The following is a 70801-nucleotide window of genomic DNA, read 5'->3' on the forward strand; positions in this document are numbered from 1 at the left end:
AAGCTGTGGACCCTAAAAATGAAGCTTTGAGCCCCAAAAGAGGTGTTTGGACCCTAAATATGAGGGTTTGGGCCATAAAAGGGCAATTCTGAAGTCTAGAATCAAAGCTGTGGACCCTAAAAATGAAGCTTGGAGCCCCAAAAGAGGGGTTTACACCATAAAAATGAGGGTTTGGGCCATAAAAAGGCAATTCTGAACTCCAGAATCAAAGCTGTGGACCCTAAAAATGAGGGTTTGGAAACTCAGTATATGGCTTGGACCCTAAAAACGACTGGCTGGATCCTAAAACTGAGCCTTTGGAGCCTGAAAATCAGACATTAGAAACAAAAAATTCAGCTTTGGACTCTAAAAATGAGATTTGTAAAGTGAAATGGAGCCTTTGGACCCTAAAAATGAGGGTTTGGGCCATAAAAAGGCAATTCTGAAATCTAGAATCCAAGCTGTGGACCCTAAAAATGAAGCTTTGAGCCCCAAAAGAGGGGTTTGGACCATCAAAATGAAGCTTTGAGCCATAAAAAGGCAATTCTGAAGTCTAGAATCCAAGCTGTGGAGCCTAAAAATGAAGCTTTGAGCCGCAAAAGAGGGGTTTGGACCCTAAAAATGAGGGTTTGGGCCATAAAAAGGCAATTCTGAAGTCTAGAATCCAAGCTGTGGAGCCTAAAAATGAAGCTTTGAGCACCAAAAGAGTGGTTGGACCCTATAAATGACGGTTTGGAAACTCAGTATATGGCTTGGACCCTAAAAATGACTGGCTGGATCCTAAAACTGAGCCTTTGGAGCCTGAAAATCAGACTTCAGAAACTAAAAATGCAGCTTTGGACTCTAAAAATGAGACTTTGTAAACTGAAATGGAGCCTTTGGACCTTAAAAATGAGGGTTTGGACCATAAAAAGGCAATTCTGAAGTCTAGACTCAAAGCTGTGGACCCTAAACATGAAGCTTTGAGCCGCAAAAGTGGGGTTTGGACCATCAAAATGAGGGTTTGGGCCATAAAAAGGCAATTCTGAAGTCTAGAATCCAAGCTGTGGACCCTAAAAATGAAGCTTTGAGCCCCAAAAGAGCGGTTTACACCCTAAAAATGAGTGTTTGGGCCATAAAAAGGCAATTCTGAAGTCTAGAATCCAAGCTGTGGACCCTAAAAATGAAGCTTGGAGTCCCAAAAGTGGGGTTTGGACGCTAAAAATAAGGGTTTGGGTCATAAAAAGGCAATTCTGAACTCCAGACTCAAAGCTGTGGACCCTAGAATTGGAGCTTTGAGCCCCAAAAGAGGGGTTTACACCACAAAAATGATGGTTTTGGCCGTAAAAAGGCAGTTTTGAACTCTAAAATCAAAGGTTTGTACCCTAAAAATGAAGCTTTGAGCCCCAAAAGAAGGGTTTACACCCTCAAAATGAGGGTTTGGGCCATAAAAAGGCAGTTCTGAACTCTAGACTCAAAGCTGTGGACCCTAAAAATGAAGCTTTGAGCCCCAAAAGAGGGGTTTGGACCCTAAAAATGAGGGTTTGGGCCATAAAAAGGCAATTCTGAAGTCTAGAATCCAAGCCGTGGACCCTAAAAATGAAGCTTTGAGCCCCAAAAGAGGGGTTTGGACCCAAAAAATGAGGGTTTGGGCCATAAAAAGGCAGTTCTGAACTCTAGACTCAAAGCTGTGGACCCTAAAAGTGGAGCTTTGAGCCCCGAAAGAGGGGTTTACACTACAAAAATGAGTGTTTGGGCCATAAAATGCAATTCTGAACTCTAGAATCAAAGCTGTGGTCCCTAAAAATGAAGCTTGGAGCCGCAAAAGAGGGGTTTACACCATAAAAATGAGGGTTTGGGCCATAAAATGCAATTCTGAACTCTAGAATCAAAGCTGTGGACCCTAAAAATGAGGGTTTGGAAACTCAGTATATGGCTTGGAGCCTAAAAACGACTGGCTGGATCCTAAAACTGAGCCTTTGGAGCCTGAAAATCAGACTTCAAAAACTAAAAATGCAGCTTTGGACTCTATAAATGAGATTTGTAAACTGAAATGGAGCCTTTGCACCCTAAAAATGAGGGTTTGGGCCATAAAAAGGCAATTCTGAAATCTAGGCTCAGAGCTGTGGACCCTAAAAATGAAGCTTTGAGCCCCAAAAGAGGGGTTGGACCCTAAAAATGAGGGTTTGGGCCATAAAAAAGGCAATTCTGAAGTCTAGAATCAAAGCTGTGGACCCTAAAAATGAAGCTTGGAGCCCCAAAAGAGGGGTTTGGACCCTAAAAATGAGGGTTTGGGCCATAAAAAGGCAATTCTGAACTCTAGACTCAAAGCTGTGGACCCTAAAAATGAAGCTTTGAGCCCCAAAAGAGGGGTTTGGACGCTAAAAATGAGGGTTTGGGCCATAAAAGGGCAATTCTGAACTCCAGACTCAAAGCTGTGGACCCTAAAAGTGGAGCTTTGAGCCCCAAAAGAGGGGTTTACACCACAAAAATGACGGTTTTGGCCGTAAAAAGGCAGTTTTGAATTCTAAAATCAAAGCTGTGTACCCTAAAAATGAAGCTTTGAGCCCCGAAAGAAGGGTTTACATCCTCTAAATGAGGGTTTGGGCCATAAAAAGGCAGTTCTGAACTCTAGTCTCAAAGCTGTGGACCCTAAAAATCCAGCTTTGAGCCCCGAAAGAAGGGTTTACACCCTAAAAATGAGGGTTTGGGCCATAAAACGGCAATTCTGAAGTCTAAACTCAAAGCTGTGGACCCTGAAAATGAAGCTTGGAGCCCCAAAAGAGGGGTTTACACCATAAAAATGAGGGTTTGGGCCATAAAAAGGCAATTCTGAACTCTAGACACAAAGCTGTGGACCCTAAAAATGAAGCTTTGAGCCCCAAAAGAGGGGTTTGGACCCTAAAAATGAGGGTTTGGGCCATAAAAAGGCAATTCTGAAGTCTAGAATCCAAGCTGTGGACCCTAAAAATGAAGCTTTGAGCCCCAAAAGAGTTGTTGGACCCTAAAAATGAGGGTTTGGAAACTCAGTATATGGCTTGGACCCTAAAAACGACTGGCTTTATCCTAAAACTGAGCCTTTGGAGCCTGAAAATCAGACTTCAGAAACTAAAAATGCAGCTTTGGACTCTAAACTGAGACATCGTAAACTGAAATGGAGCCTTTGGACCCTAAAAATGAGGGTTTGGGCCATAAAAAGGCAATTCTGAACTCTAGACTCAAAGCTGTGGACCCTGAAAATGAAGCTTTGAGCCCCAAAAGAGGGGTTTGGACGCTAAAAATGAGGGTTTGGGCCATAAAAGGGCAATTCTGAAGTGTATACTCAAAGCTGTGGACCCTGAAAATGAAGCTTTGAGCCCCAAAAGAGGGGTTTGGATGCTAAAAATGAGGGTTTGGGCCATAAAAAGGCAATTCTGAAGTCTAGAATCAAAGCTGTGGACCCTAAAAGTGGAGCTTTGAGCCCCAAAAGAGGGGTTTACACTACAAAAAATGAGGGTTTGGGCCATAAAAAGGCAATTCTGAACTCTAGAATCAAAGCTGTGGACCCTAAAAATGAAGCTTGGAGCCCTAAAAGAGGGGTTGGACCCTATAAATGAGGGTTTGGGCCATAAAAAGGCAATTCTGAACTCTAGAATCAAAGCTGTGGACCCTAAAAATGAAGCTTTGAGCCCCAAAAGAGGGATTTGGACCCTAAAAATGAGGTTTTGGGCCATAAAAAGGCAATTCTGAACTCTAGAATCAAAGCTGTGGACCCTAAAAATGAAGCTTGGAGCCCTAAAAGAGGGGTTGGACCCTATAAATGAGGGTTTGGGCCATAAAAAGGCAATTCTGAACTCTAGAATCCAAGCTGTGGACCCTAAAAATGAAGCTTGGAGCCCTAAAAGAGGGGTTGGACCCTATAAATGAGGGTTTGGAAACTCAGTATATGGCTTGGACCCTAAAAACGACTGGCTTTATCCTAAAACTGAGCCTTTGGAGCCTGAAAATCAGACTTCAGAAACTAAAAATGCAGCTTTGGACTCTAAAAATGACACTTTGTAAACTGAAATGGAGCCTTTGGACCTTAAAAATGAGGGTTTGCACCATAAAGAAGGCAATTCTGAAGTCTAGAGTTCAAGCTGTGGACCCTGAAAATGAAGCTTGGAGCCCCAAAAGAGGGGTTTGGACCCTAAAAATGAGGGTTTGGGCCATAAAAAGGCAACTCTGAACTCCAGACTCAAAGCTGTGGACCCTAAAAGTGGAGCTTTGAGCCCCAAAAGAGGGGTTTACACCACAAAAATGACGGTTTTGCCCGTAAAAAGGCAATTCTGAACTCTAGACTCAAAGCTATGGACCCTAAAAATGAAGCTTTGAGCCCCAGAAGAGGGGTTAGACCGTAAAAATGAGGGTTTGGAAACTCAGTATATGGCTTGGAGCCTAAAAACGACTGGCTGGATCCTAAAACTGAGCCTTTGGAGCCTGAAAATCAGACTTCAGAAACTAAAAATGCAACTTTGGACTCTAAACTGAGACTTTGTAAACTGAAATGGAGCATTTGGACCTTAAAAATGAGGGTTTGGGCCATAAAAAGGCAATTCTGAAGTCTAGAGTTCAAGCTGTGGACCCTGAAAATGAAGCTTTGAGCCCCAAAAGAGGGGATTACACCCTAAAAATGAGGGTTTGGGCCATAAAAAGGCAATTCTGAACTCCAGACTCAAAGCTGTGGACCCTAGAAGTGGAGCTTTGAGCCCCAAAAGAGGGGTTTACACCACAAAAATGACGGTTTTGGCTGTAAAAAGGCAGTTTTGAACTCTAAAATCAAAGGTGTGTACCCTAAAAATGAAGCTTTGAGCCCCGAAAGAAGGGTTTACATCCTCAAAATGAGGGTTTGGGCCATAAAAAGGCAGTTCTGAACTCTAGACTCAAAGCTGTGGACCCTAAAAATGAAGCTTTGAGCCCCAAAGGAGGTGTTTGGACCCTAAAAATGAGGGTTTGGGCCGTAAAAGGCCAATTCTGAAGTCTAGACTCAAAGCTGTGGACCCTAAAAATGAAGCTTTGAGCCCCAGAAGAGGGGTTGGACCCTATAAATGAGGGTTTGGAAACTCAGTATATGGCTTGGAGCCTAAAAACGACTGGCTGGATCCTAAAACTGAGCCTTTGGAGCCTGAAAATCAGACTTCAAAAACTAAAAATGCAGCTTTGGACTCTAAACTGAGACTTTGTAAACTGAAATGGAGCCTTTGGACCTTAAAAATGAGGGTTTGGACCATAAAAAGGCAATTCTGAAGTCTTGAATCCAAGCTGTGGACCCTGAAAATGAAGCTTTGAGCCCCAAAAGAGGGGTTGGACCCTAAAAATGAGGGTTTGGGCCATAAAAAAGGCAATTCTGAAGTCTAGAATCCAAGCTGTGGACCCTAAAAATGAAGCTTGGAGTCCCAAAAGTGGGGTTTGGACCCTAAAACTGGGGGTTTGGGTCATAAAAAGGCAATTCTGAACTCCAGACTCAAAGCTGTGGACCCTAGAAGTGGAGCTTTGAGCCCCAAAAGAGGGGTTTACACCACAAAAATGAGGGTTTTGGCCGTAAAAAGGCAGTTTTGAACTCTAAAATCAAAGGTGTGTACCCTAAAAATGAAGCTTTGAGCCCCGTAAGAACGGTTTACACCCTCAAAATGAGGGTTTGGGCCATAAAAAGGCAGTTCTGAACTCTAGACTCAAAGCTGTGGACCCTAAAAATGAAGCTTTGAGCCCCAAAAGAGGTGTTTGGACACTAAAAATGAGGGTTTGGGCCATAAAAAGGCAATTCTGAAGTCTAGAATCAAAGCTGTGGTCCCTAAAAATTAAGCTTGGAGCCCTAAAAGAGGGGTTTACACCATAAAAATAAGGGTTTGGGCCATAAAAAGGCAATTCTGAACTCTAGAATCAAAGCTGTGGACCCTAAAAATGAGGGTTTGGAAACTCAGTATATCGCTTGGACCCTAAAAATGACTGGCTGGATCCTAAAACTGAGCCTTTGGAGCCTGAAAATCAGACTTCAGAAACTAAAAATGCAGCTTTGGACTCTAAACTGAGACTTCGTAAACTGAAATGGAGCCTTTGGACCTTAAAAATGAGGGTTTGGACCATAAAAAGGCAATTCTGAAGTCTAGAATCCAAGCTGTGGACCCTAAAAATGAAGCTTTGAGCCCCAAAAGAGGGGTTTACACCATAAAAATAAGGGTTTGGGCCATAAAAAAGGCAATTCTGAGGTCTAGAATCCAAGCTGTGGACCCTAAAAATGAAGCTTTGAGCCCCAAAAGAGGGGTTTGGACGCTAAAAATGAGGGTTTGGGCCATAAAAAGGCAATTCTGAACTCCAGAGTCAAAGCTGTAGACCCTAGAAGTGGAGTTTTGAGCCCCAAAAGAGGGGTTTACACCACAAAAATGACGGTTTTGGCCGTAAAAAGGCAGTTTTGAACTCTAAAATCAAAGGTGTGTACCCTAAAAATGAAGCTTTGAGCCCCGAAAGAAGGGTTTACACCCTCAAAATGAGGGTTTGGGCCATAAAAAGGCAGTTCTGAACTCTAGACTCAAAGCTGTGGACCCTAAAAATGAAGCTTTGAGCCCCAAAGGAGGTGTTTGGACCCTAAAAATGAGGGTTTGGGCCATAAAAGGGCAATTCTGAAGTCTAGACTCAAAGCTGTGGACCCTAAAAATGAAGCTTTGAGCCCCAGAAGAGGGGTTAGACCGTAAAAATGAGGGTTTGGAAACTCAGTATATGGCTTGGAGCCTAAAAACGACTGGCTGGATCCTAAAACTGAGCCTTTGGAGCCTGAAAATCAGACTTCGGAAACTAAAAATGCAGCTTCGGACTCTAAACTGAGACTTTGTAAACTGAAATGGAGCCTTTGGACCCTAAAAATGAGGGTTTGGGCCATAAAAAGGCAATTCTGAACTCTAGACTCAAAGCTGTGGACCCTAAAAATGAAGCTTTGAGCCCCAAAAGAGGGGTTTGGACGCTAAAAATGAGGGTTTGGGCCATAAAAGGGCAATTCTGAAGTCTAGACTCAAAGCTGTGGACCCTAAAAATGAAGCTTGGAGCCCCAAAAGAGGGGTTTGGACGCTAAAAATGAGGGTTTGGGCCATAAAAAAGGCAATTCTGAACTCCAGACTCAAAGCTGTAGACCCTAGAAGTGGAGCTTTGAGCCCCAAAAGAGGGGTTTACACCACAAAAATGACGGTTTTGGCCGTAAAAAAGCAGTTTTGAACTCTAAAATCAAAGCTGTGTACCCTAAAAATGAAGCTTTGAGCCCCGAAAGAAGGGTTTACATCCTCAAAATGAGGGTTTGGGCCATAAAAAGGCAGTTCTGAACTCTAGACTCAAAGCTGTGGACCCTAAAAATGAAGCTTTGAGCCCCAAAGGAGGTGTTTGGACCCTAAAAATGAGGGTTTGGGCCATAAAAGGGCAATTCTGAAGTCTAGACTCAAAGCTGTGGACCCTAAAAATGAAGCTTTGAGCCCCAGAAGAGGGGTTAGACCGTAAAAATGAGAGTTTGGAAACTCAGTATATGGCTTGGAGCCTAAAAACGACTGGCTGGATCCTAAAACTGAGCCTTTGGAGCCTGAAAATCAGACTTCAGAAACTAAAAATGCAACTTTGGACTCTAAACTGAGACCTTGTAAACTGAAATGGAGCCTTTGGACCCTAAAAATGAGGGTTTGGGCCATAAAAAGGCAATTCTGAACTCTAGACTCAAAGCTGTGGACCCTGAAAATGAAGCTTGGAGCCCCAAAAGAAGGGTTTGGACGCTAAAAATGAGGGTTTGGGCCATAAAAAGGCAATTCTGAACTCTAGACTCAAAGCTGTGGACCCTAAAAATGAAGCTTTGAGCCCCAAAAGAGGGGTTTGGACGCTAAAAATGAGGGTTTGGGCCATAAAAAGGCAATTCTGAACTCCAGACTCAAAGCTGTACACCCTAGAAGTGGAGCTTTGAGCCCCAAAAGAGGGGTTTACAGCACAAAAATTACGGTTTTGGCCGTAAAAAAGCAGTTTTGAACTCTAAAATCAAAGCTGTGTACCCTAAAAATGAAGCTTTGAGCCCCGAAAGAAGGGTTTACATCCTCAAAATGAGGGTTTGGGCCATAAAAAGGCAGTTCTGAACTCTAGACTCAAAGCTGTGGACCCTGAAAATGAAGCTTGGAGCCCCAAAAGAGGGGATTACACCCTAAAAATGAGGGTTTGGGTCATAAAAAGGCAATTCTGAAGTCTAGAATCCAAGCTGTGGACCCTAAAAGTGGAGCTTTGAGCCCCAAAAGAGGGGTTTACACTACAAAAATGACGGTTTGGGCCATAAAAAGGCAATTCTGAACTCCAGACTCAAAGCTGTGGACCCTAAAAATGAAGCTTTGAGCCCCAAAAGCGGGGTTTACACCATAAAAATGAGGGTTTAGAAACTCAGTATATGGCTTGGAGCCTAAAAACGACTGGCTGGATCCTAAAACTGAGCCTTTGGAGCCTGAAAATCAGACTTCAGAAACTAAAAATGCAGCTTTGGACTCTAAACTGAGACTTCGTAAACTGAAATGGAGCCTTTGGACCCTAAAAATGAGGGTTTGGGCCATAAAAAGGCAATTCTGAACTCTAGACTCAAAGCTGTGGACCCTAAAAATGAAGCTTTGAGCCCCAAAAGAGGGGTTTGGACGCTAAAAATGAGGGTTTGGGCCATAAAAGGGCAATTCTGAACTCTAGACTCAAAGCTGTGGACCCTAAAAATGAAGCTTTGAGCCCCAAAAGAGGGGTTTGGACCCTAAAAATGTGGGTTTGGGCCATAAAAAGGCAATTCTGAAGTCTAGAATCCAAGCTGTGGACCCTAAAAATGAAGCTTTGAGCCCCAAAAGAGGGGTTTGGACCCTAAAAATGAGTGTTTGGGCCATAAAAGGGCAATTCTGAAGTCTAGACTCAAAGCTGTGGACCCTAAAAATGAAGCTTTGAGCCCCAGAAGAGGGGTTAGACCCTATAAATGAGGGTTTGGAAACTCAGTATATGGCTTGGAGCCTAAAAACGACTGGCTGGATCCTAAAACTGAGCCTTTGGAGCCTGAAAATCAGACTTCAGAAACTAAAAATGCAACTTTGGACTCTAAACTGAGACTTTGTAAACTGAAATGGAGCCTTTGGACCTTAAAAATGAGGGTTTGGACCATAAAAAGGCAATTCTGAAGTCTAGAATCCAAGCTGTGGACCCTGAAAATGAAGCTTGGAGCCCCAAAAGAGGGGATTACACCCTAAAAATGAGGGTTTGGGCCATAAAAAGGCAATTCTGAAGTCTAGAATCAAAGCTGTGGACCCTAAAAGTGGAGCTTTGAGCCCCAAAAGAGGGGTTTACACTACAAAAATGAGGGTTTGGGCCATAAAAAGGCAATTCTGAACTCCAGACTCAAAGCTGTGGACCGTAAAAGTGGAGCTTTGAGCCCCAAAAGAGGGGTTTGGACCCTCAAAATGAGGGTTTGGGCCATAAAAAAGGCAATTCTGAACTCTAGACTCAAAGCTGTGGACCCTAAAAATGAAGCTTTGAGCCCCAAAAGAGGGGTTTACACCACAAAAATGACGGTTTTGGCCGTAAAAAGGCAGTTTTGAACTCTAAAATCAAAGGTGTGTACCCTAAAAATGAAGCTTTGAGCCCCAAAAGAAGGGTTTACACCCTCAAAATGAGGGTTTGGGCCATAAAAAGGCAGTTCTGAACTCTAGACTCAAAGCTGTGGACCCTAAAAATGAAGCTTTGAGCCCCAAAGGAGGTGTTTGGACCCTAAAAATGAGGGTTTGGGCCAGAAAAGGGCAATTCTGAAGTCTAGACTCAAAGCTGTGGACCCTAAAAATGAAGCTTTGAGCCCCAGAAGAGGGGTTAGACCGTAAAAATGAGGGTTTGGAAACTCAGTATATGGCTTGGAGCCTAAAAACAACTGGCTGGATCCTAAAACTGAGCCTTTGAAGCCTGAAAATCAGACTTCAGAAACTAAAAATGCAGCTTTGGACTCTAAACTGAGACTTTGTAAACTGAAATGGAGCCTTTGGACCTTAAAAATGAGGGTTTGGACCATAAAAAGGCAATTCTGAAGTTTAGAATCCAAGCTGTGGACCCTGAAAATGAAGCTTGGAGCCCCAGAAGAGGGGTTGGACCCTAAAAATGAGGGTTTGGGCCATAAAAAGGCAATTCTGAAGTCTAGAATCAAAGCTGTGGACCCTAAAAGTGGAGCTTTGAGCCCCAAAAGAGGGGTTTACACTACAAAAATGAGGGTTTGGGCCATAAAAGGGCAATTCTGAAGTCTAGACGCAAAGCTGTGGACCCTAAAAATGAAGCTTGGAGCCCCAAAAGAGGGGTTTACACCCTAAAAATGAGGGTTCGGGCCATAAAAAGGCAATTCTGAACTCTAGAATCAAAGCTGTGGACCCTGAAAATGAAGCTTGGAGCCCTAAAAGAGGGGTTTACACCATAAAAATGAGGGTTTGGGCCATAAAAAGGCAATTCTGAACTCCAGAATCAAAGCTGTGGACCCTAGAAGTGGAGCTTTGAGCCCCAAAAGAGGGGTTTACACCACAAAAATGATGGTTTTGGCCGTAAAAAGGCAGTTTAGAACTCTAAAATCAAAGGTGTATTCCTTGAAAATGAAGCTTTGAGCCCCAAAAGAGGGGTTTTGACGCTAAAAATGAGGGTTTGGGCCATAAAAGGGCAATTCTGAAGTCTAGAATCCAAGCTGTGGACCCTAAAAATGAAGCTTGGAGCCCCAAAAGAGGGGTTGGACCCTATAAATGAGGGTTTGAAAACTCAGTATATGGCTTGGACCCTAAAAACGACTGGCTTTATCCTAAAACTGAGCCTTTGGAGCCTGAAAATCAGACTTCAGAAACTAAAAATGCAGCTTTGGACTCTAACCTGAGACTTCGTAAACTGAAATGGAGCCTTTGGACCTTAAAAATGAGGGTTTGGACCATAAAACGGCAATTCTGAAGTCTAGACTCAAAGCTGTGGACCCTGAAAATGAAGCTTTGAGCCCCAAAAGAGGGGTTTACATCCTCAAAATGAGGGTTTGGGCCATAAAAAGGCAGTTCTGAACTCTAGACTCAAAGCTGTGGACCCTAAAAATGAAGCTTTGTGCCCCAAAAGAGGTGTTTGGACCCTAAAAATGAGGGTTTGGGCCATAAAAGGGCAATTCTGAAGTCTAGAATCAAAGCTGTGGAGCCTAAAAATGAAGCTTGGAGCCCCAAAGGAGGGGTTTGGACCCTAAAAATGAGGGTTTGGCCCATAAAAAGGCAATTCTGAACTCCAGAGTCAAAGCTGTGGACCCTAAAAGTGGAGCTTTGAGCCCCAAAAGAGGGGTTTACACCCTAAAAATGAGGGTTTGGGCCATAAAAAGGCAGTTCTTAACTCTAGAATCAATGCTGAGGACCCTATAAATGAGGGTTTGGAAACTCAGTATATGGCTTGGAGCCTAAAAACGACTGGTTGGATCTTAAAACTGAGCCTTTGGAGCCTGAAAATCAGACATTAGAAACAAAAAATTCAGCTTTGGACTCTAAAAATGAGATTTGTAAACTGAAATGGAGCCTTTGGACCCTAAAAATGAGGGTTTGGGCCATAAAAAGGCAATTCTGAAATCTAGACTCAGAGCTGTGGACCCTAAAAATCAAGCTTTGAGCCCCAAAAGAGGGGTTTGGACCATCAAAATGAGGGTTTGGGCCATAAAAAGGCAATTCTGAACTCTAGAATCCAAGCTGTGGACCCTGAAAATGAAGCTTGGAGCCCCAAAAAAGGGGTTTGGACGCTAAAAATGAGGGTTTGGGCCATAAAAAAGGCAATTCTGAAGTCTACACTCAAAGCTGTGGACCCTAAAAATGAAGCTTTGAGCCCCAAAGGAGGTGTTTGGACCCTAAAAATGAGGGTTTGGGCCATAAAAGGGCAATTCTGAAGTCTAATCTCAAAGCTGTGGACCCTAAAAATGAAGCTTTGAGCCCCAAAAGAGGGGTTAGACCCCAAAAATGAGGGTTTGGAAACTCAGTATATGGCTTGGAGCCTAAAAACGACTGGCTGGATCCTAAAACTGAGCCTTTGGAGCCTGAAAATCAGACTTCAGAAACTAAAAATGCAGCTTTGGACTCTAAAAATGAGATTTGTAAACTGAAATGGAGCCTTTGGACCCTAAAAATGAGGGTTTGGACCATAAAAAGGCAATTCTGAAATCTAGACTCAGAGCTGTGGACCCTAAAAATGAAGCTTGGAGCCCCAAAAGAGGGGTTTACACCCTAAAAATGAGGGTTTGGGCCATAAAAAGGCAATTCTGAACTCTAGACTCAAAGCTGTGGACCCTAAAAATGAAGCTTTGAGCCCCAAAAGAGGGGTTTGGACGCTAAAAATGAGGGTTTGGGCCATAAAAAGGCAATTCTGAACTCCAGACTCAAAGCTGTGGACCCTAGAAGTGGAGCTTTGAGCCCCAAAAGAGGGGTTTACACCACAAAAATGACGGTTTTGGCCGTAAAAAAGCAGTTTTGAACTCTAAAATCAAAGGTGTGTACCCTAAAAATGAAGCTTTGAGCCCCGAAAGAAGGGTTTACACCCTCAAAATGAGGGTTTGGGCCATAAAAAGGCAGTTCTGAACTCTAGACTCAAAGCTGTGGACCCTAAAAATGAAGCTTTGAGCCCCAAAGGAGGTGTTTGGACCCTAAAAATGAGGGTTTAGAAACTCAGTATATGTCTTGGAGCCTAAAAACGACTGGCTGGATCCTAAAACTGAGCCTTTGGAGCCTGAAAATCAGACTTCAGAAACTAAAAATGCAGCTTTAGACTCTAAACTGAGACATCGTAAACTGAAATGGAGCCTTTGGACCCTAAAAATGAGGGTTTGGGCCATAAAAAGGCAATTCTGAACTCTAGACTCAAAGCTGTGGACCCTAAAAATGAAGCTTTGAGCCCCAAAAGAGGGGTGTGGACGCTAAAAATGAGGGTTTGGGCCATAAAAGGGCAATTCTGAAGTCTAGACTCAAAGCTGTGGACCCTAAAAATGAAGCTTTAAGCCCCAAAAGAGGGGTTTGGACCCTAAAAATGAGGGTTTGGGCCATAAAAAGGCAATTCTGAAGTCTAGAATCCAAGCTGTGGACCCTAAAAATGAAGCTTTGAGCCCCAAAAGAGGCGTTGGACCCTATAAATGAGGGTTTGGAAACTCAGTATATGGCTTGAACCCTAAAAACGACTGGCTTTATCCTAAAACTGAGCCTTTGGAGCCTGAAAATCAGACTTCAGAAACTAAAAATGCAGCTTTGGACTCTAAAAATGAGATTTGTAAACTGAAATGGAGCCTTTGGACCTTAAAAATGAGGGTTTGGACCATAAAAAAGGCAATTCTGAAATCTAGAATCAAAGCTGTGGACCCTGAAAATGAAGCTTGGAGCCCCAAAAGACGGGTTTACACCCTAAAAATGAGGGTTTGGGCCATAAAAAGGCAATTCTGAACTCTAGACTCAAAGCTGTGGACCCTAAAAATGAAGCTTTGAGCCCCAAAAGAGGGGTTTGGACGCTAAAAATGAGGGTTTGGGCCATAAAAAGGCAATTCTGAACTCCAGACTCAAAGCTGTAGACCCTAGAAGTGGAGCTTTGAGCCCCAAAAGAGGGGTTTACACCACAAAAATGACGGTTTTGGCCGTAAAAAAGCAGTTTTGAACTCTAAAATCAAAGGTGTGTACCCTAAAAATGAAGCTTTGAGCCCCGAAAGAAGGGTTTACATCCTCAAAATGAGGGTTTGGGCCATGAAAAGGCAGTTCTGAAGTCTAGACTCAAAGCTGTGGACCCTAAAAATGAAGCTTTGAGCCCCAAAAGAGGGGTTGGACCCTATAAATGAGGGTTTGGGCCATGAAAAAGGCAATTCTGAAGTCTAGAATCAAAGCTGTGGACCCTAAAAATGAAGCTTGGAGCCCCAAAAGAGGGGTTTACACCATAAAAATGAGGGTTTGGGCCATAAAAAGGCAATTCTGAACTCCAGAATCAAAGCTGTGGACCCTAAAAGTGGAGCTTTGAGCCCCAAAAGAGGGGTTTACACCACAAAAATGATGGTTTTGGCCGTAAAAAGGCAGTTTTGAACTCTAAAATCAAAGGTGTATACCCTAAAAATGAAGCTTTGAGCTCCGAAAGAAGGGTTTACACCCTCAAAATGAGGGTTTGGGCCATAAAAAGGCAGTTCTGTACTCTAGACTCAAAGCTGTGGACCCTAAAAATGAAGCTTTGAGCCCCAGAAGAGGGGTTAGACCGTAAAAATGAGGGTTTGGAAACTCAGTATATGGCTTGGAGCCTAAAAACGACTGGCTGGATCCTAAAACTGAGCCTTTGGAGCCTGAAAATCAGACTTCAGAAACTAAAAATGCAACTTTGGACTCTAAACTGAGACTTTGTAAACTGAAATGGAGCCTTTGGACCTTAAAAATGAGGGTTTGGACCATAAAACGGCAATTCTGAAGTCTAGACTCAAAGCTGTGGACCCTAAAAATGAAGCTTTGAGCCCCAAAAGAGGGGTTTGGACGCTAAAAATGAGGGTTTGGGCCATAAAAGGGCAATTCTGAACTCTAGACTCAAAGCTGTGGACCCTAAAAATGAAGCTTTGAGCCCCAAAAGAGGGGTTTGGACCCTAAAAATGTGGGTTTGGGCCATAAAAAGGCAATTCTGAAGTCTAGAATCCAAGCTGTGGACCCTAAAAATGAAGCTTTGAGCCCCAAAAGAGGGGTTTGGACCCTAAAAATGAGGGTTTGGGCCATAAAAGGGCAATTCTGAAGTCTAGACTCAAAGCTGTGGACCCTAAAAATGAAGCTTTGAGCCCCAGAAGAGGGGTTAGACCCTATAAATGAGGGTTTGGAAACTCAGTATATGGCTTGGAGCCTAAAAACGACTGGCTGGATCCTAAAACTGAGCCTTTGGAGCCTGAAAATCAGACTTCAGAAACTAAAAATGCAACTTTGGACTCTAAACTGAGACTTTGTAAACTGAAATGGAGCCTTTGGACCTTAAAAATGAGGGTTTGGACCATAAAAAGGCAATTCTGAAGTCTAGAATCCAAGCTGTGGACCCTGAAAATGAAGCTTGGAGCCCCAAAAGAGGGGATTACACCCTAAAAATGAGGGTTTGGGCCATAAAAAGGCAATTCTGAAGTCTAGAATCAAAGCTGTGGACCCTAAAAGTGGAGCTTTGAGCCCCAAAAGAGGGGTTTACACTACAAAAATGAGGGTTTGGGCCATAAAAAGGCAATTCTGAACTCCAGACTCAAAGCTGTGGACCGTAAAAGTGGAGTTTTGAGCCCCAAAAGAGGGGTTTGGACCCTCAAAATGAGGGTTTGGGCCATAAAAAAGGCAATTCTGAACTCTAGACTCAAAGCTGTGGACCCTAAAAATGAAGCTTTGAGCCCCAAAAGAGGGGTTTACACCACAAAAATGACGGTTTTGGCCGTAAAAAGGCAGTTTTGAACTCTAAAATCAAAGGTGTGTACCCTAAAAATGAAGCTTTGAGCCCCAAAAGAAGGGTTTACACCCTCAAAATGAGGGTTTGGGCCATAAAAAGGCAGTTCTGAACTCTAGACTCAAAGCTGTGGACCCTAAAAATGAAGCTTTGAGCCCCAAAGGAGGTGTTTGGACCCTAAAAATGAGGGTTTGGGCCAGAAAAGGGCAATTCTGAAGTCTAGACTCAAAGCTGTGGACCCTAAAAATGAAGCTTTGAGCCCCAGAAGAGGGGTTAGACCGTAAAAATGAGGGTTTGGAAACTCAGTATATGGCTTGGAGCCTAAAAACAACTGGCTGGATCCTAAAACTGAGCCTTTGAAGCCTGAAAATCAGACTTCAGAAACTAAAAATGCAGCTTTGGACTCTAAACTGAGACTTTGTAAACTGAAATGGAGCCTTTGGACCTTAAAAATGAGGGTTTGGACCATAAAAAGGCAATTCTGAAGTTTAGAATCCAAGCTGTGGACCCTGAAAATGAAGCTTGGAGCCCCAGAAGAGGGGTTGGACCCTAAAAATGAGGGTTTGGGCCATAAAAAGGCAATTCTGAAGTCTAGAATCAAAGCTGTGGACCCTAAAAGTGGAGCTTTGAGCCCCAAAAGAGGGGTTTACACTACAAAAATGAGGGTTTGGGCCATAAAAGGGCAATTCTGAAGTCTAGACGCAAAGCTGTGGACCCTAAAAATGAAGCTTGGAGCCCCAAAAGAGGGGTTTACACCCTAAAAATGAGGGTTCGGGCCATAAAAAGGCAATTCTGAACTCTAGAATCAAAGCTGTGGACCCTGAAAATGAAGCTTGGAGCCCTAAAAGAGGGGTTTACACCATAAAAATGAGGGTTTGGGCCATAAAAAGGCAATTCTGAACTCCAGAATCAAAGCTGTGGACCCTAGAAGTGGAGCTTTGAGCCCCAAAAGAGGGGTTTACACCACAAAAATGATGGTTTTGGCCGTAAAAAGGCAGTTTAGAACTCTAAAATCAAAGGTGTATTCCTTGAAAATGAAGCTTTGAGCCCCAAAAGAGGGGTTTTGACGCTAAAAATGAGGGTTTGGGCCATAAAAGGGCAATTCTGAAGTCTAGAATCCAAGCTGTGGACCCTAAAAATGAAGCTTGGAGCCCCAAAAGAGGGGTTGGACCCTATAAATGAGGGTTTGAAAACTCAGTATATGGCTTGGACCCTAAAAACGACTGGCTTTATCCTAAAACTGAGCCTTTGGAGCCTGAAAATCAGACTTCAGAAACTAAAAATGCAGCTTTGGACTCTAACCTGAGACTTCGTAAACTGAAATGGAGCCTTTGGACCTTAAAAATGAGGGTTTGGACCATAAAACGGCAATTCTGAAGTCTAGACTCAAAGCTGTGGACCCTGAAAATGAAGCTTTGAGCCCCAAAAGAGGGGTTTACATCCTCAAAATGAGGGTTTGGGCCATAAAAAGGCAGTTCTGAACTCTAGACTCAAAGCTGTGGACCCTAAAAATGAAGCTTTGTGCCCCAAAAGAGGTGTTTGGACCCTAAAAATGAGGGTTTGGGCCATAAAAGGGCAATTCTGAAGTCTAGAATCAAAGCTGTGGAGCCTAAAAATGAAGCTTGGAGCCCCAAAGGAGGGGTTTGGACCCTAAAAATGAGGGTTTGGCCCATAAAAAGGCAATTCTGAACTCCAGAGTCAAAGCTGTGGACCCTAAAAGTGGAGCTTTGAGCCCCAAAAGAGGGGTTTACACCCTAAAAATGAGGGTTTGGGCCATAAAAAGGCAGTTCTTAACTCTAGAATCAATGCTGAGGACCCTATAAATGAGGGTTTGGAAACTCAGTATATGGCTTGGAGCCTAAAAACGACTGGTTGGATCTTAAAACTGAGCCTTTGGAGCCTGAAAATCAGACATTAGAAACAAAAAATTCAGCTTTGGACTCTAAAAATGAGATTTGTAAACTGAAATGGAGCCTTTGGACCCTAAAAATGAGGGTTTGGGCCATAAAAAGGCAATTCTGAAATCTAGACTCAGAGCTGTGGACCCTAAAAATCAAGCTTTGAGCCCCAAAAGAGGGGTTTGGACCATCAAAATGAGGGTTTGGGCCATAAAAAGGCAATTCTGAACTCTAGAATCCAAGCTGTGGACCCTGAAAATGAAGCTTGGAGCCCCAAAAAAGGGGTTTGGACGCTAAAAATGAGGGTTTGGGCCATAAAAAAGGCAATTCTGAAGTCTACACTCAAAGCTGTGGACCCTAAAAATGAAGCTTTGAGCCCCAAAGGAGGTGTTTGGACCCTAAAAATGAGGGTTTGGGCCATAAAAGGGCAATTCTGAAGTCTAATCTCAAAGCTGTGGACCCTAAAAATGAAGCTTTGAGCCCCAAAAGAGGGGTTAGACCCCAAAAATGAGGGTTTGGAAACTCAGTATATGGCTTGGAGCCTAAAAACGACTGGCTGGATCCTAAAACTGAGCCTTTGGAGCCTGAAAATCAGACTTCAGAAACTAAAAATGCAGCTTTGGACTCTAAAAATGAGATTTGTAAACTGAAATGGAGCCTTTGGACCCTAAAAATGAGGGTTTGGACCATAAAAAGGCAATTCTGAAATCTAGACTCAGAGCTGTGGACCCTAAAAATGAAGCTTGGAGCCCCAAAAGAGGGGTTTACACCCTAAAAATGAGGGTTTGGGCCATAAAAAGGCAATTCTGAACTCTAGACTCAAAGCTGTGGACCCTAAAAATGAAGCTTTGAGCCCCAAAAGAGGGGTTTGGACGCTAAAAATGAGGGTTTGGGCCATAAAAAGGCAATTCTGAACTCCAGACTCAAAGCTGTGGACCCTAGAAGTGGAGCTTTGAGCCCCAAAAGAGGGGTTTACACCACAAAAATGACGGTTTTGGCCGTAAAAAAGCAGTTTTGAACTCTAAAATCAAAGGTGTGTACCCTAAAAATGAAGCTTTGAGCCCCGAAAGAAGGGTTTACACCCTCAAAATGAGGGTTTGGGCCATAAAAAGGCAGTTCTGAACTCTAGACTCAAAGCTGTGGACCCTAAAAATGAAGCTTTGAGCCCCAAAGGAGGTGTTTGGACCCTAAAAATGAGGGTTTAGAAACTCAGTATATGTCTTGGAGCCTAAAAACGACTGGCTGGATCCTAAAACTGAGCCTTTGGAGCCTGAAAATCAGACTTCAGAAACTAAAAATGCAGCTTTAGACTCTAAACTGAGACATCGTAAACTGAAATGGAGCCTTTGGACCCTAAAAATGAGGGTTTGGGCCATAAAAAGGCAATTCTGAACTCTAGACTCAAAGCTGTGGACCCTAAAAATGAAGCTTTGAGCCCCAAAAGAGGGGTGTGGACGCTAAAAATGAGGGTTTGGGCCATAAAAGGGCAATTCTGAAGTCTAGACTCAAAGCTGTGGACCCTAAAAATGAAGCTTTAAGCCCCAAAAGAGGGGTTTGGACCCTAAAAATGAGGGTTTGGGCCATAAAAAGGCAATTCTGAAGTCTAGAATCCAAGCTGTGGACCCTAAAAATGAAGCTTTGAGCCCCAAAAGAGGCGTTGGACCCTATAAATGAGGGTTTGGAAACTCAGTATATGGCTTGAACCCTAAAAACGACTGGCTTTATCCTAAAACTGAGCCTTTGGAGCCTGAAAATCAGACTTCAGAAACTAAAAATGCAGCTTTGGACTCTAAAAATGAGATTTGTAAACTGAAATGGAGCCTTTGGACCTTAAAAATGAGGGTTTGGACCATAAAAAAGGCAATTCTGAAATCTAGAATCAAAGCTGTGGACCCTGAAAATGAAGCTTGGAGCCCCAAAAGACGGGTTTACACCCTAAAAATGAGGGTTTGGGCCATAAAAAGGCAATTCTGAACTCTAGACTCAAAGCTGTGGACCCTAAAAATGAAGCTTTGAGCCCCAAAAGAGGGGTTTGGACGCTAAAAATGAGGGTTTGGGCCATAAAAAGGCAATTCTGAACTCCAGACTCAAAGCTGTAGACCCTAGAAGTGGAGCTTTGAGCCCCAAAAGAGGGGTTTACACCACAAAAATGACGGTTTTGGCCGTAAAAAAGCAGTTTTGAACTCTAAAATCAAAGGTGTGTACCCTAAAAATGAAGCTTTGAGCCCCGAAAGAAGGGTTTACATCCTCAAAATGAGGGTTTGGGCCATGAAAAGGCAGTTCTGAAGTCTAGACTCAAAGCTGTGGACCCTAAAAATGAAGCTTTGAGCCCCAAAAGAGGGGTTGGACCCTATAAATGAGGGTTTGGGCCATGAAAAAGGCAATTCTGAAGTCTAGAATCAAAGCTGTGGACCCTAAAAATGAAGCTTGGAGCCCCAAAAGAGGGGTTTACACCATAAAAATGAGGGTTTGGGCCATAAAAAGGCAATTCTGAACTCCAGAATCAAAGCTGTGGACCCTAAAAGTGGAGCTTTGAGCCCCAAAAGAGGGGTTTACACCACAAAAATGATGGTTTTGGCCGTAAAAAGGCAGTTTTGAACTCTAAAATCAAAGGTGTATACCCTAAAAATGAAGCTTTGAGCTCCGAAAGAAGGGTTTACACCCTCAAAATGAGGGTTTGGGCCATAAAAAGGCAGTTCTGTACTCTAGACTCAAAGCTGTGGACCCTAAAAATGAAGCTTTGAGCCCCAGAAGAGGGGTTAGACCGTAAAAATGAGGGTTTGGAAACTCAGTATATGGCTTGGAGCCTAAAAACGACTGGCTGGATCCTAAAACTGAGCCTTTGGAGCCTGAAAATCAGACTTCAGAAACTAAAAATGCAACTTTGGACTCTAAACTGAGACTTTGTAAACTGAAATGGAGCCTTTGGACCTTAAAAATGAGGGTTTGGACCATAAAACGGCAATTCTGAAGTCTAGACTCAAAGCTGTGGACCCTGAAAATGAAGCTTTGAGCCCCAAAAGAGGGGTTTGGACGCTAAAAATGAGGGTTTGGGCCATAAAAAGGCAATTCTGAACTCCAGACTCAAAGCTGTGGACCCTAGAAGTGGAGCTTTGAGCCCCAAAAGAGGGGTTTACACCACAAAAATGAGGGTTTTGGCCGTAAAAAGGCAGTTTTGAACTCTAACATCAAAGGTATGTACCCTAAAAATGAAGCTTTGAGCCCCGAAAGAAGGGTTTACACCCTCAAAATGAGGGTTTGGGCCATAAAAAGGCAGTTCTGAACTCTAGACTCAAAGCTGTGGACCCTAAAAATGAAGCTTTGAGCCCCAAAGGAGGTGTTTGGACCCTAAAAATGAGGGTTTGGGCCATAAAAGGGCAATTCTGAACTCCAGACTCAAAGCTGTGGACGCTAAAAATGAAGCTTTGAGCCCCAAAAGAGGGGTTTGGACGCTAAAAATGAGGGTTTGGGCCATAAAAAGGCAATTCTGAAGTTTAGAATCCAAGCTGTGGACCCTGAAAATGAAGCTTGGAGCCCCAAAAGAGGGGTTGGACCCTAAAAATGAGGGTTTGGGCCATAAAAAGGCAATTCTGAAGTCTAGAATCAAAGCTGTGGACCCTAAAAGTGGAGCTTTGAGCCCCAAAAGAGGGGTTTACACTACAAAAATAAGGGTTTGGGCCATAAAAGGGCAATTCTGAAGTCTAGACGCAAAGCTGTGGACCCTAAAAATGAAGCTTGGAGCCCCAAAAGAGGGGTTTACACCCTAAAAATGAGGGTTCGGGCCATAAAAAGGCAATTCTGAACTCTAGAATCAAAGCTGTGGACCCTGAAAATGAAGCTTGGAGCCCTAAAAGAGGGGTTTACACCATAAAAATGAGGGTTTGGGCCATAAAAAGGCAATTCTGAACTCCAGACTCAAAGCTGTGGACCCTAGAAGTGGAGCTTTGAGCCCCAAAAGAGGGGTTTACACCACAAAAATGATGGTTTTGGCCGTAAAAAGGCAGTTTAGAACTCTAAAATCCAAGGTGTATTCCTTAAAAATGAAGCTTTGAGCCCCAAAAGAGGGGTTTGGACGCTAAAAATGAGGGTTTGGGCCATAAAAGGGCAATTCTGAAGTCTAGACTCAAAGCTGTGGACCCTAAAAAAGAAGCTTGGAGCCCCAAAAGAGGGGTTTGGACCCTAAAAATGAGGGTTTGGGCCATAAAAAGGCAATTCTGAACTCTAGAATCCAAGCTGTGGACCCTAAAAATGAAGCTTTGAGCCCCAAAAGAGGCGTTGGACCCTATATATGAGGGTTTGGAAACTCAGTATATGGCTTGGAGCCTAAAAACGACTGGCTGGATCCTAAAACTGAGCCTTTGGAGCCTGAAAATCAGACTTCAGAAACTAAAAATGCAGCTTTGGACTCTAAAAATGAGACTTTGTAAACTGAAATGGAGCCTTTGGACCTTAAAAATGAGGGTTTGGGCCATAAAAAGGCAATTCTGAACTCCAGACTCAAAGCTGTGGACCCTAAAAGTGGAGCTTTGAGCCCCAAAAGAGGGGTTTACACCACAAAAATGACGGTTTTGGCCGTAAAAAGGCAGTTTTGAACTCTAAAATCAAAGGTGTGTACCCTAAAAATGAAGCTTTGAGCCCCGAAAGAAGGGTTTACACCCTCAAAATGAGGGTTTGGGCCATAAAAAGGCAGTTCTGAACTCTAGACTCAAAGCTGTGGACGCTAAAAATGAAGCTTTGAGCCCCAAAGGAGGTGTTTGGACCCTAAAAATGAGGGTTTGGGCCATAAAAGGGCAATTCTGAAGTCTAGACTCAAAGCTGTGGACCCTAAAAATGAAGCTTTGAGCCCCAGAAGAGGGGTTAGACCGTAAAAATGAGGGTTTGGAAATTCAGTATATGGCTTGGAGCCTAAAAACGACTGGCTGGATCCTAAAACTGAGCCTTTGGAGCCTGAAAATCAGACTTCAGAAACTAAAAATGCAACTTTGGACTCTAAACTGAGACTTTGTAAACTGAAATGGAGCCTTTGGACCCTAAAAATGAGGGTTTGGACCATAAAAAGGCAATTCTGAAGTCTAGACTCAAAGCTGTGGACCCTGAAAATGAAGCTTGGAGCCCCAAAAGAGGGGTTTACATCCTCAAAATGAGGGTTTGGGCCATAAAAAGGCAATTCTGAACTCTAGACTCAAAGCTGTGGACCCTAAAAATGAAGCTTTGAGCCCCAAAAGAGGGGTTTGGACGCTAAAAATGAGGGTTTGGGCCATAAAAAAGGCAATTCTGAACTCCAGACTCAAAGCTGTAGACCCTAGAAGTGGAGCTTTGAGCCCCAAAAGAGGGGTTTACACCACAAAAATGACGGTTTTGGCCGTAAAAAAGCAGTTTTGAACTCTAAAATCAAAGCTGTGTACCCTAAAAATGAAGCTTTGAGCCCCGAAAGAAGGGTTTACATCCTCAAAATGAGGGTTTGGGCCATAAAAAGGCAGTTCTGAACTCTAGACTCAAAGCTGTGGACCCTAAAAATGAAGCTTTGAGCCCCAAAAGAGGTGTTTGGACCCTAAAAATGAGGGTTTGGGCCATAAAAGGGCAATTCTGAAGTCTAGACTCAAAGCTGTGGACCCTAAAAATGAAGCTTTGAGCCCCAGAAGAGGGGTTAGACCGTAAAAATGAGAGTTTGGAAACTCAGTATATGGCTTGGAGCCTAAAAACGACTGGCTGGATCCTAAAACTGAGCCTTTGGAGCCTGAAAATCAGACTTCAGAAACTAAAAATGCAACTTTGGACTCTAAACTGAGACTTTGTAAACTGAAATGGAGCCTTTGGACCTTAAAAATGAGGGTTTGGACCATAAAACGGCAATTCTGAAGTCTAGACTCAAAGCTGTGGACCCTGAAAATGAAGCTTTGAGCCCCAAAAGAGGGGTTTGGACGCTAAAAATGAGGGTTTGGGCCATAAAAAGGCAATTCTGAACTCCAGACTCAAAGCTGTGGACCCTAGAAGTGGAGCTTTGAGCCCCAAAAGAGGGGTTTACACCACAAAAATGAGGGTTTTGGCCGTAAAAAGGCAGTTTTGAACTCTAACATCAAAGGTATGTACCCTAAAAATGAAGCTTTGAGCCCCGAAAGAAGGGTTTACACCCTCAAAATGAGGGTTTGGGCCATAAAAAGGCAGTTCTGAACTCTAGACTCAAAGCTGTGGACCCTAAAAATGAAGCTTTGAGCCCCAAAGGAGGTGTTTGGACCCTAAAAATGAGGGTTTGGGCCATAAAAGGGCAATTCTGAACTCCAGACTCAAAGCTGTGGACGCTAAAAATGAAGCTTTGAGCCCCAAAAGAGGGGTTTGGACGCTAAAAATGAGGGTTTGGGCCATAAAAAGGCAATTCTGAAGTTTAGAATCCAAGCTGTGGACCCTGAAAATGAAGCTTGGAGCCCCAAAAGAGGGGTTGGACCCTAAAAATGAGGGTTTGGGCCATAAAAAGGCAATTCTGAAGTCTAGAATCAAAGCTGTGGACCCTAAAAGTGGAGCTTTGAGCCCCAAAAGAGGGGTTTACACTACAAAAATAAGGGTTTGGGCCATAAAAGGGCAATTCTGAAGTCTAGACGCAAAGCTGTGGACCCTAAAAATGAAGCTTGGAGCCCCAAAAGAGGGGTTTACACCCTAAAAATGAGGGTTCGGGCCATAAAAAGGCAATTCTGAACTCTAGAATCAAAGCTGTGGACCCTGAAAATGAAGCTTGGAGCCCTAAAAGAGGGGTTTACACCATAAAAATGAGGGTTTGGGTCATAAAAAGGCAATTCTGAACTCCAGACTCAAAGCTGTGGACCCTAGAAGTGGAGCTTTGAGCCCCAAAAGAGGGGTTTACACCACAAAAATGATGGTTTTGGCCGTAAAAAGGCAGTTTAGAACTCTAAAATCCAAGGTGTATTCCTTAAAAATGAAGCTTTGAGCCCCAAAAGAGGGGTTTGGACGCTAAAAATGAGGGTTTGGGCCATAAAAGGGCAATTCTGAAGTCTAGACTCAAAGCTGTGGACCCTAAAAAAGAAGCTTGGAGCCCCAAAAGAGGGGTTTGGACCCTAAAAATGAGGGTTTGGGCCATAAAAAGGCAATTCTGAACTCTAGAATCCAAGCTGTGGACCCTAAAAATGAAGCTTTGAGCCCCAAAAGAGGCGTTGGACCCTATATATGAGGGTTTGGAAACTCAGTATATGGCTTGGAGCCTAAAAACGACTGGCTGGATCCTAAAACTGAGCCTTTGGAGCCTGAAAATCAGACTTCAGAAACTAAAAATGCAGCTTTGGACTCTAAAAATGAGACTTTGTAAACTGAAATGGAGCCTTTGGACCTTAAAAATGAGGGTTTGGGCCATAAAAAGGCAATTCTGAACTCCAGACTCAAAGCTGTGGACCCTAAAAGTGGAGCTTTGAGCCCCAAAAGAGGGGTTTACACCACAAAAATGACGGTTTTGGCCGTAAAAAGGCAGTTTTGAACTCTAAAATCAAAGGTGTGTACCCTAAAAATGAAGCTTTGAGCCCCGAAAGAAGGGTTTACACCCTCAAAATGAGGGTTTGGGCCATAAAAAGGCAGTTCTGAACTCTAGACTCAAAGCTGTGGACGCTAAAAATGAAGCTTTGAGCCCCAAAGGAGGTGTTTGGACCCTAAAAATGAGGGTTTGGGCCATAAAAGGGCAATTCTGAAGTCTAGACTCAAAGCTGTGGACCCTAAAAATGAAGCTTTGAGCCCCAGAAGAGGGGTTAGACCGTAAAAATGAGGGTTTGGAAACTCAGTATATGGCTTGGAGCCTAAAAACGACTGGCTGGATCCTAAAACTGAGCCTTTGGAGCCTGAAAATCAGACTTCAGAAACTAAAAATGCAACTTTGGACTCTAAACTGAGACTTTGTAAACTGAAATGGAGCCTTTGGACCCTAAAAATGAGGGTTTGGACCATAAAAAGGCAATTCTGAAGTCTAGACTCAAAGCTGTGGACCCTGAAAATGAAGCTTGGAGCCCCAAAAGAGGGGTTTACATCCTCAAAATGAGGGTTTGGGCCATAAAAAGGCAATTCTGAACTCTAGACTCAAAGCTGTGGACCCTAAAAATGAAGCTTTGAGCCCCAAAAGAGGGGTTTGGACGCTAAAAATGAGGGTTTGGGCCATAAAAAAGGCAATTCTGAACTCCAGACTCAAAGCTGTAGACCCTAGAAGTGGAGCTTTGAGCCCCAAAAGAGGGGTTTACACCACAAAAATGACGGTTTTGGCCGTAAAAAAGCAGTTTTGAACTCTAAAATCAAAGCTGTGTACCCTAAAAATGAAGCTTTGAGCCCCGAAAGAAGGGTTTACATCCTCAAAATGAGGGTTTGGGCCATAAAAAGGCAGTTCTGAACTCTAGACTCAAAGCTGTGGACCCTAAAAATGAAGCTTTGAGCCCCAAAAGAGGTGTTTGGACCCTAAAAATGAGGGTTTGGGCCATAAAAGGGCAATTCTGAAGTCTAGACTCAAAGCTGTGGACCCTAAAAATGAAGCTTTGAGCCCCAGAAGAGGGGTTAGACCGTAAAAATGAGAGTTTGGAAACTCAGTATATGGCTTGGAGCCTAAAAACGACTGGCTGGATCCTAAAACTGAGCCTTTGGAGCCTGAAAATCAGACTTCAGAAACTAAAAATGCAACTTTGGACTCTAAACTGAGACTTTGTAAACTGAAATGGAGCCTTTGGACCCTAAAAATGAGGGTTTGGGCCATAAAAAGGCAATTCTGAACTCTAGACTCAAAGCTGTGGACCCTGAAAATGAAGCTTGGAGCCCCAAAAGACGGGTTTACACCCTAAAAATGAGGGTTTGGGCCATAAAAAGGCAATTCTGAACTCTAGACTCAAAGCTGTGGACCCTAAAAATGAAGCTTTGAGCCCCAAAAGAGGGGTTTGGACGCTAAAAATGAGGGTTTGGGCCATAAAAAGGCAATTCTGAACTCCAGACTCAAAGCTATAGACCCTAGAAGTGGAGCTTTGAGCCCCAAAAGAGGGGTTTACACCACAAAAATTACGGTTTTGGCCGTAAAAAAGCAGTTTTGAACTCTAAAATCAAAGCTGTGTACCCTAAAAATGAAGCTTTGAGCCCCGAAAGAAGGGTTTACATCCTCAAAATGAGGGTTTGGGCCATAAAAAGGCAGTTCTGAACTCTAGACTCAAAGCTGTGGACCCTGAAAATGAAGCTTGGAGCCCCAAAAGAGGGGATTACACCCTAAAAATGAGGGTTTGGGCCATAAAAAGGCAATTCTGAAGTCTAGAATCCAAGCTGTGGACCCTAAAAATGAAGCTTGGAGCCCCAAAAGAGGGGTTTGGACGCTAAAAATGAGGGTTTGGGCCATAAAAAGGCAATTCTGAAGTTTAGAATCCAAGCTTTGGACCCTGAAAATGAAGCTTGGAGCCCCAAAAGAGGGGTTGGACCCTAAAAATGAGGGTTTGGGCCATAAAAAGGCAATTCTGAAGTCTAGAATCAAAGCTGTGGACCCTAAAAGTGGAGCTTTGAGCCCCAAAAGAGGGGTTTACACTACAAAAATAAGGGTTTGGGCCATAAAAGGGCAATTCTGAAGTCTAGACGCAAAGCTGTGGACCCTAAAAATGAAGCTTGGAGCCCCAAAAGAGGGGTTTACACACTAAAAATGAGGGTTCGGGCCATAAAAAGGCAATTCTGAACTCTAGAATCAAAGCTGTGGACCCTGAAAATGAAGCTTGGAGCCCTAAAAGAGGGGTTTACACCATAAAAATGAGGGTTTGGGCCATAAAAAGGCAATTCTGAACTCCAGACTCAAAGCTGTGGACCCTAGAAGTGGAGCTTTGAGCCCCAAAAGAGGGGTTTACACCACAAAAATGATGGTTTTGGCCGTAAAAAGGCAGTTTAGAACTCTAAAATCCAAGGTGTATTCCTTAAAAATGAAGCTTTGAGCCCCAAAAGAGGGGTTTGGACGCTAAAAATGAGGGTTTGGGCCATAAAAGGGCAATTCTGAAGTCTAGACTCAAAGCTGTGGACCCTAAAAATGAAGCTTTGAGCCCCAAAAGAGGGGTTTGGACCCTAAAAATGAGGGTTTGGGCCATAAAAAGGCAATTCTGAACTCTAGAATCCAAGCTGTGGACCCTAAAAATGAAGCTTTGAGCCCCAAAAGAGGCGTTGGACCCTATATATGAGGGTTTGGAAACTCAGTATATGGCTTGGAGCCTAAAAACGACTGGCTGGATCCTAAAACTGAGCCTTTGGAGCCTGAAAATCAGACTTCAGAAACTAAAAATGCAGCTTTGGACTCTAAAAATGAGACTTTGTAAACTGAAATGGAGCCTTTGGACCTTAAAAATGAGGGTTTGGGCCATAAAAAGGCAATTCTGAACTCCAGACTCAAAGCTGTGGACCCTAAAAGTGGAGCTTTGAGCCCCAAAAGAGGGGTTTACACCACAAAAATGAGGGTTTTGGCCGTAAAAAGGCAGTTTTGAACTCTAAAATCAAAGGTGTGTACCCTAAAAATGAAGCTTTGAGCCCCGAAAGAAGGGTTTACACCCTCAAAATTAGGGTTTGGGCCATAAAAAGGCAGTTCTGAACTCTAGACTCAAAGCTGTGGACCCTAAAAATGAAGCTTTGAGCCCCAAAGGAGGTGTTTGGACCCTAAAAATGAGGGTTTGGGCCATAAAAGGGCAATTCTGAAGTCTAGACTCAAAGCTGTGGACCCTAAAAATGAAGCTTTGAGCCCCAGAAGAGGGGTTAGACCGTAAAAATGAGGGTTTGGAAACTCAGTATATGGCTTGGAGCCTAAAAACGACTGGCTGGATCCTAAAACTGAGCCTTTGGAGCCTGAAAATCAGACTTCAGAAACTAAAAATGCAGCTTTGGACTCTAAACTGAGACTTTGTAAACTGAAATGGAGCCTTTGGACGCTAAAAATGAGGGTTTGGGCCATAAAAAGGCAATTCTGAAATCTAGACTCAGAGCTGTGGACCCTAAAAATGAAGCTTTGAGCCCCAAAAGAGGGGTTTACACCACAAAAATGACGGTTTTGGCCGTACAAAGGCAGTTTTGAACTCTAAAATCAAAGCTGTGTACCCTAAAAATGAAGCTTTGAGCCCCAAAAAAGGGGTTGGATCCTAAAAATGAGGGTTTGGGCCATAAAAAGGCAATTCTGAAGTCTAGACTCAAAGCTGTGGACCCTAAAAATGAAGCTTTGAGCCCCAAAAGAGGGATTTGGACCCTAAAAATGAGGGTTTGGGCCATAAAAAGGCAATTCTGAACTCTAGACTCAAAGCTGTGGACCCTAAAAATGAAGCTTTGAGCCCCAAAAGAGGCGTTGGACCCTATAAATGAGGGTTTGGAAACTCAGTATATGGCTTGGAGCCTAAAAACGACTGGCTTTATCCTAAAACTGAGCCTTTGGAGCCTGAAAATCAGACTTCAGAAACTAAAAATGCAGCTTTGGACTCTAAAAATGAGACTTTGTAAACTGAAATGGAGCCTTTGGACCTTAAAAATGAGGGTTTGGACCATAAAAAAGGCAATTCTGAAGTCTAGAATCAAAGCTGTGGACCCTAAAAATGAAGCTTGGAGCCCCAAAAGAGGGGTTTGGACGCTAAAAATGAGGGTTTGGGCCATAAAAAGGCAATTCTGAACTCCAGACTCAAAGCTGTGGACCCTAGAAGTGGAGCTTTGAGCCCCAAAAGAGGGGTTTACACCACAAAAATGACGGTTTTGGCCGTAAAAAGGCAGTTTTGAACTCTAAAATCAAAGGTGTGTACCCTAAAAATGAAGCTTTGAGCCCCAAAAGAGGGGTTGGACCCCAAAAATGAGGGTTTGGAAACTCAGTATATGGCTTGGAGCCTAAAAACGACTGGCTGGATCCTAAAACTGAGCCTTTGGAGCCTGAAAATCAGACTTCAGAAACTAAAAATGCAGCTTTGGACTCTAACCTGAGACTTCGTAAACTGAAATGGAGCCTTTGGACCTTAAAAATGAGGGTTTGGACCATAAAACGGCAATTCTGAAGTCTAGACTCAAAGCTGTGGACCCTGAAAATGAAGCTTTGAGCCCCAAAAGAGGGGTTTACATCCTCAAAATGAGGGTTTGGGCCATAAAAAGGCAGTTCTGAACTCTAGACTCAAAGCTGTGGACCCTAAAAATGAAGCTTTGTGCCCCAAAAGAGGTGTTTGGACCCTAAAAATGAGGGTTTGGGCCATAAAAGGGCAATTCTGAAGTCTAGAATCAAAGCTGTGGAGCCTAAAAATGAAGCTTGGAGCCCCAAAAGAGGGGTTTACACCCTAAAAATGAGGGTTTGGGCCATAAAAAGGCAGTTCTTAACTCTAGAATCAATGCTGAGGACCCTATAAATGAGGGTTTGGAAACTCAGTATATGGCTTGGAGCCTAAAAACGACTGGTTGGATCTTAAAACTGAGCCTTTGGAGCCTGAAAATCAGACATTAGAAACAAAAAATTCAGCTTTGGACTCTAAAAATGAGATTTGTAAACTGAAATGGAGCCTTTGGACCCTAAAAATGAGGGTTTGGGCCATAAAAAGGCAATTCTGAAATCTAGACTCAGAGCTGTGGACCCTAAAAATGAAGCTTTGAGCCCCAAAAGAGGGGTTTGGACCATCAAAATGAGGGTTTGGGCCATAAAAAGGCAATTCTGAACTCTAGAATCCAAGCTGTGGACCCTGAAAATGAAGCTTGGAGCCCCAAAAAAGGGGTTTGGACGCTAAAAATGAGGGTTTGGGCCATAAAAAAGGCAATTCTGAAGTCTACACTCAAAGCTGTGGACCCTAAAAATGAAGCTTTGAGCCCCAAAGGAGGTGTTTGGACCCTAAAAATGAGGGTTTGGGCCATAAAAGGGCAATTCTGAAGTCTAATCTCAAAGCTGTGGACCCTAAAAATGAAGCTTTGAGCCCCAAAAGAGGGGTTAGACCGTAAAAATGAGGGTTTGGAAACTCAGTATATGGCTTGGAGCCTAAAAACGACTGGCTGGATCCTAAAACTGAGCCTTTGGAGCCTGAAAATCAGACTTCAGAAACTAAAAATGCAGCTTTGGACTCTAAAAATGAGATTTGTAAACTGAAATGGAGCCTTTGGACCCTAAAAATGAGGGTTTGGACCATAAAAAGGCAATTCTGAAATCTAGACTCAGAGCTGTGGACCCTAAAAATGAAGCTTGGAGCCCCAAAAGACGGGTTTACACCCTAAAAATGAGGGTTTGGGCCATAAAAAGGCAATTCTGAACTCTAGACTCAAAGCTGTGGACCCTAAAAATGAAGCTTTGAGCCCCAAAAGAGGGGTTTGGACGCTAAAAATGAGGGTTTGGGCCATAAAAAGGCAATTCTGAACTCCAGACTCAAAGCTGTAGACCCTAGAAGTGGAGCTTTGAGCCCCAAAAGAGGGGTTTACACCACAAAAATGACGGTTTTGGCCGTAAAAAAGCAGTTTTGAACTCTAAAATCAAAGGTGTGTACCCTAAAAATGAAGCTTTGAGCCCCGAAAGAAGGGTTTACATCCTCAAAATGAGGGTTTGGGCCATAAAAAGGGCAATTCTGAACTCTAGACTCAAAGCTGTGGACCCTAAAAATGAAGCTTTGAGCCCCAAAAGAGGGGTTGGACCCTATAAATGAGGGTTTGGAAACTCAGTATATGGCTTGGACCCTAAAAACGACTGGCTTTATCCTAAAACTGAGCCTTTGGAGCCTGAAAATCAGACTACAGAAACTAAAAATGCAGCTTTGGACTCTAAAAATGAGACTTTGTAAACTGAAATGGAGCCTTTGGACCTTAAAAATGAGGGTTTGGACCATAAAAAGGCAATTCTGAAGTCTAGACTCAAAGCTGTGGACCCTGAAAATGAAGCTTGGAGCCCCAAAAGACGGGTTTACACCCTAAAAATGAGGTTTTGGGCCATGAAAAAGGCAATTCTGAAGTCTAGAATCAAAGCTGTGGACCCTAAAAATGAAGCTTGGAGCCCCAAAAGAGGGGTTTGGACGCTAAAAATGAGGGTTTGGGCCATAAAAAGGCAATTCTGAACTCCAGACTCAAAGCTGTGGACCCTAGAAGTGGAGCTTTGAGCCCCAAAAGAGGGGTTTACACCACAAAAATGATGGTTTTGGCCGTAAAAAGGCAGTTTAGAACTCTAAAATCAAAGGTGTATTCCTTAAAAATGAAGCTTTGAGCCCCGAAAGAAGGGTTTACACCCTCAAAATGAGGGTTTGGGCCATAAAAAGGCAGTTCTGTACTCTAGACTCAAAGCTGTGGACCCTAAAAATGAAGCTTTGAGCCCCAGAAGAGGGGTTAGACCGTAAAAATGAGGGTTTGGAAATTCAGTATATGGCTTGGACCCTAAAAACGACTGGCTGGATCCTAAAACTGAGCCTTTGGAGCCTGAAAATCAGACTTCAGAAACTAAAAATGCAGCTTTGGACTCTAAACTGAGACTTCGTAAACTGAAATGGAGCCTTTGGACCTTAAAAATGAGGGTTTGGACCATAAAACGGCAATTCTGAAGTCTAGACTCAAAGCTGTGGACCCTGAAAATGAAGCTTGGAGCCCCAAAAGAGGGGTTTACACCCTAAAAATGAGGGTTTGGGCCATAAAAAGGCAATTCTGAACTCTAGACTCAAAGCTGTGGACCCTAAAAATGAAGCTTTGAGCCCCAAAAGAGGGGTTTACACTACAAAAATGAGGGTTTGGGCCATAAAAAGGCAATTCTGAAGTCTAGACTCAAAGCTGTGGACCCTAAAAATGACGCTTTGAGCCCCAAAAGAGGGGTTTGGACCCTAAAAATGAGGGTTTGGGCCATAAAAAGGCAATTCTGAAGTCTAGAATCCAAGCTGTGGACCCTAAAAATGAAGCTTTGAGCCCCAAAAGAGGGGTTGGACCCTATAAATGAGGGTTTGGAAACTCAGTATATGGCTTGGAGCCTAAAAACGACTGGCTTTATCCTAAAACTGAGCCTTTGGAGCCTGAAAATCAGACTTCAGAAACTAAAAATGCAGCTTTGGACTCTAAAAATGAGACTTTGTAAACTGAAATGGAGCCTTTGGACCTTAAAAATGAGGGTTTGGACCATAAAAAAGGCAATTCTGAACTCCAGACTCAAAGCTGTGGACCCTAAAAGTGGAGCTTGGAGCCCCAAAAGAGGGGTTTACACCACAAAAATGACGGTTTTGGCCGTAAAAAGGCAGTTTTGAACTCTAAAATCAAAGGTGTGTACCCTAAAAATGAAGCTTTGAGCCCCGAAAGAAGGGTTTACACCCTCAAAATGAGGGTTTGGGCCATAAAAAGGCAGTTCTGAACTCTAGACTCAAAGCTGTGGACCCTAAAAATGAAGCTTTGAGCCCCAGAAGAGGGGTTAGACCGTAAAAATGAGGGTTTGGAAACTCAGTATATGGCTTGGAGCCTAAAAACGACTGGCTGGATCCTAAAACTGAGCCTTTGGAGCCTGAAAATCAGACTTCAGAAACTAAAAATGCAGCTTTGGACTCTAAACTGAGACTTTGTAAACTGAAATGGAGCCTTTGGACCCTAAAAATGAGGGTTTGGGCCATAAAAAGGCAATTCTGAACTCTAGACTCAAAGCTGTGGACCCTGAAAATGAAGCTTGGAGCCCCAAAAGAGGGGTTTACACCCTAAAAATGAGGGTTTGGGCCATAAAAAGGCAATTCTGAACTCTAGACTCAAAGCTGTGGACCCTAAAAATGAAGCTTTGAGCCCCAAAAGAGGGGTTTGGACGCTAAAAATGAGGGTTTGGGCCATAAAAAAGGCAATTCTGAACTCCAGACTCAAAGCTGTAGACCCTAGAAGTGGAGCTTGGAGCCCCAAAAGAGGGGTTTACACCACAAAAATGACGGTTTTGGCCGTAAAAAAGCAGTTTTGAACTCTAAAATCAAAGCTGTGTACCCTAAAAATGAAGCTTTGAGCCCCGAAAGAAGGGTTTACATCCTCAAAATGAGGGTTTGGGCCATAAAAAGGCAGTTCTGAACTCTAGACTCAAAGCTGTGGACCCTAAAAATGAAGCTTTGAGCCCCAAAGGAGGTGTTTGGACCCTAAAAATGAGGGTTTGGGCCATAAAAGGGCAATTCTGAAGTCTAGACTCAAAGCTGTGGACCCTAAAAATGAAGCTTTGAGCCCCAGAAGAGGGGTTAGACCGTAAAAATGAGAGTTTGGAAACTCAGTATATGGCTTGGAGCCTAAAAACGACTGGCTGGATCCTAAAACTGAGCCTTTGGAGCCTGAAAATCAGACTTCAGAAACTAAAAATGCAACTTTGGACTCTAAACTGAGACTTTGTAAACTGAAATGGAGCCTTTGGACCCTAAAAATGAGGGTTTGGGCCATAAAAAGGCAATTCTGAACTCTAGACTCAAAGCTGTGGACCCTGAAAATGAAGCTTGGAGCCCCAAAAGACGGGTTTACACCCTAAAAATGAGGGTTTGGGCCATAAAAAGGCAATTCTGAACTCTAGACTCAAAGCTGTGGACCCTAAAAATGAAGCTTTGAGCCCCAAAAGAGGGGTTTGGACGCTAAAAATGAGGGTTTGGGCCATAAAAAGGCAATTCTGAACTCCAGACTCAAAGCTATAGACCCTAGAAGTGGAGCTTTGAGCCCCAAAAGAGGGGTTTACACCACAAAAATTACGGTTTTGGCCGTAAAAAAGCAGTTTTGAACTCTAAAATCAAAGCTGTGTACCCTAAAAATGAAGCTTTGAGCCCCGAAAGAAGGGTTTACATCCTCAAAATGAGGGTTTGGGCCATAAAAAGGCAGTTCTGAACTCTAGACTCAAAGCTGTGGACCCTGAAAATGAAGTTTGGAGCCCCAAAAGAGGGGATTACACCCTAAAAATGAGGGTTTGGGCCATAAAAAGGCAATTCTGAAGTCTAGAATCCAAGCTGTGGACCCTAAAAATGAAGCTTGGAGCCCCAAAAGAGGTGTTTGGACGCTAAAAATGAGGGTTTGGGCCATAAAAAGGCAATTCTGAAGTTTAGAATCCAAGCTGTGGACCCTGAAAATGAAGCTTGGAGCCCCAAAAGAGGGGTTGGACCCTAAAAATGAGGGTTTGGGCCATAAAAAGGCAATTCTGAACTCTAGACTCAAAGCTGTGGACCCTAAAAATGAAGCTTTGAGCCCCAAAAGAGGGGTTTGGACGCTAAAAATGAGGGTTTGGGCCATAAAAAAGGCAATTCTGAACTCCAGACTCAAAGCTGTAGACCCTAGAAGTGGAGCTTGGAGCCCCAAAAGAGGGGTTTACACCACAAAAATGACGGTTTTGGCCGTAAAAAAGCAGTTTTGAACTCTAAAATCAAAGCTGTGTACCCTAAAAATGAAGCTTTGAGCCCCGAAAGAAGGGTTTACATCCTCAAAATGAGGGTTTGGGCCATAAAAAGGCAGTTCTGAACTCTAGACTCAAAGCTGTGGACCCTAAAAATGAAGCTTTGAGCCCCAAAGGAGGTGTTTGGACCCTAAAAATGAGGGTTTGGGCCATAAAAGGGCAATTCTGAAGTCTAGACTCAAAGCTGTGGACCCTAAAAATGAAGCTTTGAGCCCCAGAAGAGGGGTTAGACCGTAAAAATGAGAGTTTGGAAACTCAGTATATGGCTTGGAGCCTAAAAACGACTGGCTGGATCCTAAAACTGAGCCTTTGGAGCCTGAAAATCAGACTTCAGAAACTAAAAATGCAACTTTGGACTCTAAACTGAGACTTTGTAAACTGAAATGGAGCCTTTGGACCCTAAAAATGAGGGTTTGGGCCATAAAAAGGCAATTCTGAACTCTAGACTCAAAGCTGTGGACCCTGAAAATGAAGCTTGGAGCCCCAAAAGACGGGTTTACACCCTAAAAATGAGGGTTTGGGCCATAAAAAGGCAATTCTGAACTCTAGACTCAAAGCTGTGGACCCTAAAAATGAAGCTTTGAGCCCCAAAAGAGGGGTTTGGACGCTAAAAATGAGGGTTTGGGCCATAAAAAGGCAATTCTGAACTCCAGACTCAAAGCTATAGACCCTAGAAGTGGAGCTTTGAGCCCCAAAAGAGGGGTTTACACCACAAAAATTACGGTTTTGGCCGTAAAAAAGCAGTTTTGAACTCTAAAATCAAAGCTGTGTACCCTAAAAATGAAGCTTTGAGCCCCGAAAGAAGGGTTTACATCCTCAAAATGAGGGTTTGGGCCATAAAAAGGCAGTTCTGAACTCTAGACTCAAAGCTGTGGACCCTGAAAATGAAGTTTGGAGCCCCAAAAGAGGGGATTACACCCTAAAAATGAGGGTTTGGGCCATAAAAAGGCAATTCTGAAGTCTAGAATCCAAGCTGTGGACCCTAAAAATGAAGCTTGGAGCCCCAAAAGAGGTGTTTGGACGCTAAAAATGAGGGTTTGGGCCATAAAAAGGCAATTCTGAAGTTTAGAATCCAAGCTGTGGACCCTGAAAATGAAGCTTGGAGCCCCAAAAGAGGGGTTGGACCCTAAAAATGAGGGTTTGGGCCATAAAAAGGCAATTCTGAAGTCTAGAATCAAAGCTGTGGACCCTAAAAGTGGAGCTTTGAGCCCCAAAAGAGGGGTTTACACTACAAAAATAAGGGTTTGGGCCATAAAAGGGCAATTCTGAAGTCTAGACGCAAAGCTGTGGACCCTAAAAATGAAGCTTGGAGCCCCAAAAGAGGGGTTTACACCCTAAAAATGAGGGTTCGGGCCATAAAAAGGCAATTCTGAACTCTAGAATCAAAGCTGTGGACCCTGAAAATGAAGCTTGGAGCCCTAAAAGAGGGGTTTACACCATAAAAATGAGGGTTTGGGCCATAAAAGGGCAATTCTGAACTCCAGACTCAAAGCTGTGGACCCTAGAAGTGGAGCTTTGAGCCCCAAAAGAGGGGTTTACACCACAAAAATGATGGTTTTGGCCGTAAAAAGGCAGTTTAGAACTCTAAAATCCAAGGTGTATTCCTTAAAAATGAAGCTTTGAGCCCCAAAAGAGGGGTTTGGACGCTAAAAATGAGGGTTTGGGCCATAAAAGGGCAATTCTGAAGTCTAGACTCAAAGCTGTGGACCCTGAAAATGAAGCTTGGAGCCCCAAAAGAGGGGTTTGGACGCTAAAAATGAGGGTTTGGGCCATAAAAAGGCAATTCTGAACTCTAGAATCCAAGCTGTGGACCCTAAAAATGAAGCTTTGAGCCCCAGAAGAGGGGTTGGACCCTATATATGAGGGTTTGGAAACTCAGTATATGGCTTGGAGCCTAAAAACGACTGGCTGGATCCTAAAACTGAGCCTTTGGAGCCTGAAAATCAGACTTCAGAAACTAAAAATGCAGCTTTGGACTCTAAAAATGAGACTTTGTAAACTGAAATGGAGCCTTTGGACCTTAAAAATGAGGGTTTGGGCCATAAAAAGGCAATTCTGAACTCCAGACTCAAAGCTGTGGACCCTAAAAGTGGAGCTTTGAGCCCCAAAAGAGGGGTTTACACCACAAAAATGACGGTTTTGGCCGTAAAAAGGCAGTTTTGAACTCTAAAATCAAAGGTGTGTACCCTAAAAATGAAGCTTTGAGCCCCGAAAGAAGGGTTTACACCCTCAAAATTAGGGTTTGGGCCATAAAAAGGCAGTTCTGAACTCTAGACTCAAAGCTGTGGACCCTAAAAATGAAGCTTTGAGCCCCAAAGGAGGTGTTTGGACCCTAAAAATGAGGGTTTGGGCCATAAAAGGGCAATTCTGAAGTCTAGACTCAAAGCTGTGGACCCTAAAAATGAAGCTTTGAGCCCCAAAAGAGGGGTTTGGACGCTAAAAATGAGGGTTTGGGCCATAAAAAAGGCAATTCTGAACTCCAGACTCAAAGCTGTAGACCCTAGAAGTGGAGCTTTGAGCCCCAAAAGAGGGGTTTACACCACAAAAATGACGGTTTTGGCCGTAAAAAAGCAGTTTTGAACTCTAGACTCAAAGCTGTGGACCCTGAAAATGAAGCTTTGAGCCCCGAAAGAAGGGTTTACATCCTCAAAATGAGGGTTTGGGCCATAAAAAGGCAGTTCTGAACTCTAGACTCAAAGCTGTGGACCCTAAAAATGAAGCTTTGAGCCCCAAAGGAGGTGTTTGGACCCTAAAAATGAGGGTTTGGGCCATAAAAGGGCAATTCTGAAGTCTAGACTCAAAGCTGTGGACCCTAAAAATGAAGCTTTGAGCCCCAGAAGAGGGGTTAGACCGTAAAAATGAGAGTTTGGAAACTCAGTATATGGCTTGGAGCCTAAAAACGACTGGCTGGATCCTAAAACTGAGCCTTTGGAGCCTGAAAATCAGACTTCAGAAACTAAAAATGCAACTTTGGACTCTAAACTGAGACTTTGTAAACTGAAATGGAGCCTTTGGACCCTAAAAATGAGGGTTTGGGCCATAAAAAGGCAATTCTGAACTCTAGACTCAAAGCTGTGGACCCTGAAAATGAAGCTTGGAGCCCCAAAAGACGGGTTTACACCCTAAAAATGAGGGTTTGGGCCATAAAAAGGCAATTCTGAACTCTAGACTCAAAGCTGTGGACCCTAAAAATGAAGCTTTGAGCCCCAAAAGAGGGGTTTGGACGCTAAAAATGAGGGTTTGGGCCATAAAAAGGCAATTCTGAACTCCAGACTCAAAGCTATAGACCCTAGAAGTGGAGCTTTGAGCCCCAAAAGAGGGGTTTACACCACAAAAATTACGGTTTTGGCCGTAAAAAAGCAGTTTTGAACTCTAAAATCAAAGCTGTGTACCCTAAAAATGAAGCTTTGAGCCCCGAAAGAAGGGTTTACATCCTCAAAATGAGGGTTTGGGCCATAAAAAGGCAGTTCTGAACTCTAGACTCAAAGCTGTGGACCCTGAAAATGAAGCTTGGAGCCCCAAAAGAGGGGATTACACCCTAAAAATGAGGGTTTGGGCCATAAAAAGGCAATTCTGAAGTCTAGAATCCAAGCTGTGGACCCTAAAAGTGGAGCTTTGAGCCCCAAAAGAGGGGTTTACACTACAAAAATGACGGTTTTGGCCATAAAAAGGCAATTCTGAACTCCAGACTCAAAGCTGTGCACCCTAAAAGTGGAGCTTTGAGCCCCAAAAGAGGGGTTTACACCCTAAAAATGAGGGTTTGGGCCATAAAAGGGCAATTCTGAACTCTAGACTCAAAGCTGTGGACCCTAAAAATGAAGCTTTGAGCCCCAAAAGCGGGGTTTACACCATAAAAATGAGGGTTTAGAAACTCAGTATATGGCTTGGAGCCTAAAAACGACTGGCTGGATCCTAAAACTGAGCCTTTGGAGCCTGAAAATCAGACTTCAGAAACTAAAAATGCAACTTTGGACTCTAAACTGAGACTTTGTAAACTGAAATGGAGCCTTTGGACCTTAATAATGAGGGTTTGGACCATAAAAAGGCAATTCTGAAGTCTAGAATCCAAGCTGTGGACCCTGAAAATGAAGCTTGGAGCCCCAAAAGAGGGGATTACACCCTAAAAATGAGGGTTTGGGCCATAAAAAAGGCAATTCTGAACTCCAGACTCAAAGCTGTGGACCCTAAAAGTGGAGCTTTGAGCCCCAAAAGAGGGGTTTACACCATAAAAATGAGGGTTTAGAAACTCAGTATATGGCTTGGAGCCTAAAAACGACTGGCTGGATCCTAAAACTGAGCCTTTGGAGCCTGAAAATCAGACTTCAGAAACTAAAAATGCAGCTTTAGACTCTAAAAATGAGATTTGTAAACTGAAATGGAGCCTTTGGACCCTAAAAATGAGGGTTTGGGCCATAAAAAGGCAATTCTGAAGTCTAGAATCCAAGCTGTGGACCCTAAAAATGAAGCTTTGAGCCCCAAAAGAGGCGTTGGACCCTATAAATGAGGGTTTGGAAACTCAGTATATGGCTTGGAGCCTAAAAACGACTGGCTTTATCCTAAAACTGAGCCTTTGGAGCCTGAAAATCAGACTTCAGAAACTAAAAATGCAGCTTTGGACTCTAAAAATGAGATTTGTAAACTGAAATGGAGCCTTTGGACCTTAAAAATGAGGGTTTGGACCATAAAAAAGGCAATTCTGAAATCTAGAATCAAAGCTGTGGACCCTGAAAATGAAGCTTGGAGCCCCAAAAGACGGGTTTACACCCTAAAAATGAGGGTTTGGGCCATAAAAAGGCAATTCTGAACTCTAGACTCAAAGCTGTGGACCCTAAAAATGAAGCTTTGAGCCCCAAAAGAGGGGTTTACATCCTCAAAATGAGGGTTTGGGCCATAAAAAGGCAGTTCTGAAGTCTAGAGTCAAAGCTGTGGACCCTAAAAATGAAGCTTTGAGCCCCAAAAGAGGGTTTGGACCCTATAAATGAGGGTTTGGGCCATGAAAAAGGCAATTCTGAAGTCTAGAATCAAAGCTGTGGACCCTAAAAATGAAGCTTGGAGCCCCAAAAGTGGGGTTTACACCATAAAAATGAGGGTTTGGGCCATAAAAAGGCAATTCTGAACTCCAGAATCAAAGCTGTGGACCCTGAAAATGAAGCTTGGAGCCCCAAAAGAGGGGTTTGGACGCTAAAAATGAGGGTTTGGGCCATAAAAAGGCAATTCTGAACTCCAGACTCAAAGCTGTGGACCCTAGAAGTGGAGCTTTGAGCCCCAAAAGAGGGGTTTACACCACAAAAATGAGGGTTTTGGCCGTAAAAAGGCAGTTTTGAACTCTAAAATCAAAGGTGTGTACCCTAAAAATGAAGCTTTGAGCCCCGAAAGAAGGGTTTACACCCTCAAAATGAGGGTTTGGGCCATAAAAAGGCAGTTCTGAACTCTAGACTCAAAGCTGTGGACCCTAAAAATGAAGCTTTGAGCCCCAAAGGAGGTGTTTGGACCCTAAAAATGAGGGTTTGGGCCATAAAAGGGCAATTCTGAAGTCTAGACTCAAAGCTGTGGACCCTAAAAATGAAGCTTTGAGCCCCAGAAGAGGGGTTAGACCGTAAAAATGAGGGTTTGGAAACTCAGTATATGGCTTGGACCCTAAAAACAACTGGCTGGATCCTAAAACTGAGCCTTTGGAGCCTGAAAATCAGACTTCAGAAACTAAAAATGCAACTTTGGACTCTAAAAATGAGACTTTGTAAACTGAAATGGAGCCTTTGGACCCTAAAAATGAGGGTTTGGGCCATAAAAAGGCAATTCTGAACTCTAGACTCAAAGCTGTGGACCCTAAAAATGAAGCTTTGAGCCCCAAAAGAGGGGTTTGGACGCTAAAAATGAGGGTTTGGGCCATAAAAAGGCAATTCTGAACTCCAGACTCAAAGCTGTAGACCCTAGAAGTGGAGCTTTGAGCCCCAAAAGAGGGGTTTACACCACAAAAATGACGGTTTTGGCCGTAAAAAAGCAGTTTTGAACTCTAAGATCAAAGCTGTGTACCCTAAAAATGAAGCTTTGAGCCCCGAAATAAGGGTTTACACCCTCAAAATGAGGGTTTGGGCCATAAAAAGGCAATTCTGAACTCTAGACTCAAAGCTGTGGACCCTAAAAATGAAGCTTTGAGCCCCAAAGGAGGTGTTTGGACCTTAAAAATGAGGGTTTGGGCCATAAAAGGGCAATTCTGAAGTCTAGACTCAAAGCTGTGGACCCTAAAAATGAAGCTTTGAGCCCCAGAAGAGGGGTTAGACCGTAAAAATGAGGGTTTGGAAACTCAGTATATGGCTTGGAGCCTAAAAACGACTGGCTGGATCCTAAAACTGAGCCTTTGGAGCCTGAAAATCAGACTTCAGAAACTAAAAATGCAACTTTGGACTCTAAACTGAGACTTTGTAAACTGAAATGGAGCCTTTGGACCCTAAAAATGAGGGTTTGGGCCATAAAAAGGCAATTCTGAACTCCAGACTCAAAGCTGTGGACCCTGAAAATGAAGCTTTGAGCCCCAAAAGAGGGGTTTACACCCTAAAAATGAGGGTTTGGGCCATAAAAAGGCAATTCTGAACTCTAGACTCAAAGCTGTGGACCCTAAAAATGAAGCTTTGAGCCCCAAAAGAGGGGTTTGAACGCTAAAAATGAGGGTTTGGGCCATAAAAAGGCAATTCTGAACTCCAGACTCAAAGCTGTAGACCCTAGAAGTGGAGCTTGGAGCCCCAAAAGAGGGGATTACACCACAAAAATGACGTTTTTGGCCGTAAAAAGGCAGTTTTGAACTCTAAAATCAAAGGTGTGTACCCTAAAAATGAAGCTTTGAGCCCCGAAAGAAGGGTTTACACCCTCAAAATGAGGGTTTGGGCCATAAAAAGGCAGTTCTGAACTCTAGACTCAAAGCTGTGGACCCTAAAAATGAAGCTTTGAGCCCCAAAGGAGGTGTTTGGACCCTAAAAATGAGGGTTTGGGCCATAAAAGGGCAATTCTGAAGTCTAGACTCAAAGCTGTGGACCCTAAAAATGAAGCTTTGAGCCCCAGAAGAGGGGTTAGACCGTAAAAATGAGGGTTTGGAAATTCAGTATATGGCTTGGAGCCTAAAAACGACTGGCTGGATCCTAAAACTGAGCCTTTGGAGCCTGAAAATCAGACTTCAGAAACTAAAAATGCAACTTTGGACTCTAAACTGAGACTTTGTAAACTGAAATGGAGCCTTTGGACCTTAAAAATGAGGGTTTGGACCATAAAAAGGCAATTCTGAAGTTTAGAATCCAAGCTGTGGACCCTGAAAATGAAGCTTGGAGCCCCAAAAGAGGGGTTGGACCCTAAAAATGAGGGTTTGGGCCATAAAAGGGCAATTCTGAAGTCTAGAATCAAAGCTGTGGACCCTAAAAGTGGAGCTTTGAGCCCCAACAGAGGGGTTTACACTAAAAAATGAGGGTTTGGGCCATAAAAGGGCAATTCTGAAGTCTAGACGCAAAGCTGTGGACCCTAAAAATGAAGCTTGGAGCCCTAAAAGAGGGGTTTACACCATAAAAATGAGGGTTTGGGCCATAAGAAGGCAATTCTGAAGTCTAGAATCCAAGCTGTGGACCCTAAAAATGAGGGTTTGGAAGCACAGTATATGGCTTGGAGCCTAAAAACGACTGGCTGGATCCTAAAACTGAGCCTTTGGAGCCTGAAAATCAGAATTCAGAAACTAAAAATGCAGCTTTGGACTTTAAAAATGAGATTTGTAAAGTGAAATGGAGCCTTTGGACCCTAAAAATGAGGGTTTGGGCCATAAAAAGGCAATTCTGAAATCTAGACTCAGAGCTGTGGACCCTAAAAATGAAGCTTTGAGCCCCAAAAGAGGGGTTTGGACCCTAAAAATGAGGGTTTGGGCCATAAAAAGGCAATTCTGAAGTCTAGAATCAAAGCTGTGGACCCTAAAAATGAAGCTTTGAGCCCCAAAAGATGGGTTGGACCCTATAAATGAGGGTTTGGAAACTCAGTATATGGCTTGGACCCTAAAAACGACTGGCTTTATCCTAAAACTGAGCCTTTGGAGCCTGAAAATCAGACTTCAGAAACTAAAAATGCAGCTTTGGACTCTAAAAATGAGACTTTGTAAACTGAAATGGAGCCTTTGGACCTTAAAAATGAGGGTTTGCACCATAAAAAAGGCAATTCTGAAGTCTAGACTCAAAGCTGTGGACCCTAAAAATGAAGCTTGGAGCCCCAAAAGAGGGGTTTGGACGCTAAAAATGAGGGTTTGGGCCATAAAAAGGCAATTCTGAACTCCAGACTCAAAGCTGTGGACCCTAAAAGTGGAGCTTTGAGCCCCAAAAGAGGGGTTTACACCACAAAAATGAGGGTTTTGTCCGTAAAAAGGCAGTTTTGAACTCTAAAATCAAAGGTGTGTACCCTAAAAATGAAGCTTTGAGCCCCGAAAGAAGGGTTTACACCCTCAAAATGAGGGTTGGGGCCATAAAAAGGCAGTTCTGAACTCTAGACTCAAAGCTGTGGACCCTAAAAATGAAGCTTTGAGCCCCAAAGGAGGTGTTTGGACCCTAAAAATGAGGGTTTGGGCCATAAAAGGGCAATTCTGAAGTCTAGACTCAAAGCTGTGGACCCTAAAAATGAAGCTTTGAGCCCCAGAAGAGGGGTTAGACCGTAAAAATGAGGGTTTGGAAACTCAGTATATGGCTTGGAGCCTAAAAACGACTGGCTGGATCCTAAAACTGAGCCTTTGGAGCCTGAAAATCAGACTTCAGAAACTAAAAATGCAACTTTGGACTCTAAACTGAGACTTTGTAAACTGAAATGGAGCCTTTGGACCCTAAAAATGAGGGTTTGGGCCATAAAAAGGCAATTCTGAACTCTAGACTCAAAGCTGTGGACCCTGAAAATGAAGCTTGGAGTCCTAAAAGAGGGGTTTACACCATAAAAATGAGGGTTTGGGCCATAAAATGCAATTCTGAACTCTAGAATCAAAGCTGTGGACCCTAAAAATGAGGGTTTGGAAACACAGTATATGGCTTGGACCCTAAAAACAACTGGCTGGATCCTAAAACTGAGCCTTTGGAGCCTGAAAATCAGACTTCAGAAACAAAAAATTCAGCTTTGGACTCTAAAAATGAGATTTGTAAACTGAAATGGAGCCTTTGGACCCTAAAAATGAGGGTTTGGGCCATAAAAAGGCAATTCTGAAATCTAGACTCAGAGCTGTGGACCCTAAAAATGAAGCTTTGAGCCCCAAAAGAGGGGTTTGGACCATCAAAATGAAGGTTTGAGCCATAAAAAGGCAATTCTGAAGTCTAGAATCTAAGCTGTGGACCCTAAAAATGAAGCTTTGAGCCCCAAAATAGGGGTTGGACCCCAAAAATGAGGGTTTGGAAACTCAGTATATGGCTTGGAGCCTAAAAACGACTGGCTGGATCCTAAAACTGAGCCTTTGGAGCCTGAAAATTAGACTTCAGAAACTGAAAATGCAGCTTTGGACTCTAAAAATGAGACTTTGTAAACTGAAATGGAGCCTTTGGACCTAAAAAATGAGGGTTTGGACCATAAAAAGGCAATTCTGAAGTCTAGAATCCAAGCTGTGCACCCTGAAAATGAAGCTTGGAGCCCCAAAAGAGGGGATTACACCCTAAAAATGAGGGTTTGGGCCATAAAAAGGCAATTCTGAACTCTAGAATCAAAGCTGTGGACCCTAAAAATGAAGCTTGGAGCCCTAAAAGAGGGGTTTACACCATAAAAATTAGGGTTTGGGCCATAAAATGCAATTCTGAACTCTAGAATCAAAGCTGTGGACCCTAAAAATGAGGGTTTGGAAGCACAGTATATGGCTTGGACCCTAAAAACGACTGGCTGGATCCTAAAACTGAGCCTTTGGAGCCTGAAAATCAGACTTCAGAAACAAAAAATTCAGCTTTGGACTCTAAAAATGAGATTTGTAAACTGAAATGGAGCCTTTGGACCCTAAAAATGAGGGTTTGGAGCATAAAACTGCAATTCTGAAGTCTAGAATCCAAGCTGTGGACCCTGAAAATGAAGCTTGGAGCCCCAAAAGAGGGGTTTACACCCTAAAAATGAGGGTTTGGGCCATAAAAAGGCAATTCTGAACTCTAGACTCAAAGCTGTGGACCCTAAAAATGAAGCTTTGAGCCCCAAAAGAGGGGTTTGGACGCTAAAAATGAGGGTTTGGGCCATAAAAAGGCAATTCTGAACTCTAGACTCAAAGCTGTGGACCCTAAAAATGAAGCTTTGAGCCCCAAAAGAGGGGTTTGGACCCTAAAAATGAGGGTTTGGGCCATAAAAAGGCAATTCTGAAGTCTAGAATCAAAGCTGTGGACCCTGAAAATGAAGCTTGGAGCCCCAAAAGAGGGGATTACACCCTAAAAATGAAGGTTTGGGGCCATAAATAGGCAATTCTGAACTCCAGAATCAAAGCTGTGGACCCTAAAAGTGGAGCTTTGAGCCTCAAAAGAGGGCTTTACACCACAAAAATGAGAGTTTTGGCCGTGAAAAGGCAGTTTTGAACTCTAAAATCAAAGCTGTGTACCCTAAAAAAGAAGCTTTGAGCCCCGAAAGAGGGGTTTACACCCTAAAAATGAGGGTTTGGGCCAAAAAAAGGCAGTTCTGACCTCTAGAATCAAAGCTGTGGACTCTAAAAATGAAGCTTTGAGCCCCAAAAGAGGGGTTTACACCCTAAAAATGAGGGTTTGGGCCATAAAAAGGCAATTCTGAACTCTAGAATCAAAGCTGTGGACCCTAAAAATGAAGCTTTGAGCCCCAAAAGCGGGGTTGGACCCTATAAATGAGGGTTTGGAAACTCAGTATATGGCTTGGACCCTAAAAACAACTGGCTGGATCCTAAAACCGAGCTTTTGGAGCCTGAAAATCAGACTTCAGAAACTAAAAATGCAGCTTTGGACTCTGAAAATGAGATTTTGTAAACTGAAACGGAGGCTTTGGACCCTAAAAATGAGGGTTTGGGCCATAAAAAGGCAATTCTGAAATCTAGACTCAGAGCTGTGGACCCTGAAAATGAAGCTTGGAGCCCCAAAAGAGGGGTTTGGACCATCAAAATGAAGGTTTGAGCCATAAAAAGGCAATTCTGAAGTCTAGAATCTAAGCTGTGGACCCTAAAAATGAAGCTTTGAGCCCCAAAAGAGGGGTTGGACCCCAAAAATGAGGGTTTGGAAACTCAGTATATGGCTTGGACCCTAAAAACGACTGGCTGGATCCTAAAACTGAGCCTTTGGAGCCTGAAAATCAGACTTCAGAAACTGAAAATGCAGCTTTGGACTCTAAAAATGAGACTTTGTAAACTGAAATGGAGCCTTTGGACCTTAAAAATGAGGGTTTGGACCATAAAAAGGCAATTCTGAAGTCTAGACTCAAAGCTGTGGACCCTGAAAATGAAGCTTTGAGCCCCAAAATAGTGGTTTGGACGCTAAAAATGAGGGTTTGGGCCATAAAAGGGCAATTCTGAAGTCTAGAATCAAAGCTGTGGACCCTAAAAATGAAGCTTGGAGCCCTAAAAGAGGGGTTTACACCATAAAAATTAGGGTTTGGGCCATAAAATGCAATTCTGAACTCTAGAATCAAAGCAGTGGACCCTAAAAATGAGAGTTTGGAAGCACAGTATATGGCTTGGACCCTAAAAACGACTGGCTGGATCCTAAAGCTGAGCCTTTGGAGTCTGAAAATCAGACTTCAGAAACTAAAAATTCAGGTTTGGACTCTAAAACTGAGACATCGTAAACTGAAATGGGGCCTTTGGACCCTAAAAATGAGGGTTTGGACCATAAAAAGGCAATTCTGAAGTCTAGAATCCAAGCTGTGGACCCTGAAAATGAAGCTTTGAGCCCCAAAACAGGGGTTGGACCCTAAAAATGAGGGTTTGGGCCATAAAAAAGGCAATTCTGAAGTCTAGAATCCAAGCTGTGGACCCTAAAAATGCAGCTTGGACTCCCAAAAGTGGGGTTTGGACCCTAAAAAACCCTAAAACTGGGGGTTTGGGTCATAAAAAGGCAATTCTGAACTCCAGAATCAAAGCTGTGGACCCTAGAAGTGGAGCTTTGAGCCCCAAAAGAGGGGTTTACACCACAAAAATGATGGTTTCGACCGTAAAAAGGCAGTTTTGAACTCTAAAATCAAAGGTGTGTACCCTAAAAATGAAGCTTTGAGCCCCGAAAGAAGTGTTTACACCCTCAAAATGAGGGTTTGGGCCATAAAAAGGCAGTTCTGAAGTCTAGAATCAAAGCTGTGGACCCTAAAAATGAAGCTTGGAGACCTAAAAGAGGGGTTTACACCATAAAAATGAGGGTTTGGGCCATAAAAAGGCAATTCTGAACTCTAGAATCAAAGCTGTGGACCCTAAAAATGAGGGTTTGGAAACTCAGTATATCGCTTGGACCCTAAAAACGACTGGCTGGATCCTAAAACTGAGCCTTTGGAGCCTGAAAATCAGACTTCAGAAACTAAAAATGCAGCTTTGGACTCTAAACTGAGACATCGTAAACTGAAATGGAGCCTTTGGACCCTAAAAATGAGGGTTTGGGCCATAAAAAGGCAATTCTGAAGTCTAGAATCAAAGCTGTGGACCCTAAAAATGAAGCTTTGAGCCCCAAAAGAGGGGTTTGGACCCTAAAAATGAGGGTTTGGGCCATAAAAAGGCAGTTCTGACCTCTAGAATCAAAGCTGTGGACTCTAAAAATGAAGCTTTGAGCCCCAAAAGCGGGGTTGGACCCTATAAATGAGGGTTTGGAAACTCAGTATATGGCTTGGACCCTAAAAACAACTGGCTGGATCCTAAAACTGAGCCTTTGGAGCCTGAAAATCAGACTTCAGAAACTAAAAATGCAGCTTTGGACTCTAAAAATGAGACTTTGTAAACTGAAATGGAGCCTTTGGACCTTAAAAATGAGGGTTTGGACCATAAAAAGGCAATTCTGAAGTCTAGAATCCAAGCTGTGGACCCTGAAAATGAAGCTTGGAGCCCCAAAAGAGGGGATTACACCCTAAAAATGAGGGTTTGGACCATAAAAAGGCAATTCTGAAGTCTAGAATCCAAGCTGTGGACCCTGAAAATGAAGCTTGGAGCCCCAAAAGAGGGGTTTGGACGCTAAAAATGAGGGTTTGGGCCATAAAAAGGCAATTCTGAACTCTAGAATCAAAGCTGTGGACCCTAAAAATGAAGCTTTGAGCCGCAAAAGAGGGGTTTACACCCTAAAAATGAGGGTTTGGGCCATAAAAAGGCAATTCTGAACTCTAGAATCCAAGTTGTGGACCCTAAAAATGCAGCTTGGAGCCCTAAAAGAGGGGTTTACACCATAAAAATGAGGGTTTGGGCCATAAAATGCAATTCTGAACTCTAGAATCCAAGCTGTGGACCCTAAAAATGAGGGTTTGGAAACACAGTATATGGCTTGGACCCTAAAAACGACTGGCTGGGTCCTAAAGCTGAGCCTTTGGAGCCTGAAAATCAGACTTCAGAAACTAAAAATGCAGCTTTGGACTCTAAAAATGAGACTTTGTAAACTGAAATGGAGCCTTTGGACCTTAAAAATGAGGGTTTGGAGCATAAAACGGCAATTCTGAAGTCTAGAATCCAAGCTGTGGACCCTGAAAATGAAGCTTGGAGCCCCAAAAGAGGGGTTTACACCCTAAAAATGAGGGTTTGGGCTATAAAAAGGCAATTCTGAACTCTAGAATCAAAGCTGTGGACCCTAAAAATGAAGCTTTGAGCCCCAAAAGAGGGGTTTGGACGCTAAAAATGAGGGTTTGGGCCATAAAAAGGCAATTCTGAACTCTAGACTCAAAGCTGTGGACCCTAAAAATGAAGCTTTGAGCCCCAAAAGAGGGGTTTGGACCCTAAAAATGAGGGTTTGGGCCATAAAAAGGCAATTCTGAACTCTAGACTCAAAGCTGTGGACCCTGAAAATGAAGCTTGGAGCCCCAAAAGAGGGGATTACACCCTAAAAATGAAGGTTTGGGGCCATAAATAGGCAATTCTGAACTCCAGAATCAAAGCTGTGGACCCTAAAAGTGGAGCTTTGAGCCTCAAAAGAGGGGTTTACACCACAAAAATGACGGTTTTGGCCGTAAAAAAGCAGTTTTGAACTCTAAAATCAAAGGTGTGTACCCTAAAAATGAAGCTTTGAGCCCCGAAAGAAGGGTTTACATCCTCAAAATGAGGGTTTGGGCCATAAAAACGCAGTTCTGAACTCTAGACTCAAAGCTGTGGACCCTGAAAATGAAGCTTGGAGCCCCAAAAGAGGGGATTACACCCTAAAAATGAGGGTTTGGGCCATAAAAAGGCAATTCTGAACTCCAGACTCAAAGCTGTGCACCCTAAAAGTGGAGCTTTGAGCCCCAAAAGAGGGGTTTACACCCTAAAAATGAGGGTTTGGGCCATAAAAGGGCAATTCTGAACTCTAGACTCAAAGCTGTGGACCCTAAAAATGAAGCTTTGAGCCCCAAAAGCGGGGTTTACACCATAAAAATGAGGGTTTAGAAACTCAGTATATGGCTTGGAGCCTAAAAACGACTGGCTGGATCCTAAAACTGAGCCTTTGGAGCCTGAAAATCAGACTTCAGAAACTAAAAATGCAACTTTGGACTCTAAACTGAGACTTTGTAAACTGAAATGGAGCCTTTGGACCTTAAAAATGAGGGTTTGGACCATAAAAAGGCAATTCTGAAGTCTAGAATCCAAGCTGTGGACCCTGAAAATGAAGCTTGGAGCCCCAAAAGAGGGGATTACACCCTAAAAATGAGGGTTTGGGCCATAAAAAGGCAATTCTGAAGTATAGAATCAAAGCTGTGGACCCTAAAAGTGGAGCTTTGAGCCCCAAAAGAGGGGTTTGGACCCTCAAAATGAGGGTTTGGGCGATAAAAAGGCAATTCTGAACTCTAGAATCAAAGCTGTGGACCCTGAAAATGAAGCTTGGAGCCCTAAAAGAGGGGTTTACACCATAAAAATGAGGGTTTGGGCCATAAAAAGGCAATTCTGAACTCTAGAATCAAAGCTGTGGACCCTAAAAATGAGGGTTTGGAAGTACAGTATATGGCTTGGACCCTAAAAACGACTGGCTGGATCCTAAATCTGAGCCTTTGGAGCCTGAAAATCAGAATTCAGAAACTAAAAATGCAGCTTTGGACTCTAAAAATGAGATTTGTAAACTGAAATGGAGCCTTTGGACCCTAAAAATGAGGGTTTGGGCCATAAAAAGGCAATTCTGAAGTCTAGAATCCAAGCTGTGGACCCTAAAAATGAAGCTTTGAGCCCCAAAAGAGGGGTTAGACCCTATAAATGAGGGTTTGGAAACTCAGTATATGGCTTGGACCCTAAAAACGACTGGCTTTATCCTAAAACTGAGCCTTTGGAGCCTGAAAATCAGACTTCAGAAACTAAAAATGCAGCTTTGGACTCTAAAAATGAGACTTTGTAAACTGAAATGGAGCCTTTGGACCTTAAAAATGAGGGTTTGCACCATAAAAAAGGCAATTCTGAAGTCTAGACTCAAAGCTGTGGACCCTAAAAATGAAGCTTGGAGCCCCAAAAGAGGGGTTTGGACCCTAAAAATGAGGGTTTGGGCCATAAAAAGGCAATTCTGAACTCCAGACTCAAAGCTGTGGACCCTAAAAGTGGAGCTTTGAGCCCCAAAAGAGGGGTTTACACCACAAAAATGACGGTTTTGGCCGTAAAAAGGCAGTTTTGAACTCTAAAATCAAAGGTGTGGACCCTAAAAATGAAGCTTTGAGCCCCGAAAGAAGGGTTTACATCCTCAAAATGAGGGTTTGGGCCATAAAAAGGCAGTTCTGAACTCTAGACTCAAAGCTGTGGACCCTAAAAATGAAGCTTTGAGCCCCAAAGGAGGTGTTTGGACCCTAAAAATGAGGGTTTGGGCCATAAAAGGGCAATTCTGAAGTCTAGACTCAAAGCTGTGGACCCTAAAAATGAAGCTTTGAGCCCCAGAAGAGGGGTTAGACCGTAAAAATGAGGGTTTGGAAACTCAGTATATGGCTTGGAGCCTAAAAATGACTGGCTGGATCCTAAAACTGAGCCTTTGGAGCCTGAAAATCAGACTTCAGAAACTAAAAATGCAGCTTTGGACTCTAAACTGAGACTTTGTAAACTGAAATGGAGCCTTTGGACCCTAAAAATGAGGGATTGGGCCATAAAAAGGCAATTCTGAACTCTAGACTCAAAGCTGTGGACCCTAAAAATGAAGCTTTGAGCCCCAAAAGAGGGGTTTACACTACAAAAATGAGGGTTTGGGCCATAAAAAGGCAATTCTGAACTCCAGACTCAAAGCTGTGGACCCTAAAAATGAAGCTTTGAGCCCCAAAAGAGGGGTTTACACCATAAAAATGAGGGTTTGGAAACTCAGTATATGGCTTGGAGCCTAAAAACGACTGGCTGGATCCTAAAACTGAGCCTTTGGAGCCTGAAAATCAGACTTCAGAAACTAAAAATGCAGCTTTAGACTCTAAACTGAGACATCGTAAACTGAAATGGAGCCTTTGGACCCTAAAAATGAGGGTTTGGGCCATAAAAAGGCAGTTCTGAAGTCTAGACTCAAAGCTGTGGACCCTAAAAATGAAGCTTTGAGCCCCAAAAGAGGGGTGTGGACGCTAAAAATGAGGGTTTGGGCCATAAAAGAGCAATTCTGAAGTCTAGACTCAAAGCTGTGGACCCTAAAAATGAAGCTTTGAGCCCCAAAAGAGGGGTTTGGACCCTAAAAATGAGGGTTTGGGCCATAAAAAGGCAATTCTGAAGTCTAGAATCCAAGCTGTGGACCCTAAAAATGAAGCTTTGAGCCCCAAAAGAGGCGTTGGACCCTATAAATGAGGGTTTGGAAACTCAGTATATGGCTTGGAGCCTAAAAACGACTGGCTTTATCCTAAAACTGAGCCTTTGGAGCCTGAAAATCAGACTTCAGAAACTAAAAATGCAGCTTTGGACTCTAAAAATGAGATTTGTAAACTGAAATGGAGCCTTTGGACCTTAAAAATGAGGGTTTGGACCATAAAAAAGGCAATTCTGAAATCTAGAATCAAAGCTGTGGACCCTGAAAATGAAGCTTGGAGCCCCAAAAGACGGGTTTACACCCTAAAAATGAGGGTTTGGGCCATAAAAAGGCAATTCTGAATTCTAGACTCAAAGCTGTGGACCCTAAAAATGAAGCTTTGAGCCCCAAAAGAGGGGTTTACATCCTCAAAATGAGGGTTTGGGCCATAAAAAGGCAGTTCTGAAGTCTAGACTCAAAGCTGTGGACCCTAAAAATGAAGCTTTGAGCCCCAAAAGAGGGGTTGGACCCTATAAATGAGGGTTTGGGCCATGAAAAAGGCAATTCTGAAGTCTAGAATCAAAGCTGTGGACCCTAAAAATGAAGCTTGGAGCCCCAAAAGAGGGGTTTACACCCTAAAAATGAGGGTTTGGGCCATAAAAGGGCAATTCTGAACTCTAGACTCAAAGCTGTGGACCCTAAAAATGAAGCTTTGAGCCCCAAAAGCGGGGTTTACACCATAAAAATGAGGGTTTAGAAACTCAGTATATGGCTTGGAGCCTAAAAACGACTGGCTGGATCCTAAAACTGAGCCTTTGGAGCCTGAAAATCAGACTTCAGAAACTAAAAATGCAACTTTGGACTCTAAACTGAGACTTTGTAAACTGAAATGGAGCCTTTGGACCTTAATAATGAGGGTTTGGACCATAAAAAGGCAATTCTGAAGTCTAGAATCCAAGCTGTGGACCCTGAAAATGAAGCTTGGAGCCCCAAAAGAGGGGATTACACCCTAAAAATGAGGGTTTGGGCCATAAAAAAGGCAATTCTGAACTCCAGACTCAAAGCTGTGGACCCTAAAAGTGGAGCTTTGAGCCCCAAAAGAGGGGTTTACACCATAAAAATGAGGGTTTAGAAACTCAGTATATGGCTTGGAGCCTAAAAACGACTGGCTGGATCCTAAAACTGAGCCTTTGGAGCCTGAAAATCAGACTTCAGAAACTAAAAATGCAGCTTTAGACTCTAAACTGAGACATCGTAAACTGAAATGGAGCCTTTGGACCCTAAAAATGAGGGTTTGGGCCATAAAAAGGCAGTTCTGAAGTCTAGACTCAAAGCTGTGGACCCTAAAAATGAAGCTTTGAGCCCCAAAAGAGGGGTGTGGACGCTAAAAATGAGGGTTTGGGCCATAAAAGAGCAATTCTGAAGTCTAGACTCAAAGCTGTGGACCCTAAAAATGAAGCTTTGAGCCCCAAAAGAGGGGTTTGGACCCTAAAAATGAGGGTTTGGGCCATAAAAAGGCAATTCTGAAGTCTAGAATCCAAGCTGTGGACCCTAAAAATGAAGCTTTGAGCCCCAAAAGAGGCGTTGGACCCTATAAATGAGGGTTTGGAAACTCAGTATATGGCTTGGACCCTAAAAACGACTGGCTTTATCCTAAAACTGAGCCTTTGGAGCCTGAAAATCAGACTTCAGAAACTAAAAATGCAGCTTTGGACTCTAAAAATGAGATTTGTAAACTGAAATGGAGCCTTTGGACCTTAAAAATGAGGGTTTGGACCATAAAAAAGGCAATTCTGAAATCTAGAATCAAAGCTGTGGACCCTGAAAATGAAGCTTGGAGCCCCAAAAGACGGGTTTACACCCTAAAAATGAGGGTTTGGGCCATAAAAAGGCAATTCTGAACTCTAGACTCAAAGCTGTGGACCCTAAAAATGAAGCTTTGAGCCCCAAAAGAGGGGTTTACATCCTCAAAATGAGGGTTTGGGCCATAAAAAGGCAGTTCTGAAGTCTAGACTCAAAGCTGTGGACCCTAAAAATGAAGCTTTGAGCCCCAAAAGAGGGGTTGGACCCTATAAATGAGGGTTTGGGCCATGAAAAAGGCAATTCTGAAGTCTAGAATCAAAGCTGTAGACCCTAAAAATGAAGCTTGGAGCCCCAAAAGTGGGGTTTACACCATAAAAATGAGGGTTTGGGCCATAAAAAGGCAATTCTGAACTCCAGAATCAAAGCTGTGGACCCTAGAAGTGGAGCTTTGAGCCCCAAAAGAGGGGTTTACACCACAAAAATGATGGTTTTGGCCGTAAAAAGGCAGTTTTGAACTCTAAAATCAAAGGTGTATACCCTAAAAATGAAGCTTTGAGCTCCGAAAGAAGGGTTTACACCCTCAAAATGAGGGTTTGGGCCATAAAAAGGCAGTTCTGAACTCTAGACTCAAAGCTGTGGACCCTAAAAATGAAGCTTTGAGCCCCAGAAGAGGGGTTAGACCGTAAAAATGAGGGTTTGGAAACTCAGTATATGGCTTGGAGCCTAAAAACGACTGGCTGGATCCTAAAACTGAGCCTTTGGAGCCTGAAAATCAGACTTCAGAAACTAAAAATGCAACTTTGGACTCTAAACTGAGACTTTGTAAACTGAAATGGAGCCTTTGGACCTTAAAAATGAGGGTTTGGACCATAAAACGGCAATTCTGAAGTCTAGACTCAAAACTGTGGACCCTGAAAATGAAGCTTGGAGCCCCAAAAGAGGGGTTTGGACGCTAAAAATGAGGGTTTGGGCCATAAAAAGGCAATTCTGAACTCCAGACTCAAAGCTGTGGACCCTAGAAGTGGAGCTTTGAGCCCCAAAAGAGGGGTTTACACCACAAAAATGAGGGTTTTGGCCGTAAAAAGGCAGTTTTGAACTCTAAAATCAAAGGTGTGTACCCTAAAAATGAAGCTTTGAGCCCCGAAAGAAGGGTTTACACCCTCAAAATGAGGGTTTGGGCCATAAAAAGGCAGTTCTGAACTCTAGACTCAAAGCTGTGGACCCTAAAAATGAAGCTTTGAGCCCCAAAGGAGGTGTTTGGACCCTAAAAATGAGGGTTTGGGCCATAAAAGGGCAATTCTGAAGTCTAGACTCAAAGCTGTGGACCCTAAAAATGAAGCTTTGAGCCCCAGAAGAGGGGTTAGACCGTAAAAATGAGGGTTTGGAAACTCAGTATATGGCTTGGACCCTAAAAACAACTGGCTGGATCCTAAAACTGAGCCTTTGGAGCCTGAAAATCAGACTTCAGAAACTAAAAATGCAACTTTGGACTCTAAAAATGAGACTTTGTAAACTGAAATGGAGCCTTTGGACCCTAAAAATGAGGGTTTGGGCCATAAAAAGGCAATTCTGAACTCTAGACTCAAAGCTGTGGACCCTAAAAATGAAGCTTTGAGCCCCAAAAGAGGGGTTTGGACGCTAAAAATGAGGGTTTGGGCCATAAAAAGGCAATTCTGAACTCCAGACTCAAAGCTGTAGACCCTAGAAGTGGAGCTTTGAGCCCCAAAAGAGGGGTTTACACCACAAAAATGACGGTTTTGGCCGTAAAAAAGCAGTTTTGAACTCTAAGATCAAAGCTGTGTACCCTAAAAATGAAGCTTTGAGCCCCGAAAGAAGGGTTTACACCCTCAAAATGAGGGTTTGGGCCATAAAAAGGCAATTCTGAACTCTAGACTCAAAGCTGTGGACCCTAAAAATGAAGCTTTGAGCCCCAAAGGAGGTGTTTGGACCTTAAAAATGAGGGTTTGGGCCATAAAAGGGCAATTCTGAAGTCTAGACTCAAAGCTGTGGACCCTAAAAATGAAGCTTTGAGCCCCAGAAGAGGGGTTAGACCGTAAAAATGAGGGTTTGGAAACTCAGTATATGGCTTGGAGCCTAAAAACGACTGGCTGGATCCTAAAACTGAGCCTTTGGAGCCTGAAAATCAGACTTCAGAAACTAAAAATGCAACTTTGGACTCTAAACTGAGACTTTGTAAACTGAAATGGAGCCTTTGGACCCTAAAAATGAGGGTTTGGGCCATAAAAAGGCAATTCTGAACTCCATACTCAAAGCTGTGGACCCTGAAAATGAAGCTTTGAGCCCCAAAAGAGGGGTTTACACCCTAAAAATGAGGGTTTGGGCCATAAAAAGGCAATTCTGAACTCTAGACTCAAAGCTGTGGACCCTAAAAATGAAGCTTTGAGCCCCAAAAGAGGGGTTTGAACGCTAAAAATGAGGGTTTGGGCCATAAAAAGGCAATTCTGAACTCCAGACTCAAAGCTGTAGACCCTAGAAGTGGAGCTTGGAGCCCCAAAAGAGGGGATTACACCACAAAAATGACGTTTTTGGCCGTAAAAAGGCAGTTTTGAACTCTAAAATCAAAGCTGTGTACCCTAAAAATGAAGCTTTGAGCCCCGAAAGAAGGGTTTACACCCTCAAAATGAGGGTTTGGGCCATAAAAAGGCAGTTCTGAACTCTAGACTCAAAGCTGTGGACCCTAAAAATGAAGCTTTGAGCCCCAAAGGAGGTGTTTGGACCCTAAAAATGAGGGTTTGGGCCATAAAAGGGCAATTCTGAAGTCTAGACTCAAAGCTGTGGACCCTAAAAATGAAGCTTTGAGCCCCAGAAGAGGGGTTAGACCGTAAAAATGAGGGTTTGGAAATTCAGTATATGGCTTGGAGCCTAAAAACGACTGGCTGGATCCTAAAACTGAGCCTTTGGAGCCTGAAAATCAGACTTCAGAAACTAAAAATGCAACTTTGGACTCTAAACTGAGACTTTGTAAACTGAAATGGAGCCTTTGGACCTTAAAAATGAGGGTTTGGACCATAAAAAGGCAATTCTGAAGTTTAGAATCCAAGCTGTGGACCCTGAAAATGAAGCTTGGAGCCCCAAAAGAGGGGTTGGACCCTAAAAATGAGGGTTTGGGCCATAAAAGGGCAATTCTGAAGTCTAGAATCAAAGCTGTGGACCCTAAAAGTGGAGCTTTGAGCCCCAACAGAGGGGTTTACACTAAAAAATGAGGGTTTGGGCCATAAAAGGGCAATTCTGAAGTCTAGACGCAAAGCTGTGGACCCTAAAAATGAAGCTTGGAGCCCTAAAAGAGGGGTTTACACCATAAAAATGAGGGTTTGGGCCATAAGAAGGCAATTCTGAAGTCTAGAATCCAAGCTGTGGACCCTAAAAATGAGGGTTTGGAAGCACAGTATATGGCTTGGAGCCTAAAAACGACTGGCTGGATCCTAAAACTGAGCCTTTGGAGCCTGAAAATCAGAATTCAGAAACTAAAAATGCAGCTTTGGACTTTAAAAATGAGATTTGTAAAGTGAAATGGAGCCTTTGGACCCTAAAAATGAGGGTTTGGGCCATAAAAAGGCAATTCTGAAATCTAGACTCAGAGCTGTGGACCCTAAAAATGAAGCTTTGAGCCCCAAAAGAGGGGTTTGGACCCTAAAAATGAGGGTTTGGGCCATAAAAAGGCAATTCTGAAGTCTAGAATCAAAGCTGTGGACCCTAAAAATGAAGCTTTGAGCCCCAAAAGATGGGTTGGACCCTATAAATGAGGGTTTGGAAACTCAGTATATGGCTTGGACCCTAAAAACGACTGGCTTTATCCTAAAACTGAGCCTTTGGAGCCTGAAAATCAGACTTCAGAAACTAAAAATGCAGCTTTGGACTCTAAAAATGAGACTTTGTAAACTAAAATGGAGCCTTTGGACCTTAAAAATGAGGGTTTGCACCATAAAAAAGGCAATTCTGAAGTCTAGACTCAAAGCTGTGGACCCTAAAAATGAAGCTTGGAGCCCCAAAAGAGGGGTTTGGACGCTAAAAATGAGGGTTTGGGCCATAAAAAGGCAATTCTGAACTCCAGACTCAAAGCTGTGGACCCTAAAAGTGGAGCTTTGAGCCCCAAAAGAGGGGTTTACACCACAAAAATGAGGGTTTTGTCCGTAAAAAGGCAGTTTTGAACTCTAAAATCAAAGGTGTGTACCCTAAAAATGAAGCTTTGAGCCCGGAAAGAAGGGTTTACACCCTCAAAATGAGGGTTGGGGCCATAAAAAGGCAGTTCTGAACTCTAGACTCAAAGCTGTGGACCCTAAAAATGAAGCTTTGAGCCCCAAAGGAGGTGTTTGGACCCTAAAAATGAGGGTTTGGGCCATAAAAGGGCAATTCTGAAGTCTAGACTCAAAGCTGTGGACCCTAAAAATGAAGCTTTGAGCCCCAGAAGAGGGGTTAGACCGTAAAAATGAGGGTTTGGAAACTCAGTATATGGCTTGGAGCCTAAAAACGACTGGCTGGATCCTAAAACTGAGCCTTTGGAGCCTGAAAATCAGACTTCAGAAACTAAAAATGCAACTTTGGACTCTAAACTGAGACTTTGTAAACTGAAATGGAGCCTTTGGACCTTAAAAATGAGGGTTTGGGCCAAAAAAAGGCAATTCTGAAGTCTAGAATCCAAGCTGTGGACCCTAAAAATGAAGCTTGGAGTCCTAAAAGAGGGGTTTACACCATAAAAATGAGGGTTTGGGCCATAAAATGCAATTCTGAACTCTAGAATCAAAGCTGTGGACCCTAAAAATGAGGGTTTGGAAGCACAGTATATGGCTTGGACCCTAAAAACAACTGGCTGGATCCTAAAACTGAGCCTTTGGAGCCTGAAAATCAGACTTCAGAAACAAAAAATTCAGCTTTGGACTCTAAAAATGAGATTTGTAAACTGAAATGGAGCCTTTGGACCCTAAAAATGAGGGTTTGGGCCATAAAAAGGCAATTCTGAAATCTAGACTCAGAGCTGTGGACCCTAAAAATGAAGCTTTGAGCCCCAAAAGAGGGGTTTGGACCATCAAAATGAAGGTTTGAGCCATAAAAAGGCAATTCTGAAGTCTAGAATCTAAGCTGTGGACCCTAAAAATGAAGCTTTGAGCCCCAAAATAGGGGTTGGACCCCAAAAATGAGGGTTTGGAAACTCAGTATATGGCTTGGAGCCTAAAAACGACTGGCTGGATCCTAAAACTGAGCCTTTGGAGCCTGAAAATTAGACTTCAGAAACTGAAAATGCAGCTTTGGACTCTAAAAATGAGACTTTGTAAACTGAAATGGAGCCTTTGGACCTAAAAAATGAGGGTTTGGACCATAAAAAGGCAATTCTGAAGTCTAGAATCCAAGCTGTGCACCCTGAAAATGAAGCTTGGAGCCCCAAAAGAGGGGATTACACCCTAAAAATGAGGGTTTGGGCCATAAAAAGGCAATTCTGAACTCTAGAATCAAAGCTGTGGACCCTAAAAATGAAGCTTGGAGCCCTAAAAGAGGGGTTTACACCATAAAAATTAGGGTTTGGGCCATAAAATGCAATTCTGAACTCTAGAATCAAAGCTGTGGACCCTAAAAATGAGGGTTTGGAAGCACAGTATATGGCTTGGACCCTAAAAACGACTGGCTGGATCCTAAAACTGAGCCTTTGGAGCCTGAAAATCAGACTTCAGAAACAAAAAATTCAGCTTTGGACTCTAAAAATGAGATTTGTAAACTGAAATGGAGCCTTTGGACCCTAAAAATGAGGGTTTGGAGCATAAAACTGCAATTCTGAAGTCTAGAATCCAAGCTGTGGACCCTGAAAATGAAGCTTGGAGCCCCAAAAGAGGGGTTTACACCCTAAAAATGAGGGTTTGGGCCATAAAAAGGCAATTCTGAACTCTAGACTCAAAGCTGTGGACCCTAAAAATGAAGCTTTGAGCCCCAAAAGAGGGGTTTGGACGCTAAAAATGAGGGTTTGGGCCATAAAAAGGCAATTCTGAACTCTAGACTCAAAGCTGTGGACCCTAAAAATGAAGCTTTGAGCCCCAAAAGAGGGGTTTGGACCCTAAAAATGAGGGTTTGGGCCATAAAAAGGCAATTCTGAAGTCTAGAATCAAAGCTGTGGACCCTAAAAGTGGAGCTTTGAGCCTCAAAAGAGGGCTTTACACCACAAAAATGAGAGTTTTGGCCGTGAAAAGGCAGTTTTGAACTCTAAAATCAAAGCTGTGTACCCTAAAAAAGAAGCTTTGAGCCCCGAAAGAGGGGTTTACACCCTAAAAATGAGGGTTTGGGCCAAAAAAAGGCAGTTCTGACCTCTAGAATCAAAGCTGTGGACTCTAAAAATGAAGCTTTGAGCCCCAAAAGAGGGGTTTACACCCTAAAAATGAGGGTTTGGGCCATAAAAAGGCAATTCTGAACTCTAGAATCAAAGCTGTGGACCCTAAAAATGAAGCTTTGAGCCCCAAAAGAGGGGTTGGACCCCAAAAATGAGGGTTTGGAAACTCAGTATATGGCTTGGACCCTAAAAACGACTGGCTGGATCCTAAAACTGAGCCTTTGGAGCCTGAAAATCAGACTTCAGAAACTGAAAATGCAGCTTTGGACTCTAAAAATGAGACTTTGTAAACTGAAATGGAGGCTTTGGACCCTAAAAATGAGGGTTTGGACCATAAAAAGGCAATTCTGAAGTCTAGACTCAGAGCTGTGGACCCTGAAAATGAAGCTTGGAGCCCCAAAAGAGGGGTTTGGACCATCAAAATGAAGGTTTGAGCCATAAAAAGGCAATTCTGAAGTCTAGAATCTAAGCTGTGGACCCTAAAAATGAAGCTTTGAGCCCCAAAAGAGGGGTTGGACCCCAAAAATGAGGGTTTGGAAACTCAGTATATGGCTTGGACCCTAAAAACGACTGGCTGGATCCTAAAACTGAGCCTTTGGAGCCTGAAAATCAGACTTCAGAAACTGAAAATGCAGCTTTGGACTCTAAAAATGAGACTTTGTAAACTGAAATGGAGCCTTTGGACCTTAAAAATGAGGGTTTGGACCATAAAAAGGCAATTCTGAAGTCTAGACTCAAAGCTGTGGACCCTGAAAATGAAGCTTTGAGCCCCAAAATAGTGGTTTGGACGCTAAAAATGAGGGTTTGGGCCATAAAAGGGCAATTCTGAAGTCTAGAATCAAAGCTGTGGACCCTAAAAATGAAGCTTGGAGCCCTAAAAGAGGGGTTTACACCATAAAAATTAGGGTTTGGGCCATAAAATGCAATTCTGAACTCTAGAATCAAAGCAGTGGACCCTAAAAATGAGAGTTTGGAAGCACAGTATATGGCTTGGACCCTAAAAACGACTGGCTTTATCCTAAAACTGAGCCTTTGGAGCCTGAAAATCAGACTTCAGAAACTAAAAATGCAACTTTGGACTCTAAACTGAGACATCGTAAACTGAAATGGGGCCTTTGGACCCTAAAAATGAGGGTTTGGACCATAAAAAGGCAATTCTGAAGTCTAGAATCCAAGCTGTGGACCCTGAAAATGAAGCTTTGAGCCCCAAAACAGGGGTTGGACCCTAAAAATGAGGGTTTGGGCCATAAAAAAGGCAATTCTGAAGTCTAGAATCCAAGCTGTGGACCCTAAAAATGCAGCTTGGACTCCCAAAAGTGGGGTTTGGACCCTAAAAAACCCTAAAACTGGGGGTTTGGGTCATAAAAAGGCAATTCTGAACTCCAGAATCAAAGCTGTGGACCCTAGAAGTGGAGCTTTGAGCCCCAAAAGAGGGGTTTACACCACAAAAATGATGGTTTCGACCGTAAAAAGGCAGTTTTGAACTCTAAAATCAAAGGTGTGTACCCTAAAAATGAAGCTTTGAGCCCCGAAAGAAGTGTTTACACCCTCAAAATGAGGGTTTGGGCCATAAAAAGGCAGTTCTGAAGTCTAGAATCAAAGCTGTGGACCCTAAAAATGAAGCTTGGAGACCTAAAAGAGGGGTTTACACCATAAAAATGAGGGTTTGGGCCATAAAAAGGCAATTCTGAACTCTAGAATCAAAGCTGTGGACCCTAAAAATGAGGGTTTGGAAACTCAGTATATGGCTTGGACCCTAAAAACAACTGGCTGGATCCTAAAACTGAGCCTTTGGAGCCTGAAAATCAGACTTCAGAAACTAAAAATGCAGCTTTGGACTCTAAAAATGAGACTTTGTAAACTGAAATGGAGCCTTTGGACCTTAAAAATGAGGGTTTGGACCATAAAAAGGCAATTCTGAAGTCTAGAATACAAGCTGTGGACCCTGAAAATGAAGCTTGGAGCCCCAAAAGAGGGGATTACACCCTAAAAATGAGGGTTTGGACCATAAAAAGGCAATTCTGAAGTCTAGAATCCAAGCTGTGGACCCTGAAAATGAAGCTTGGAGCCCCAAAAGAGGGGTTTGGACGCTAAAAATGAGGGTTTGGGCCATAAAAAGGCAATTCTGAACTCTAGAATCAAAGCTGTGGACCCTAAAAATGAAGCTTTGAGCCGCAAAAGAGGGGTTTACACCCTAAAAATGAGGGTTTGGGCCATAAAAAGGCAATTCTGAACTCTAGAATCCAAGTTGTGGACCCTAAAAATGCAGCTTGGAGCCCTAAAAGAGGGGTTTACACCATAAAAATGAGGGTTTGGGCCATAAAATGCAATTCTGAACTCTAGAATCCAAGCTGTGGACCCTAAAAATGAGGGTTTGGAAACACAGTATATGGCTTGGACCCTAAAAACGACTGGCTTTATCCTAAAACTGAGCCTTTGGAGCCTGAAAATCAGACTTCAGAAACTAAAAATGCAGCTTTGGACTCTAAAAATGAGACTTTGTAAACTGAAATGGAGCCTTTGGACCTTAAAAATGAGGGTTTGGAGCATAAAACGGCAATTCTGAAGTCTAGAATCCAAGCTGTGGACCCTGAAAATGAAGCTTGGAGCCCCAAAAGAGGGGTTTACACCCTAAAAATGAGGGTTTGGGCCATAAAAAGGCAATTCTGAACTCTAGAATCAAAGCTGTGGACCCTAAAAATGAAGCTTTGAGCCCCAAAAGAGGGGTTTGGACGCTAAAAATGAGGGTTTGGGCCATAAAAAGGCAATTCTGAACTCTAGACTCAAAGCTGTGGACCCTAAAAATGAAGCTTTGAGCCCCAAAAGAGGGGTTTGGACCCTAAAAATGAGGGTTTGGGCCATAAAAAGGCAATTCTGAACTCTAGACTCAAAGCTGTGGACCCTGAAAATGAAGCTTGGAGCCCCAAAAGAGGGGATTACACCCTAAAAATGAAGGTTTGGGGCCATAAATAGGCAATTCTGAACTCCAGAATCAAAGCTGTGGACCCTAAAAGTGGAGCTTTGAGCCTCAAAAGAGGGGTTTACACCACAAAAATGACGGTTTTGGCCGTAAAAAAGCAGTTTTGAACTCTAAAATCAAAGCTGTGTACCCTAAAAATGAAGCTTTGAGCCCCGAAAGAAGGGTTTACATCCTCAAAATGAGGGTTTGGGCCATAAAAACGCAGTTCTGAACTCTAGACTCAAAGCTGTGGACCCTGAAAATGAAGCTTGGAGCCCCAAAAGAGGGGATTACACCCTAAAAATGAGGGTTTGGGCCATAAAAAGGCAATTCTGAACTCCAGACTCAAAGCTGTGCACCCTAAAAGTGGAGCTTTGAGCCCCAAAAGAGGGGTTTACACCCTAAAAATGAGGGTTTGGGCCATAAAAGGGCAATTCTGAACTCTAGACTCAAAGCTGTGGACCCTAAAAATGAAGCTTTGAGCCCCAAAAGCGGGGTTTACACCATAAAAATGAGGGTTTAGAAACTCAGTATATGGCTTGGAGCCTAAAAACGACTGGCTGGATCCTAAAACTGAGCCTTTGGAGCCTGAAAATCAGACTTCAGAAACTAAAAATGCAACTTTGGACTCTAAACTGAGACTTTGTAAACTGAAATGGAGCCTTTGGACCTTAAAAATGAGGGTTTGGACCATAAAAAGGCAATTCTGAAGTCTAGAATCCAAGCTGTGGACCCTGAAAATGAAGCTTGGAGCCCCAAAAGAGGGGATTACACCCTAAAAATGAGGGTTTGGGCCATAAAAAGGCAATTCTGAAGTATAGAATCAAAGCTGTGGACCCTAAAAGTGGAGCTTTGAGCCCCAAAAGAGGGGTTTGGACCCTCAAAATGAGGGTTTGGGCGATAAAAAGGCAATTCTGAACTCTAGAATCAAAGCTGTGGACCCTGAAAATGAAGCTTGGAGCCCTAAAAGAGGGGTTTACACCATAAAAATGAGGGTTTGGGCCATAAAAAGGCAATTCTGAACTCTAGAATCAAAGCTGTGGACCCTAAAAATGAGGGTTTGGAAGTACAGTATATGGCTTGGACCCTAAAAACGACTGGCTGGATCCTAAATCTGAGCCTTTGGAGCCTGAAAATCAGAATTCAGAAACTAAAAATGCAGCTTTGGACTCTAAAAATGAGATTTGTAAACTGAAATGGAGCCTTTGGACCCTAAAAATGAGGGTTTGGGCCATAAAAAGGCAATTCTGAAGTCTAGAATCCAAGCTGTGGACCCTAAAAATGAAGCTTTGAGCCCCAAAAGAGGGGTTAGACCCTATAAATGAGGGTTTGGAAACTCAGTATATGGCTTGGACCCTAAAAACGACTGGCTTTATCCTAAAACTGAGCCTTTGGAGCCTGAAAATCAGACTTCAGAAACTAAAAATGCAGCTTTGGACTCTAAAAATGAGACTTTGTAAACTGAAATGGAGCCTTTGGACCTTAAAAATGAGGGTTTGCACCATAAAAAAGGCAATTCTGAAGTCTAGACTCAAAGCTGTGGACCCTAAAAATGAAGCTTGGAGCCCCAAAAGAGGGGTTTGGACCCTAAAAATGAGGGTTTGGGCCATAAAAAGGCAATTCTGAACTCCAGACTCAAAGCTGTGGACCCTAAAAGTGGAGCTTTGAGCCCCAAAAGAGGGGTTTACACCACAAAAATGACGGTTTTGGCCGTAAAAAGGCAGTTTTGAACTCTAAAATCAAAGGTGTGGACCCTAAAAATGAAGCTTTGAGCCCCGAAAGAAGGGTTTACATCCTCAAAATGAGGGTTTGGGCCATAAAAAGGCAGTTCTGAACTCTAGACTCAAAGCTGTGGACCCTAAAAATGAAGCTTTGAGCCCCAAAGGAGGTGTTTGGACCCTAAAAATGAGGGTTTGGGCCATAAAAGGGCAATTCTGAAGTCTAGACTCAAAGCTGTGGACCCTAAAAATGAAGCTTTGAGCCCCAGAAGAGGGGTTAGACCGTAAAAATGAGGGTTTGGAAACTCAGTATATGGCTTGGAGCCTAAAAATGACTGGCTGGATCCTAAAACTGAGCCTTTGGAGCCTGAAAATCAGACTTCAGAAACTAAAAATGCAGCTTTGGACTCTAAACTGAGACTTTGTAAACTGAAATGGAGCCTTTGGACCCTAAAAATGAGGGATTGGGCCATAAAAAGGCAATTCTGAACTCTAGACTCAAAGCTGTGGACCCTAAAAATGAAGCTTTGAGCCCCAAAAGAGGGGTTTACACTACAAAAATGAGGGTTTGGGCCATAAAAAGGCAATTCTGAACTCCAGACTCAAAGCTGTGGACCCTAAAAATGAAGCTTTGAGCCCCAAAAGAGGGGTTTACACCATAAAAATGAGGGTTTGGAAACTCAGTATATGGCTTGGAGCCTAAAAACGACTGGCTGGATCCTAAAACTGAGCCTTTGGAGCCTGAAAATCAGACTTCAGAAACTAAAAATGCAGCTTTGGACTCTAAAAATGAGATTTGTAAACTGAAATGGAGCCTTTGGACCTTAAAAATGAGGGTTTGGACCATAAAAAAGGCAATTCTGAAATCTAGAATCAAAGCTGTGGACCCTGAAAATGAAGCTTGGAGCCCCAAAAGACGGGTTTACACCCTAAAAATGAGGGTTTGCGCCATAAAAAGGCAATTCTGAACTCTAGACTGAAAGCTGTGGACCCTAAAAATGAAGCTTTGAGCCCCAAAAGAGGGGTTTACACCATAAAAATGAGGGTTTGGGCCATAAAAAGGCAATTCTGAACTCCAGAATCAAAGCTGTGGACCCTAGAAGTGGAGCTTTGAGCCCCAAAAGAGGGGTTTACACCACAAAAATGATGGTTTTGGCCGTAAAAAGGCAGTTTTGAACTCTAAAATCAAAGGTGTATACCCTAAAAATGAAGCTTTGAGCTCCGAAAGAAGGGTTTACACCCTCAAAATGAGGGTTTGGGCCATAAAAAGGCAGTTCTGAACTCTAGACTCAAAGCTGTGGACCCTAAAAATGAAGCTTTGAGCCCCAGAAGAGGGGTTAGACCGTAAAAATGAGGGTTTGGAAACTCAGTATATGGCTTGGAGCCTAAAAACGACTGGCTGGATCCTAAAACTGAGCCTTTGGAGCCTGAAAATCAGACTTCAGAAACTAAAAATGCAACTTTGGACTCTAAACTGAGACTTTGTAAACTGAAATGGAGCCTTTGGACCCTAAAAATGAGGGTTTGGACCATAAAACGGCAATTCTGAAGTCTAGACTCAAAGCTGTGGACCCTGAAAATGAAGCTTTGAGCCCCAAAAGAGGGGTTTGGACGCTAAAAATGAGGGTTTGGGCCATAAAAAGGCAATTCTGAACTCCAGACTCAAAGCTGTGGACCCTAGAAGTGGAGCTTTGAGCCCCAAAAGACGGGTTTACACCACAAAAATGAGGGTTTTGGCCGTAAAAAGGCAGTTTTGAACTCTAAAATCAAAGGTGTGTACCCTAAAAATGAAGCTTTGAGCCCCGAAAGAAGGGTTTACACCCTCAAAATGAGGGTTTGGGCCATAAAAAGGCAGTTCTGAACTCTAGACTCAAAGCTGTGGACCCTAAAAATGAAGCTTGGAGCCCCAAAGGAGGTGTTTGGACCCTAAAAATGAGGGTTTGGGCCATAAAATGGCAATTCTGAACTCCAGACTCAAAGCTGTGGACCCTAAAAATGAAGCTTTGAGCCCCAGAAGAGGGGTTAGACCGTAAAAATGAGGGTTTGGAAACTCAGTATATGGCTTGGACCCTAAAAACAACTGGCTGGATCCTAAAACTGAGCCTTTGGAGCCTGAAAATCAGACTTCAGAAACTAAAAATGCAACTTTGGACTCTAAACTGAGACTTTGTAAACTGAAATGGAGCCTTTGGACCCTAAAAATGAGAGTTTGGGCCATAAAAAGGCAATTCTGAACTCTAGACTCAAAGCTGTGGACCCTAAAAATGAAGCTTTGAGCCCCAAAAGAGGGGTTTGGACGCTAAAAATGAGGGTTTGGGCCATAAAAAGGCAATTCTGAACTCCAGAGTCAAAGCTGTAGACCCTAGAAGTGGAGCTTTGAGCCCCAAAAGAGGGGTTTACACCACAAAAATGACGGTTTTGGCCTTAAAAAAGCAGTTTTGAACTCTAAGATCAAAGCTGTGTACCCTAAAAATGAAGCTTTGAGCCCCGAAAGAAGGGTTTACACCCTCAAAATGAGGGTTTGGGCCATAAAAAGGCAATTCTGAACTCCAGACTCAAAGCTGTAGACCCTAGAAGTGGAGCTTGGAGCCCCAAAAGAGGGGATTACACCACAAAAATGACGTTTTTGGCCGTAAAAAGGCAGTTTTGAACTCTAAAATCAAAGGTGTGTACCCTAAAACTGAAGCTTTGAGCCCCGAAAGAAGGGTTTACACCCTCAAAATGAGGGTTTGGGCCATAAAAAGGCAGTTCTGAACTCTAGACTCAAAGCTGTGGACCCTAAAAATGAAGCTTTGAGCCCCAAAGGAGGTGTTTGGACCCTAAAAATGAGGGTTTGGGCCATAAAAGGGCAATTCTGAAGTCTAGACCCAAAGCTGTGGACCCTAAAAATGAAGCTTTGAGCCCCAGAAGAGGGGTTAGACCGTAAAAATGAGGGTTTGGAAACTCAGTATATGGCTTGGAGCCTAAAAACGACTGGCTGGATCCTAAAACTGAGCCTTTGGAGCCTGAAAATCAGACTTCAGAAACTAAAAATGCAACTTTGGACTCTAAACTGAGACTTTGTAAACTGAAATGGAGCCTTTGGACCTTAAAAATGAGGGTTTGGACCATAAAAAGGCAATTCTGAAGTTTAGAATCCAAGCTGTGGACCCTGAAAATGAAGCTTGGAGCCCCAAAAGAGGGGTTGGACGCTAAAAATGAGGGTTTGGGCCATAAAAAGGCAATTCTGAAGTCTACAATCAAAGCTGTGGACCCTAAAAGTGGAGCTTTGAGCCCCAACAGAGGGGTTTACACTAAAAAATGAGGGTTTGGGCCATAAAAGGGCAATTCTGAAGTCTAGACGCAAAGCTGTGGACCCTAAAAATGAAGCTTTGAGCCCTAAAAGAGGGGTTTACACCATAAAAATGAGGGTTTGGGCCATAAAAAGGCAATTCTGAAATCTAGAATCAAAGCTGTGGACCCTGAAAATGAAGCTTGGAGCCCTAAAAGAGGGGTTTACACCATAAAAATGAGGGTTTGGGCCATAAAAAGGCAATTCTGAAGTCTAGAATCCAAGCTGTGGACCCTAAAAATGAGGGTTTGGAAGCACAGTATATGGCTTGGAGCCTAAAAACGACTGGCTGGATCCTAAAACTGAGCCTTTGGAGCCTGAAAATCAGAATTCAGAAACTAAAAATGCAGCTTTGGACTTTAAAAATGAGATTTGTAAAGTGAAATGGAGCCTTTGGACCCTAAAAATGAGGGTTTGGGCCATAAAAAGGCAATTCTGAAGTCTAGAATCAAAGCTGTGGACCCTAAAAATGAAGCTTTGAGCCCCAAAAGAGGGGTTTGGACGCTAAAAATGAGGGTTTGGGCCATAAAAAGGCAATTCTGAACTCTAGACTCAAAGCTGTGGACCCTAAAAATGAAGCTTTGAGCCCCAAAAGAGGGGTTTGGACCCTAAAAATGAGGGTTTGGGCCATAAAAAGGCAATTCTGAAGTCTAGAATCAAAGCTGTGGACCCTGAAAATGAAGCTTTGAGCCCCAAAAGAGGGGATTACACCCTAAAAATGAAGGTTTGGGGCCATAAATAGGCAATTCTGAACTCCAGAATCAAAGCTGTGGACCCTAAAAGTGGAGCTTTGAGCCTCAAAAGAGGGCTTTACACCACAAAAATGAGAGTTTTGGCCGTGAAAAGGCATTTTTGAACTCTAAAATCAAAGCTGTGTACCCTAAAAAAGAAGCTTTGAGCCCCGAAAGAGGGGTTTACACCCTAAAAATGAGGGTTTGGGCCAAAAAAAGGCAGTTCTGACCTCTAGAATCAAAGCTGTGGACTCTAAAAATGAAGCTTTGAGCCCCAAAAGAGGGGTTTACACCCTAAAAATGAGGGTTTGGGCCATAAAAAGGCAATTCTGAACTCTAGAATCAAAGCTGTGGACCCTAAAAATGAAGCTTTGAGCCCCAAAAGCGGGGTTGGACCCTATAAATGAGGGTTTGGAAACTCAGTATATGGCTTGGACCCTAAAAACAACTGGCTGGATCCTAAAACCGAGCTTTTGGAGCCTGAAAATCAGACTTCAGAAACTAAAAATGCAGCTTTGGACTCTGAAAATGAGATTTTGTAAACTGAAACGGAGGCTTTGGACCCTAAAAATGAGGGTTTGGGCCATAAAAAGGGAATTCTGAAATCTAGACTCAGAGCTGTGGACCCTAAAAATGAAGCTTTGAGCCCCAAAAGAGGGGTTTGGACCATCAAAATGAAGGTTTGGGCCATAAAAAGGCAGTTCTGAAGTCTAGAATCCAAGCTGTGGACCCTAAAAATGAAGCTTTGAGCCCCAAAAGAGGGGATTACACCCTAAAAATGAGGGTTTGGGCCATAAAAAGGCAATTCTGAACTCTAGAATCAAAGCTGTGGACCCTAAAAATGAAGCTTTGAGCCGCAAAAGAGGGGTTTAGACCCTAAAAACGAGGGTTTGGGCCATAAAAAGGCAATTCTGAACTCTAGAATCCAAGTTGTGGACCCTAAAAATGCAGCTTGGAGCCCTAAAAGAGGGGTTTACACCATAAAAATGAGGGTTTGGGCCATAAAATGCAATTCTGAACTCTAGAATCAAAGCTGTGGACCCTAAAAATGAGGGTTTGGAAGCACAGTATATGGCTTGGACCCTAAAAACGACTGGCTGGATCCTAAAACTGAGCCTTTGGAGCCTGAAAATCAGACTTCAGAAACAAAAAATTCAGCTTTGGACTCTAAAAATGAGATTTGTAAACTGAAATGGAGCCTTTGGACCCTAAAAATGAGGGTTTGGGCCATAAAAAGGCAATTCTGAAATCTAGACTCAGAGCTGTGGACCCTAAAAATGAAGCTTTGAGCCCCAAAAGAGGGGTTTGGACCATCAAAATGAAGGTTTGAGCCATAAAAAGGCAATTCTGAAGTCTAGAATCTAAGCTGTGGACCCTAAAAATGAAGCTTTGAGCCCCAAAAGAGGGGTTGGACCCCAAAAATGAGGGTTTGGAAACTCAGTATATGGCTTGGAGCCTAAAAACGACTGGCTGGATCCTAAAACTGAGCCTTTGGAGCCTGAAAATCAGACTTCAGAAACTGAAAATGCAGCTTTGGACTCTAAAAATGAGACTTTGTAAAGTGAAATGGAGCCTTTGGACCTTAAAAATGAGGGTTTGGACCATAAAAAGGCAATTCTGAAGTCTAGAATCAAAGCTGTGGACCCTGAAAATGAAGCTTTGAGCCCCAAAAGAGTGGTTTGGACGCTAAAAATGAGGGTTTGGGCCATAAAAGGGCAATTCTGAACTCTAGAATCAAAGCTGTGGACCCTAAAAATGAAGCTTGGAGCCCTAAAAGAGGTGTTTACACCATAAAAATTAGGGTTTGGGCCATAAAATGCAATTCTGAACTCTAGAATCAAAGCAGTGGACCCTAAAAATGAGACTTTGGAAGCACAGTATATGGCTTGGACCCTAAAAACGACTGGCTGGATCCTAAAGCTGAGCCTTTGGAGTCTGAAAATCAGACTTCAGAAACTAAAAATTCAGGTTTGGACTCTAAAAATGAGATTGGTAAACTGAAATGGAGCCTTTGGACCCTAAAAATGAGGGTTTGGGCCATAAAAAGGCAATTCTGAAATCTAGACTCAGAGCTGTGGACCCTAAAAATGAAGCTTTGAGCCCCAAAAGAGGGGTTTGGACCCCAAAAATGAGTGTTTAGAAACTCAATATATGGCTTGGACCCTAAAAACGACTGGCTTTATCCTAAAACTGAGCCTTTGGAGCCTGAAAATCAGACTTCAGAAACTAAAAATGCAGCTTTGGACTATAAAAATGAGACTTTGTAAACTGAAATGGAGCCTTTGGACCTTAAAAATGAGGGTTTGGAGCATAAAACGGCAATTCTGAAGTCTAGAATCCAAGCTGTGGACCCTGAAAGTGGAGCTTTGAGCCTCAAAAGAGGGGTTTACACCACAAAAATGACGGTTTTGGCCATAAAAAGGCAGTTCTGACCTCTAGAATCAAAGCTGTGGACTCTAAAAATGAAGCTTTGAGCCCCGAAAGAGGGGTTTACACCCTAAAA

Source organism: Calonectris borealis, unplaced genomic scaffold, assembly GCF_964195595.1.
Source record: "Calonectris borealis unplaced genomic scaffold, bCalBor7.hap1.2 HAP1_SCAFFOLD_166, whole genome shotgun sequence".
NCBI classification, from domain to species: domain Eukaryota; kingdom Metazoa; phylum Chordata; class Aves; order Procellariiformes; family Procellariidae; genus Calonectris; species Calonectris borealis.